The sequence below is a fragment of the Triticum urartu genome, chromosome 2, assembly GCF_003073215.2.
Source record: "Triticum urartu cultivar G1812 chromosome 2, Tu2.1, whole genome shotgun sequence".
Classification (NCBI taxonomy): Eukaryota; Viridiplantae; Streptophyta; class Magnoliopsida; order Poales; family Poaceae; genus Triticum; species Triticum urartu.
The window spans coordinates 736,724,373-736,796,461 of NC_053023.1; the positions used below are offsets into that span (position 1 = coordinate 736,724,373).

General features: G+C 46.4%; 2 protein-coding genes and 1 pseudogene across 2 annotated transcripts; all 3 read right to left on the minus strand.

The window, feature by feature from the left end:
* Positions 1-26,802: 26,802 nt before the first annotated feature.
* Positions 26,803-28,169, minus strand: LOC125534526 (annotated as a pseudogene).
* A 3,495-nt stretch (positions 28,170-31,664) lies between these two features.
* Positions 31,665-37,901, minus strand: LOC125540321. The gene is made up of 10 exons (XM_048703928.1): positions 37,612-37,901; positions 37,102-37,229; positions 36,728-36,815; positions 35,169-35,421; positions 34,808-35,050; positions 34,125-34,172; positions 32,934-33,031; positions 32,674-32,793; positions 32,229-32,318; positions 31,665-32,154 (listed from the first exon to the last, which is right to left on the minus strand). The coding sequence occupies exons 2-10, from the start codon at positions 37,209-37,211 to the stop codon at positions 32,032-32,034; spliced, it is 1,173 nt and encodes a 390-aa protein (XP_048559885.1). The 5' UTR covers positions 37,212-37,229; positions 37,612-37,901; the 3' UTR covers positions 31,665-32,031.
* Positions 37,902-68,017: 30,116 nt separating this feature from the next.
* LOC125538389 lies at positions 68,018-70,093 on the minus strand. The gene is made up of 2 exons (XM_048701644.1): positions 69,617-70,093; positions 68,018-68,954 (listed from the first exon to the last, which is right to left on the minus strand). Exons 1-2 carry the CDS (start codon positions 69,793-69,795, stop codon positions 68,018-68,020), a joined length of 1,116 nt encoding a protein of 371 aa, XP_048557601.1. The 5' UTR covers positions 69,796-70,093.
* Between the last annotated feature and the right edge of the window lie 1,996 nt (positions 70,094-72,089).

Consider the following 72,089-nt stretch of genomic DNA (forward strand, 5'->3'; position numbering starts at 1 on the left):
GCCGCCACGCCGTTGCCACTGTAGCACCGTTAGACAGCGTGAACTCGCGACCGTGACGCCACGTAGACGAAACAGGGCCCCACCTGTCATAATAGAGGTTAAACTGCCTGAACAGACGGTTAGGTGTTTTCTGCAAATGATTAGGTGTGAAATCAGTGTTTTCTGGCACAAAAACGTAGAAGAGTCTTTTCTGCAACCCTAGCCTTCAATGTGGTAGTTTTCTGCAATTCACTCCAGCGTCACCCAAGAACTTGCTGCAACCTGCCATGCAGCCCCTTAGCCCCTCCTCCCTTTGCCCCGGCGTGGAGCGCCGGGTGAACCTGGCTTGCGATGGGGGAGGAAGAAGAGGTGTCTCTTTGCAGTTGGGCTCTCTTGCCTGACGAATGTAATTAATTTAATTTGCATATTGTAGGAAAAATCTGTGTCAAAGATTCATGGTTGGTTTCACTCCTCCCCACGGGCAGGAAAGTCCCAGAACTAGGTGAGTTTGTCCTGTTAAAGATAATAAATAGTATATACCTAACATATTTCTGCAACAAAGCAATGGATTATTTGGGATTCACCTCCATCGCCAATACCACGAGTCATCTCATATTACAAGATTTAGTTGTGCCTTTATTTTGATCTTTCATACACAACTGTTTTTTACTTATATAGGTGCATTTGCTATTCTATTTGTTCCATTCTCCGAAAGCTGGAATTTCAGTTATTTCATTTCCAAGGACATTCGCCTCTTTAGTACTAGAATGTTTATGATTTCTAAAGATAGTTTTTTTTCTTTTGCAGATGAAATTTCTATCACTACAGAGAGTCAATAATAATAATAATTCTATCACTATTTCTAGAGGAGGAATCTGCCTTTTCAATTAATTTGGTATCTCTGCACCTCCGCACCTTTAGTACCCCTACTGCATTTTAGGGATATTCTTATTGAATGGCTCCACATAAACTTTGACACCCATGATCGAAACGAGCTCTGCAATTAGTTTTTGGGGCTTGCTTCGGTAGACCCCCCACACCCCCAACAAAATGTAGAAGGGCATAATGGTCATACGGAAGAAACATATGCCCACCTCCTATCATACCGTATAGACCGACGTCCGTATACCTTGACGAATAAAAAAAACCGCCGCACGTGTAGAGGAAAAAAGTCAGCTGCACGATCTTCTCGCCCGCCCGACGTTCACGCACGTCGATCACGCCCAGTTTCTAACTGTGCGATCGCCGCCGACTGAACCCCATCCGACGCCGCATCTAAACGTCGCCGCGGATCCGTCCCGCGTCGACCTACGCCGGCAACGTCTACACCGCGGCCCCCGTCTTCCACGTCGCCGCTGTCTTCCATCTAACCCTCGTCTTGCACGTCGCCGTCGGACGGCTTGTCGGCTGCGACTGACCGCGCTGTCGTTCGCACGCCGCGGATCCGGCCCTGCGTCGACCTACATCGGCGACGTCTACACCGCGGCCCTTGTCTTCCACGTCGCTGCCGTCTTCCATCTAACCCCCGTGTTGCACGTCGCCGCTGTCTACTCCGCGGCCGAAGGTTTTCCATCTAATCTCCTCGTCTAAACCTAGCATGCTAGGATATATGAGTCACACATAGTGATCTAGGGTTTATGGTTGAGTAAACATGCCGTCGCAGCGGCGCCTCCCCGGACGACCGCATGTTGTAGGCAGATAGAGTTGCAGTTGGGCATGATCCACAGTACAAACTTAACACGTGATGAATTCACAATGTTATGCAGTTTGGTCAGTTAGGCGTGTTGCCATGGATGAACAAACCGCATTGATGGGGGATGATAATGGTACTAATAAGGTGACTCGGAATGATAACGATATTTTTAATGAAGATGATGACAGCAGCGACAACGATTCCGTGTCGTCATTTGATATCTTGCCTCCGGAGGATTTTGATCATAATGAACATGGCACAAATAGTGAAAACATAAGTGCCGTATATTTTGATTTCATCTTTGAACCTGCAATGTATGGCATGGCTAACTATTTCTCTATGTATACAAATTTGCAGGAAGATGTGGATGTTGACAATGTGGAAAATAGTTTACAGGAATCATTCGTGGATAACTTGAGCCAGGTTCGTAGATAGATGTTGTACATCGATGAATATTATGAATTAAATGATAGTAGTTAACATATACATTTTCATATGAATTTTGTAGGAGGAGTCAGATGGTATTAGCGGTGATCACGATGAGGGGGAGATCGACATTGAGGAGGCTCGAAGGCAGCAGCAAATGGTGGATACACATTGGAAGGTGATGGCTATGACCTTTCGGTCGCAAGGTGATGCATACATATTCTATAACAATCATGCCAAAGAGAACGGGTTTAGCATCAGAAAACAGAAAGTCAAACGAGGTGCTTCAGGAATGATACGGTACCGGAGATTTCATTGCTCTAGGGCAGGTAGAAGGCAGAGCAAGTTTATAACCATGGAGAGCCGCAAGCGCAGGCTTAGACCGGAGACTCGTTGCGATTGCGGTGCACATATGGTGGTGAAGCTGGACAGAGAACGTGGTGTTTGGTTTGTTGCGTCATTCGTGGATGATCACAACCACGCGATGGCTAGACCCGACGAGGTTTGTTTTTTGTGGTCTCACAGACGGATTGGAGAAGGCACGAGGGCAGAGATATTGGCGTTGGAAGCTGCCGGGATAAGAAAGCATATAATAATGGACAACTTTATCAGCAGATACGGTTCGTACGATAAGTGCGGGCTTATCAGGAGGGATATTTACAATCTTTGTTGCAGAGAAAAGATGAAGCTCATAGCAAAAGGTGACGCAGAGACGGCAGTTGGCATTATGAGGAGCAGGAAGGAGAAGGACCCTGAGTTTTTTTTTGAGTATGTGCGTGACAAGGAAGGGCGACTGAAGAGTATGTTTTGGTGTGATGCACAGTCGCGGAGGGACTATCAGGACTACGGAGATGTGGTTGTGTTTGATAGCACGTACAAGATGAACATATATGGTATGCCGTTCGTCCCCTTTGTCGGAGTTAACAACCACCGTTGCACCACAGTGTTTGGATGTGCCATAATTGCTGGCGAGACGGAAGGGACATATGTGTGGCTGCTGCAGACATTTATGAAGGCAAACTGCCAAGTGAAGCCAAAGTTAATAATCACAGATGGTGACGCTGCAATGATCCGGGCTATTCGGACTGTGCTTTCAGATGTTTTCCATCGTCTTTGCTCCTGGCATATCGAGAAAAATATGCAGAGGCACCTGCATTACAAGTCATTGGATGAGTTCAGATCGCTCCTATACTATGCCACCTCTCAAGCGAACTTTGAGCAGAGATGGACCGCTTTCTATAATAAGTGGAAGACGGATAGAACTAAAGAGTGGCTTGACAGGATGTACACGAAGAAGAGACTTTGGGCATCTTCATATCTTTCCGATGGTTTTTTCCTTGGTATGCGAAGTAACCAGAGAAGCGAAAGCCTCAACTCCTGCCTTCACCTACACCTGGACTACGGTATGACAATAGTTGATTTGGTTGTGCATTATGAGAACTGTATAGTTCGCCTGTGTGAGAATGAGGCGTACGATGACTGTGAGGCACACCAAAAAGAACCACCGTCGGTTACTGAATATAAGGCACTTGAGGAGCATGCCGCCAAAGTATTCACACCTGCTAATTTTTACATCCTGCAAGATGATTTGCACAAGATGGGTCAGCTGGAGATATTTGAGACGCTCGTGGGAATTGAGTGTCAGACATATATGGTGACATGGAAGGATAACCACAAGTTCATGTATAATGTTGTTTATGAACCAGGTAACTCAGAAGAAACTATAACATGCAGTTGTCTTAGGATGGTTCGGAAAGGCCTGCCATGCAAACACATTCTTTTTGTTCTCCATCATTTGAGCATAACTGAAATACCAAAGTGTTGTGTCCTTCATCGGTTGTCAAAAAATGCGTGAGATGGATTGCCTGTGCAGCGGAAGAGTGATATGTTTGGATGGGGTTGGTCAGGGCCATTAGAGAGAGACCGGTATAGTCAAATAAGCATAAAAACCGCAGAGGCAGCTCATGTTGCAGCAAATGATCCCTTCTTATTTGACGAGTTGATGAAGTGTCTGGACAACATAATAGCGCAGAAAAAGATACCAGAGGAGGAATTTATAGGAAGTAGAAGGTATGCTAAGCTTAAGAAGGAGGCAAGTCAAGCGCAACAAGTTGAGCCTGGTATTGGTGATCCTGAGAAAGTTTCGACAAAGGGTGCACCTAAGAAGGGGCGGTCAAAGGGGGGCCCCGATGTTACAAAGAATGGTAGGCCAAAAGATTTTACAGAGAAAAAAAGTGGTCCTTTGTGCAGTCTGTGTAGTCTACCAGGTCATAACAAGGCTACATGTCGAAAAAACCAGAAGTAAGATGCTACCTTATTATTTTTTGTTATGTTGGTACTTCGGTTTTACAAACTATATTTTTCTCACCCATATTTTTATGTTATGTTCAGGAATTGGGCGTAGAGAAGCATCTTGCTATGTTGGAAGAATAAAAACGGTCGCATGAGTCTAGTCCGAATAAACTATGTTGTTTCTTGTTCGTACTTGTGTGGCAGAAAACTTTATGTCTCGATTTATTTATGTGTGATGAAAATACTTATGTGAACATATGTGATATGACACATCATATTTGTTTAATGAATTGCCATATTATTTGTACTGCTATGTGAAAGAGTTCACAGTTTTAATATGCTGCGTTTTTGTTACTGTACCTGTTGCAAAAAACATGGCCGACCGTCGTTGTGCAAAAAAACATAGCCGACCGTCTTGTGCAAAAAAATGCCCGACCGGCTGCTGGACCGCAAGTTGGGCTATATTCCCAACCCAAATCAAGCCAACGAGGCGACTCGGGAGGTCCATATAAAGCCCATCAAGGGCCCAACAGCCGGGTCCAACGGGGCGGCGATTTCAAGCAGTACTAGCAGAGGAGTTCGACCTGTGTAGCACGCCGGCATATTTAAGCTGGTCCTCACCCCCATCAGCTTCCGAGGTGGGACTAAACTCCTTCGTCGGGCGTGCGAGACGATAGTGACTGGGCTGGGGAGGGGCGAGGCTGGCCCTGTCATACTGGGCCGACATGGGCCGGGCGGCGACGTTGCAAGAAATGGAGCCTCGTCAGTGTTGCGTCGACCGCATCGCCTTATTTAATCCCACCTCGCCAACGGAAGGGCGCACCGACCGGCCTAAATAGCCGCGTCGGCTGTTTCTCTCGAACTCCTCTGCTACAAGCTCCTTGTCAGCCCCGTTGGCCTACTTGTGGGCCCTTGTGGGGTCCGCATCTACCGCCCGAGTCGCCTGTCGGCTAGATTTTGGTTGGATGCACAGTCCCTGGGTCCACAAGGGAAGGTCGGGCTGTTTTTTTTCTAGTCAATTTTTTTTAGCAAACGAGGAGGCGTCCGCCTGCATTTATATGTGCACATAAACGGCGGCTGACATTATCATCACATAATAATATTGCACATAAAGCCAGCCGTCTACCTCCATTTATATGAAACTCTATGAGCCAGCAGACGGCGGCATCATCATCACATAAGCATATAGCACATAGCAGCTGGCTTCCTCAGTAGCCCCTGAACCAGGCTTTAATGACGATGTGTCCGGCACGCAGATTGTCTTCGGCATTGCAAGGCGGGTTCCTCCTCCCAATACTCCAAAGTAGTTGATCAAAAAGAACTACATCCAGCTCTGTACAATAGTTACAACCCTGGGCCACGAGGGCAAAACACTTTAAACAAAAATAGGATATGTCTTCTGACAACTTTTTCGGCGAGGCCTTGTGTCCTGGCCTTATTATTATTTCGAATCATTTTTCGACCTCCCGTTTCATGTTTCGAGACGCAACTTCCAATGACACGTCTTGTCGAAGCAGAGATCGTGCCCCCTTATTGCGGTATTTTCATCAATGATGGGTTGGGTAATCCAATCACGCCATCCGCTCGATCCCTTGGGAATAGGCAAATTTTAAGGCTTGTGCGGGGTCGCTTGACATTCATTGCCTTTATAAAGGGATAAGGACCCATCTTTTACACCATGCCTTCTCCTTCCTCGGCCTTCCCATCTTTGAGCTCTAGCGCCCAAGTCTCAATCCTTCTCTATTGCCACCACGCTCTCCGACCATGTCCGCATCCGGTTCGCAAGGCAAGTGGGTGGCCTCTTCCGTGACGAAGAAGGGTATCCAGGGACTCCGGGAGGCAAAGTACTTAACTGCGGAAATCACACACAGGCTTCTGACAAAGGGGCAAATCATCCCTACTCCAGAGCCTGGCGAAAGGGTGTTGTTCATCCCCCACTTCCTCCGCGGGCTAGGGTTTCCCTTTCACCCCTTTGTTCGCGGCCTCATGTTCTACTACGGGCTAGATTTTCATGATCTAACCCCGAACTCCTTCCTCCATATCTCGGCATTCATCGTCATGTGCGAGGCATTTGTCCGCATCCCTCCGCACTTCGGCCTGTGGCTCAAGACCTTCAACGTGAAGTCGAAGGTGATCGACGGGGAGCACGTGGATTGCGGCGGAGCCATGGTGAGCAAGCTTCCTCACGCCATTTGGCCTAAAGGGGCCTTTGTGGATACCGTCAAGACATGGCAGCAGGAGTGGTTCTATATCACCAAACCCCGTGGAACCAAGTGGGCGGCCACTCCTGCATTTAGATCCAGACCCCCCCCCCTGCGACTTGCTTCTTGGACCAACAAGGGTCTAGACTGGGGATCGACCGATGAGGTGCTGATGCTGCAAAAGCGCATCAAAAGTATTATAGAGAAGAACACCAGCCTCACTGACGTGATTCAGGTGATGCTCATCCGCCGAACCCTTCCCGGCCAGCGACAGCCTCTCCGTTTATGGGAGTTTAATCCGGAAGAGACGCGAACTCTGGATAATTCTTCAGCACGACGCACAAAGAGATCTGCAAATTGCTCTTTAAATCACAAAAATCGTGGTCGGAGACGTCCGAAGACGTTGGTCTTGACTGCAACCATCCAGCGCCCCGGGTAAGGGCTAAGCTTCCGCCTATAGCTTGGTATGTTAATCCAGGGGATACACTAACCATTCCATCCTTTAAACAGGTCTGGACAAAGAAGGCGGAGCGGATCAGGTGCCCGCCCCCCCTTCCCGAAGGCTCAACCGATTCCCTCCTAATGAGGATGTTGCTCCCGGCGCCATACCAGGTGCCATTAAAGAAGGACAAGAAGAAGAACAAGGAGGCCGAAAGTGTCCTCCACCATGAAGGTACCTCGGACGCTATGTCCGTAGGGACCGAGGCTCCCTCCTCTCACGAGGGAGACGGAAACAAGGACGAGGAGGAGGAAGAAGAAGATAACCCTCTTCTCAAAGGGAAAAATAGGGCGGCCTCCGCAGACCCGGAGGCGAGGGCATCCAAAAGGGAAAAGTTATCCCTTTCGGATGACTCGGATTCAGACACCGAGGATATCTCCAAGCCCCGCCCCCGGACCAAGCAGAGCAAAGCTAAGCCTGGCCAAAGAATGATTCTGTGATTTTTACAGTAATTTTTAGTGATTAAAAGTTCGCTTGTGATGATGATCCTTCTATGCATCCTTGCATAAGAACATCTTCTGAATTAAAATTCTGAGTTGCGCCAATGAGCCTGTTCTTTAACGGGTTATAAGACGCCACAACTTCTACAACTGCTAGCAGGGCAATTATTCCCGTATCTAGTTCACTCAAGGAATAAATGTCAGTTGATAACTTTGTAAATATTCTTTATTAGCAAGGAGTCATTCTGCGCCTCCAACTATCAAAGAACAAGCTCGCCGGCGGCAACATTCGACCGCACATCTCAGCGAAAGAGAATTCAGAGATCGCCGGCGGCTAAGGATGCGCGTGTGGTGGAATCATGCCGCTGATATTATGGCTTGGCGACAGATTGATAAAGTTGGGCAAGCCACCGTTAGAACATGATATCTCACTGGAGAAGATATCTTTGACTCATTGTTCAAGCTACGTAGTAACGTAGACTAGTTGTTCAACAGGGCGAGGCTCCATGATTTCTGCGGCAATGTCACACAAGCAGAGAAGAGTTAAGCCTAGCTTCAGTATGTTTCACTGACTTCTGTATACTACTACAAATTTTAGCGATTGAAAGTTACCGGAAAAGGATTTCCCCCGCTTTGTATTACAAACCAACAAACACCAATTACATAGCAATTGCTGAGACGAGTAGCACAACAAGCCCAAAAGAAAAGAGAAATAACAAAGAAGAAACAAATGCCAACAACGGCAGCTCGACAAAGCGCGGATGGCCCGCCATCGATGCGCCCTCCAGATTCGACCCACCACAGTCCAAGGCTTCGATCCGCAGCGTACCAAGCATCACCTCCAAGAAGGAATGCGACCCCGACGACGCTGCTGCCCAGACGTGTCCTAGGGCTTCCCCTGGCATCGTAGACGTGTCCCGGAATATTATATGTTGATCTTATTTGCATTTTTTCTGTTGCTTTCCAATGGCATCATGTGTGGTGCTTACTATACTTCTTAATTATAATGTTAGTCTAACATTCACTAATCAATTTATCCATTTGTGAACTAACTAAATGGACAATTTCTTACAGCTGAAAATAGGAATTACACTGAGCACATGGGCCTAAATTGGTTTTTTAGTTTGCCATATATAAAATAAAAATATAATTCAGACTTCATTTGGGTATTCTATTATCTTCTGTATTTTTGTTGAAGGTTCATTGGTTGCTACTTCATGTCATGGAACTCTATTGTTATGGAAGTTTGTTGGATTTGATGTCAATTTCAATGATGATAGATTAAGTTCCTATACTAGTGCATTCACCTGTTACTGTCAATGGCTGGACATACTTTAAGAAATGGTGATACTTAATTACAAACATGTAATACATTTCCTCATAATTTAATAGTACAACATTTCCTCACAATTCTTCTCCTACATTTGACCACTCTAGCTTGTTAAAATCCCTCTCAACTCTAATGTCATACACTATATCAGACGCCATCTTTTTTTATACTCAAAGCAATAATCCAAATAACATAATATTTAGATTCTATTTAATAGCTATATTGGGAACCGATCAGCCATCTAGTCGCTCTCTCGTGGTTGAGACCTCTTTCTATTTGTAACCTTCGATATTCATGGTGGCAGTAGTTTGCTGCACAAGCATAAGTTGTGCACGGATGCCGCCATAGGGAACTGGTTGAATGGCACTGTCTACATATCCTCCTACATAGCTTATTGCTTCTAAATCACGCTTGCCGAATCCCACCACTCTTCTGAATCACGAGATTGGTAGGGTACCAATGACGGCACCCTACCAATCTCGTGGTTGAGGTCCACCCAGTGCAAGCTTGCGATCACCACCAGGGTTGTTGGGATGATGACACTGACTCGGTTCGGGAGATCTCTAGCCTCTTCGGAACATGCAGTTCGCCAGGATCGATATCCAGCTCTGTATCTCACACCTTGGGTTCTTTAAAACAATGGCCCGCTTCAGACTCTAACCGATTAATTTAGGCGGTTCAAAGGTGATCTTGCTCTTTAATAGTTAAGATGCCACAGGCGCGCCCAGGATTTTTGCAAGCCAAGCAATGACATCGGAATGGAGCCTATGAGCACTTCAATATGTCAAAGAACAAGCTCATTGGCAGCAAGATTCCAGAATACATCGCGGACACATTGTTAGTGAAAAGACAACATGCTTGCGATATGCGGTGGAATCCCGTCTCTAATATCATTGTGGCTCAAGATAGATCGGTAAGGTTGGGAAAGGCAGTTACAGAAGCAGACATCTCGCCGGAGAAGCTGACATTGACTCGTTGTTCAGCAGGAAGAGCTCCATGATTTCTAGGGCTATGCCAGAGAAGAGGTTAGTGCTCAGAAGAACATGGGCAAATTATGGTAGCTCAATGGCTCTCCTCTCGTGAGATGGTGTTCGTGAGGCTAATTTGTTTAAGGGCGTAAAAGACCCAAGCTCATTCACCAAATAGTGATGCTCTAGTGCTAAATTCCTAGAATGTGCTCTAAATCCCTCCGTAGTGTATCCTTTCACTCCAGGAGAAGCATGCACACATTTCTAATCCATTAATCAAGCCTTGAGAATGTAACTGATAGACTTGCACTGGTAGAAAAAGGGCTTTTAGTCCCGGTTCGTAAGGGCCTTTAGTCCCGGTTCTGGAACCGGGACTAAAGTGTCGGGACTAATACCTCCCCCCTTTAGTCCCAGTTCAATCTAGAACTGGGACTAAAGGCCCTCCACGTGGCCGGTCCACCTTTAGTCCCGGTTGGTAACACCAACCGGTACTAAAGGAAATTTCCTGATTTTTTTTTTGAATTTTTTTTTTGAAATTTTTTGTTTTCAAATTTCTGATTTATTTTAACCTCTAATCTCTAATCACCCCTCATCACTGCTCAATTTAATCTCTAATCACCCCTCATCATTCCAAATCATCTCACTTCCCGAACGGTCACCCATCCTCTCACTACTCCAGCCTGAGCACGCTTAACTTCCGGGTTCTATTCTCCCTCGTTTCCAAGTCTGCACTTGTTGTTTTCCTGACAATAGTAAGATGTCAATCCTATTAACCCTCAGGAATTTAGCTTGAGCATGAAGTCACATATTTCACTGTTTGAGTTTAAAACTATTGTTCTAAAAAACAATAATTTTTTAGTAACACTAATATTTTTGAATAAGTAGTTTGACCATTGTTTGACCACAGTTTGACCATAGTTTGACCAGATTTGACCAAAATTCAAAAAAGGTGAAATAATTATTTAATAACACTAATATTCTTGAATAATTATTTAGTAACACTAATACTTCTTGAATAAGTATTTAAAAAAACTAAAATTTAAAAAAACTGAAATTTGAGCATAACTTTTTTTCCTTTTGGAATTTGAGGATTCTAGAAATTTGCAAACAGGCCATAGGCGGTCCCCATCGGATGTAACTTTTCGAGTAGATGATTTTTCATATAAAAAACTTTTTCATCCGAGTTCGTATGCAAAAGTTTGTGCCCATTTTACAAATTCGAGAGAGATTTTGTAAATAAAGTCGAAATTCATATTTGTAAATTTTCCCAACAACTAGACCACATATCACATGTGAAACTTATTTTCTTTTATTTTTTTGACATTTCCATCATTTTCTTTTTTTTTTAAACTGAAAAGGCGGTCCAACGGGGGGGGGGGTAGAGTTTGAAAATGGGACCTTTAGTACCGGTTCGTGGCACGAACCGGGACTAAAGGTCTCATCCCCATTAGTCCCGGTTCCTGCCTCAAACCGGGACTAAAGGTCTAATCTTTAGTCCCGGTTTGTGGCACGAACCGGGACCAATGGTTGTGGGCCAGGAGCGAGGCCCATTGGTCCCGGTTCATCCCACCAACCGGGACCAAAAGGTCCAGATGAACCGGGACTAATGCCTTAGCCGCACGAACCGGGACCAATGCTCACATTAGTCCCGGTTCTAGACTGAACCGGGACTAATGGGCTAAGCCGGCCTGGACCATAGCCCTGTTTTCTACTAGTGTTGACCAATAAAGAACAAAGTAATTAAAACACCAACAAGGCAACAACTGAGGGAATATGGAGGAGATTCAACCACGTTGTTTGAGCAACAAAAAGAGAATCATACACTATAAATGATTTATTGAAGTTAAAGTTAAGCTAAATACTCATACCGAACAAAAGTGTGTCAAGATATTTATTAGACATGTGTGCTCTAGAACTATCATTTACAATAGCTAAAGATGCTAGCTAGAGACATAACACTTAAAGAAACTATAATACTATACTGCTTTGTAATGTTCTTCGATCTATAGAAAAGTTTACTTTTATGAAGAAATTGTTCTGTTAAACACCACTAAAAATTTTATGAAGACTAACACAATTTCTATGAACATATTTTATTTAAATTTAGCACATTTATCTTTATAGGACACTATAAAAACAGACATCACTATTTTAAATATTTAGTACAGAAAGTGAGCCTTGCTCACTTGATTACAAGAGTAGAGGTACAATCCCTTGAGAGGTATATTAGAGTCCCAATGGCCATATATTTGAAGTTGTGTTTATATTGTTTAGGGAATCTCCAGCCGTTGGCCCCACAGGAGGGGCAAAAAATCGCCCCCTGGGGGCGCGCCGGCGCTAAACCGCGCACTGGGGGCGTGATGCCCCCAGTCGCGGCGCCCACGGTTAGTCAAAAAAAGTCAAAAACGGCGCAAAAACGACTCAAATTTAACGCAAACATCGGCGAGTTCGTTCAAACTTAAACATATTTTACAAAAAAGAAAAAAACTTCCGCGGGCTACCCCCGCCGTCTCCCTCGCCGCCCGCCTCGCCGCCCGCCCACGCGGTTTTACATGCCAAGGAGGCTGTAGAACCGCGTGTAGTCACCGCCGTCGTCGTCGTCGTCGTCGCTGTCGAGGACCATGACGCCGTGCTCGTCCTCGCGCCCACGCTTGCGGGCGGCGATCTCCTCCAGGGCCAGGCGCTGCCGGTGAAGGAAATATGCCCTAGAGGCAATAATAAAGTTATTATTTATTTCCTTATATCATGATAAATGTTTATTATTCATGCTAGAATTGTATTAACCGGAAACATAATACATGTGTGAATACATAGACAAACAGAGTGTCACTAGTATATGCCTCTACTTGACTAGCTCGTTAATCAAAGATGGTTATGTTTCCTAACCATGGACAAAGAGTTGTTATTTGATTGACGGGATCACATCATTAGTTGAATGATCTGATTGACATGACCCATTCCATTAGCTTAGCACCCGGTCGTTTAGTATGTTGCTATTGCTTTCTTCATGACTTATACATGTTCCTATGACTATGAGATTATGCAACTCCCGTTTGCCGGAGGAACACTTTGTGTGCTACCAAACGTCACAACGTAACTGGGTGATTATAAAGGAGCTCTACAGGTGTCTCCAAAGGTACATGTTGGGTTGGCGTATTTCGAGATTAGGATTTGTCACTCCGAATGTCGGAGAGGTATCTCTGGGCCCTCTCGGTAATGCACATCACTTAAGCCTTGCAAGCATTGCAACTAATGAGTTAGTTGCGGGATGATGTATTACGGAACGAGTAAAGAGACTTGCCTGTAACGAGATTGAACTAGGTATTGGATACCGACGATCGAATCACAGGCAAGTAACATACCGATGACAAAGGGAACAACGTATGTTGTTATGCGGTCTGACCGATAAAGATCTTCGTAGAATATGTAGGAGCCAATATGGGCATCCAGGTCCCGCTATTGGTTATTGACCAGAGACATGTCTCGGTCATGTCTACATTGTTCTCGAACCGTAGGGTCCGCACGCTTAAGGTTTCGATGACAGTTATATTATGAGTTTATGGGTTTTGATGTACCGAAGGAGTTCGGAGTCCCGGATGATATCGGGGACATGACGAGGAGTCTCGAAATGGTCGAGACGTAAAGATCGATATATTGGACGACTATATTCGGACATCGGAAAGGTTCCGAGTGATTCGGGTATTTTTCGGAGTACCGGGGAGTTACGGAAATACGCGGGAAAAGTATTGGGCCTTATTGGGCCATACGGGAAAGAGAGAGGGGCTGCCTAGGGCAGGCCGCGCGCCCCCCAAGGCCTAGTCCGAATTGGACTAGGGGGAGGGGCTGCGCCCCCTCCTTCCTTCCCTTCTCCCTTCTCCTTCCTTATCTCCTACTCTTACTACATGGAAGGACTCCTAGTTGGACTAGGAAAGGGAGAATCCTACTCCCGGTGGGAGTAGGACTCCCTAGCGCGCGCCATAGAGAGGGCCGGCCCTCCCCTCCTCCACTCCTTTATATACGGGGGCAGGGGGCACCCCATAGACACACAAGTTGATCTTCGTGATCGTTCCTTAGCCGTGTGCGGTGCCCCCCTCCACGATATTACACCTCGGTCATATTGTAGTGGTGATTAGGCGAAGCCCTGCGACGGTTGAACATCAAGATCGTCACCACGCCGTCGTGCTGACGGAACTCCTCCCCGAAGCTTTGCTGGATCGGAGCCCGGGGAGCGTCATCGAGCTGAACGTGTGCCAAGAACTCGGAGGTGCCGGAGTAACGGTGCTTGGATCGGTTGGACCGGGAAGACGTACGACTACTTCCTCTACGTTGCGTCAACGCTTCCGCTTCGGTCTACGAGGGTACGTAGACAATACTCTCCCCTCTCGTTGCTATGCATCACCATGATCTTGCGTGTGCATAGGAAATTTTTTGAAATTACTACGTTCCCCAACAGTGGCATCCGAGCCAGGTTTTATGGTTTTATGTTATATGCACGAGTAGAACACAAGTGAGTTGTGGGTGATATAAGTCATACTGCTTACCAACATGTCATACTTTGGTTCGGCGGTATTGTTGGATGAAGCGGCCCGGACCGACATTACGCGTACGCTTACGCGAGACTGGTTCTACCGACGTGCTTTGCACACAGGTGGCTGGCGGGTGTCATTTTCTCCAACTTTAGTTGAACCGAGTGTGGCTACGCCCGGTCCTTGCGAAGGTTAAAACAGCACCAACTTGACAAACTATCGTTGTGGTTTTTGATGCGTAGGTAAGTACGGTTCTTGCTAAGCCCGTAGCAGCCACGTAAAACTTGCAACAACAAAGTAGAGGACGTCTAACTTGTTTTTGCAGGGCATGTTGTGATGTGATATGGTCAAGACGTGATGAGATATAAGTTGTTGTATGAGATGATCATGTTTTGTTGAAGTTATCGGCAACTGGCAAAATCCTTATAGTTGTCTCTCTATTGCATAAGATGCAAGCGTCCAATAATTGCTTTACTTTATCGCTATGCGATAGCAATAGTTGCAAGAGCAATTGTTGGCGAGACGACTACGTGACGACACATTGATATAGATCAAGATGATGGAGATCATGGTGTCATGCCGGTGACGATAGAGATCATGACAGTACTTTGGAGATGGAAATCAAAGGCGCCAGATGATGATGGCCATATCATGTCACATATTTTGATTGCATATGATGTTTATCTTTTATACATCTTATTTTGCTTAGTTTGACGGTAGCATTTTAAGATGATCTCTCACTAATTATCAAGAAGTGTTCTCCCTGAGTATGCACCGTTGTGAAAGTTCTTCGTGCTGAGAGACCACGTGATGATCGGGTGTGATAGGCTCTACGTTCAAATACAACGGGTGCAAAACAGTTGCACACGCGAAATACTCAGGTTATACTTGACGAGCCAAGCATATACAGATATGGCCTCGGAACACGGAGACCGAAAGGTCGAGCGTGAATCATATAGTAGATATGATCAACATAGTGATGTTCACCAATGAAACTGCTCCATCTCACGTGATGATCGGACATGGTTTAGTTGATTTGGATCACGTGATCACTTAGAGGATTAGAGGGATGTCTATCTAAGTGGGAGTTCTTAAGTAATATGATTAATTGAACTTAAATTTATCATGAACTTAGTCCTGGTAGTATTTTGCAAATTATGTTGTAGATCAATAGCTCGCGTTGTTGCTTCCCTGTGTTTATTTTGATATGTTCCTAGAGAAAATTGTGTTGAAAGATGTTAGTAGCAATGATGCGGATTGGATCCGTGATCTGAGGTTTATCCTCATTGCTGCACAGAAGAATTATGTCCTTGATGCACCGCTAGGTGACAGACCTATTGCAGGAGCAGATGCAGACGTTATGAACGTTTGGCTAGCTCAATATGATGACTACTTGATAGTTTAGTGCACCATGCTTAATGGCTTAGAATCGGGACTTCAAAGACGTTTTGAACGTCATGGACCATATGAGATGTTCCGGGAGTTGAAGTTAATATTTCAAGCAGATACCCGAGTTGAGAGATATGAAGTCTCCAACAAGTTCTATGGCTAAAAGATGGAGGAGAATCGCTCAACTAGTGAGCATATGCTCAGATTGTCTGGGTACTACAATCGCTTGAATCAAGTGGGAGTTAATCTTTCAGATAAGATAGTGATTGACAGAATTCTCTAGTCACCATCACCAAGTTAGTAGAACTTCGTGATGAACCATAATATGCAAGGGATAACGGAAACAAATCCCAAGCTCTTCGTGATGCTGAAATCAACGAAGGTAGAAATCAAGAAAACATCAAGTGTTTATGGTTGACAAGACCACTAGTTTCAAGAAAAGGGCAAAGGGAAGAAGGGGAACTTCAAGAAGAACGGCAAGCAAGTTGCTGCTCAAGTGAAGAAGCCCAAGTCTGATCCTAAGCCTGAGACTAAGTGCTTCTACTGCAAAGGGACTGGTCACTGGAAGTGGAACTGCCCCAAGTATTTGGCGGATAAGAAGGATGGCAAGGTAAACAAAGGTATATTGGATATACGTGTTGTTGATGTGTACTCTACTAGTGTTTATAGCAACCCCTCGGCATTTGATACTGGTTCAGTTGCTAAGAGTAATAACTCGAAACGGGAGTTGCAGAATGAACAGAGACTAGTTAAGGGTGAAGTGACGATGTGTGTTGGAAGTGGTTCCAAGATTGATATGATCATCATCGCACACTCTCTATACTTTCGGGATTAGTGTTGAACCTAAATAAGTGTTATTTGGTGTTTGCGTTGAGCATGAATATGATTTGATCATGTTTATTGTAATACGGTTATTCATTTAAGTAAAAGAATAAATTGTTGTTCTGTTTACATGAATAAAACCTTATATGGTTACACACCCAATGAAAATAGTTCATTGGATCTCGATCGTAGTGATACGCATATTCATAATATTGAAACCAAAAGATGCGAAGTTAATAATGATAGTGCAACTTATTTGTGGCACTGCCGTTTAGGTCATATTGGTGTAAAGCGCATAAAGAAACTCCATGCTGATGGGATTTTGGAATCACTTGATTATGAATCACTTGGTGCTTGCGAACCATTCCTTACGGGCAAGATGACTAAAGACTCCGTTCTTCGGAACAATGGAGCGAGCAACTGACTTATTGGAAATAATACATACTGATGTATGCGATCCGATGAGTGTTGAAGCTCGCGGCGGGTATCGTTATTTCTAACCTTCACATATGATTTGAGCAGATATGGGTATATCTGCTTGATGAAACATAAGTCTGAAACATTTGAAAAGTTCAAAGAATTTCAGAGTGAAGTGGAAAATCATCGTAACAAGAAAAATAAGGTTTCTACGATCTGATCGCGGAGACAAATATTTGAGTTACGAGTTTGGTCTTCAATTAAAACTATGTGGAATAGTTTCACAAATTCATGCCACCTGGAACACCACAGCATAATAGTGTGTTCGAACGTCATAACCGTACTTTATTGGATATAGTGCAATCTATGATGTTTCTTACCGATTTACCACTATAGTTTTGGGGTTATGCATTAGAGACAGCTGCATTCACGAAAAAAAAGGGCACCATCTAAATCCGTTGAGACGACACTGTATAAACTATGGTTTGACAAGGAACCTAAGCTGTCGTTTCTTAAAGTTTGAGGTTGCAATGCTTATGTGAAAAAGTTTCAACCTGATAAGCTCAAACCCAAATCGGAGAAGTGCGTCTTCATAGGATACCCAAAAGAAAAATGTTGGGTACACCTTCTATCACAGATCCGAAGGCAAGATGTTCGTGGCTGAGAATGGATCCTTTCTAGAGAAGGAGTTTCTCTCGAAAGAAGTGAGTGGGAGGAAAGTAGAAAAACTTGATAAGGTAATTGTACCTTCTCCCTTATTGGAAGGTAGTTCATCACAAAAAATCTGTTCTTGTGACTACTACACCAATTAGTGAGGAAGCTAATGATGATGATCATGTATCTTCAGATCAAGTTACTACCGAATCTCGTAGGTAAACCAGAGTGAGATCCGCACCAGAGTGGTACGGTAATCCTGTTCTGGAAGTCATGTTACTAGACCATGACGAACTTGCGAACTATGAGGAAGCGATGATGAGCTCAGATTCCGCGAAATGGTTTGAGACCATGAAATCTGAGATATGATCCATGTATGAGAACAAAGTATGGACTTTGATGGATTTGCCCGTTGATCGGCAAGCCATAGAAAATAAATGGATCTTCAAGAGGAAGACAGACGCTGATAGTAGTGTAACTATCTACAAAGCTAGAATTGTCGAAAAAGGTTTTCGACAAGTTCAAGGTGTTGACTACGATGAGAGTTTCTCACTCGTATCTATGCTTAAGTCTGTCCGAATCATGTTAGCAATTGCCGCATTTTATGAAATCTGGCAAATGGATAAACAAAACTACATTCCTTAATGGATTTAAAGAAGAGTTGTATATGATGCAACCAGAAGGTTTTGTCAATCCTAAAGGTGCTAACAAAATATGCAAGCTCCAGCGATCCATCTATGGACTGGTGCAAGCATCTCGGAGTTGGAATATACGCTTTGATAAGTTGATCAAAGTATATAGTTTTATACAGACTTGCGGTGAAGTCTGTATTTACAAGAAAGTGAGTGGGAGCACTACAACATTTCTGATAAGTATATGTGAATGACATATTGTTGATCGGAAATAATGTAGAATTATTCTGCAAAGCATAAAGGAGTGTTTGAAAGGAGTTTTTCAAAGAAAGACCTCGGTGAAGCTGCTTACATATTGAGTATCAAGATCTATAGATATAGATCAAGACGTTTGATAAGTTTTTTTAATGAGTACATACCTTGACAAGATTTTGAAGTAGTTCAAAATGGAACAGTCAAAGAAAAAGTTTCTTGCCTGTGTTACAAGATGTGAAGTTGAGTAAGACTCAAAGCCCGACCACGGCAGAAGATAGAAAGAGAATGAAAGTCATTCCCTATGCCTCAGTCATAGGTTCTATAAAGTATGCCATGCTGTGTACCAGATCTATTGTATATCATACACTGTGTTAAGAGAGGGAGTACAATAGTGATCTAGGAGTAGATCAATGGACAGCGGTCAAAATTATCCTTACTGGAATAAGGATATGTTTCTCGATTACGGAGGTGACAAAAGGTTCGTCGTAAAGGGTTACGTCGATGCAAGTTTTGACACTGATCCAGATGACTCTAAGTCTCAATCTGGATGCATATTGAAAGTGGGAGCAATTAGCTAGAGTAGCTCCATGCAGAGCATTGTTGACATAAAAATTTGCAAAATACATGCGGATCTGAATGTGGCAGACCCGTTGACTAAACTTCTCTCACAAGCAAAACATGATCACTTTTTGGGTCTTAATCACATAGCGATGTAAACTAGATTATTGAATCTAGTAAACCCTTTGGGTGTTAGTCACATGGAGATGTGAACCAATCACATAAAGATGTGAACTATTGATGTTAAATCACATGGCGATGTGATCTAGATTATTGACTCTAGTGCAAGTGGGAGACTGAAGGAAATATGCCCTAGAGGCAATAATAAAGTTATTATTTATTTCCTTATATCATGATAAATGTTTATTATTCATGCTAGAATTGTATTAACCGGAAACATAATACATGTGTGAATACATAGACAAACAGAGTGTCACTAGTATATGCCTCTACTTGACTAGCTCGTTAATCAAAGATGGTTATGTTTCCTAACCATGGACAAAGAGTTGTTATTTGATTGACGGGATCACATCATTAGTTGAATGATCTGATTGACATGACCCATTCCATTAGCTTAGCACCCGATCGTTTAGTATGTTGCTATTGCTTTCTTCATGACTTATACATGTTCCTATGACTATGAGATTATGCAACTCCCGTTTGCCGGAGGAACACTTTGGTGTGCTACCAAACGTCACAACTGGGTGATTATAAAGGAGCTCTACAGGTGTCTCCAAGGTAGATGTTGGGTTGGCGTATTTCGAGAATAGGATTTGTCACTCCGATTGTCGGAGAGGTATCTCTGGGCCCTCTCGGTAATGCACATCACTTAAGCCTTGCAAGCATTGCAACTAATGAGTTAGTTGCGGGATGATGTATTACGGAACGAGTAAAGAGACTTGCCGGTAACGAGATTGAACTAGGTATTGGATACCGACGATCGAATCTCGGGCAAGTAACATACCGATGACAAAGGGAACAACGTATGTTGTTATGCGGTCTGACCGATAAAGATCTTCGTAGAATATGTAGGAGCCAATATGGGCATCCAGGTCCCGCTATTGGTTATTGACCGGAGACGTGTCTCGGTCATGTCTACATTGTTCTCGACCGTAGGGTCCGCACGCTTAAGGTTTCGATGACAGTTATATTATGAGTTTATGAGTTTTGATGTACCGAAGGAGTTGGAGTCCCGGATGAGATCGGGGACATGACGAGGAGTCTCGAAATGGTCGAGACATAAAGATCGATATATTGGACGATTATATTCGGACATCGGAAAGGTTCCGAGTGGTTCGGGTATTTTTCGGAGTATCGGGGAGTTACGGGAATACGGGGAGAAGTATTGGGCCTTATTGGGCCATACGGGAAAGAGAGAGGGGCTGCCTAGGGCAGGCCGCGCGCTCCCCCAAGGCCTAGTCCGAATTGGACTAGGGGGAGGGGCTGCGCCCCCTCCTTCCTTCCCTTCTCCCTTCCCTTTCCCTGTCTCCTACTCCTACTACATGGAAGGACTCCTAGTTGGACTAGGAAAGGGGGAATCCTACTCCCGGGGGGAGTAGGACTCCCCTAGGGCGCGCCATAGAGAGGGCCGGCCCTCCCCTCCTCCACTCCTTTATATACGGGGGCAGGGGGCACCCCATAGACACACAAGTTGATCTTCGTGATCGTTCCTTAGCCGTGTGCGGTGCCCCCCTCCACGATATTACACCTCGGTCATATTGTAGCGGTGCTTAGGCGAAGCCCTGCGACGGTTGAACATCAAGATCGTCACCACGCCGTCGTGCTGACGGAACTCCTCCCCGAAGCTTTGCTGGATCAGAGCCCGGGGAGCGTCATCGAGCTGAACGTGTGCCAAGAACTCGGAGGTGCCGGAGTAACGGTGCTTGGATCGGTTGGACCGGGAAGACGTACGACTACTTCCTCTACGTTGCGTCAACGCTTCCGCTTCGGTCTACGAGGGTACGTAGACAACACTCTCCCCTCTCGTTGCTATGCATCACCATGGTCTTGCGTGTGCGTAGGAAATTTTTTGAAATTACTACTATCCCCAACAACCGGACCATCTCGTCGCGGAGGTAGTCGTCCCGCGCCCACCGCAGGGCGTCCTCGTCGGAGATGCCGCGCCAGGCTATCTCCTCGTACTCCGCGGGGAGGCCGGGCTCCGGCTTGGGCTCGACGAGCTCGAAGCGGCTGGTGGGTGGGGAGGCGTTGGCGCCGATGCGGACGCCGGAGCTGCGGGTGCGCACGCTGACCGGCGTGCCCTGGGGCTCCGGCTTGACGGGGCGGAGGCAGGGCGAGCCACCAGACGAGGAGGAGGACCCCCTGGTCTCCATGCGCCTCGGGGTCCAGGAGCTTCCCCGGTGGCGTGAGAAGGACGGGGGAGCGGGGTACTCGAGGCGCGGCGTGTTGCCGCCCTCGATGTACTCGAGGACGGCCTCCAACGTGCGCCCGGGCATGCCCCACCACCGGTGCTGGCCATTGGAGTTGAGCCTGCCGGAGGGCACGACGCCGTTGGTGGCCTCGAGCTGCTCGGCGTGACGGCGGCGGAAGTAGGGCTCCCAGAGCGGGCTGTCGGGGACGTACCGTGGCCCCTCCCTCGCCGCCCGCGGCAGGGACGCGCGGATGCGTGCGATCTCCGCACGCCGCGCCGCCCCGGTGGGTGGTGGTGGCACCGGCACGCCGCCGGCGCTGATCCTCCAAGCCCCGGGCACCCGCATGTCCGGCGGGACCGGGTACTCGGCCTCGAAAAGGAGGCGAGCCTCGTTCTCGTGGAGATGGCGGCGGCAGAAGCCGTTCGCCGCCGCGCCGTCTCCTGGGAAGCGCTCGGCCATGGGTGCTGGAGACGGTGAGAGAGAGAAGAGGGAGGAACGACGACGGCGAGAGAGGAGAGGGAGGAACGACGACGGCGAGAGAGTACGAGTCGCCGAGTGCGCTGGGGCGCGTCTTATATAGCCCGAGGCGCCGCCCCGTGTGCGAGCCACCGTGAGCACGCGTGGCGCGCGAGGGACGCGCGTCATCCGGCCTTCACTGCGCCGCCCGTGAGCATCAATGGCGCAGGCTGACCGGCGTGGCAGCGCGGCAGCTTTGGCATTGATTCGCCACGGGAAACGAGGCGATGAGGACGACGAAGGGGCGAGAAGAGGATAGATTCGCTGATGCGGCGGGCCCGCGGCTGTTTCGCGCCAAAACAGTTCGCCCCAGCGCCCCGGGCGCCCCCCAGCGCGCCGGGTTCGGCCTGGGTCCGCCGGTGCTGTTTTCGGCCCAAGCCGGCGAAAATCGGGCTCCTGGGGGCGCGACTGGGCCGTTTTTTCGGCGCCGGCGCAAAAGAAATGCCTGGGGAGGCCTTCCTAGGGGCGCGGCTGGAGATGCCCTTAGGCTTCTCATATGTTTTCTGTCGATGATATATTAAATTTGGAGACATGATGTGTATTTGTTTAGTGCATTTTGAGGTAAAAAACAAAGTAAACAAGTTTATTATAAATATATGGGGAATATTCATTTCTAAATTGTAATGCACCATATACAAAATTGTTTGCAAAATTCCGATGTAAAAAGAGTTATGCTTGTAGTGGTGGACAAATTCACAAAGTATGCTCATTGCCTTCCCATGGCACACCCTACATAGAGCAATATGTTGCAAAAACCTTTATTGACAACATCATTAAGCTTTATGGCCCTCCTTCCGTGATCATTTCTGATAGGGACAAAATTTTCATAATTACTCTCTGGAGAAACATATTCACAGAATTCAACATAAAACTGAAATACAACTCATCCTATCACCCACAAATAGATGGACAAACTGAAAGAATTAACCAGTGTCTAGAAAACTACCTTACGTGTATGACCTCTACAGCTCCAAAGAAATAGGTGGCGTGATTACCACCAACAGAGTATTGGTACAATACAACATATCATATAGCCTTGAATATCTCTGCTTTTGAAGCAATGACTAGTTTTCCACCTCTCCTTCTCATTTATATGGTCATACCATCCCTCCTAAACTTGATGTTGTAGAATTCCTAGAAGTCAGACAAAAGATGACTACAAAGTGAAACAAAACCTCCAGGTGGTTCAATATCTCATGAAAAGATGTGTAGATCTTACGAGGAGTGAGCTTCAATTCAAAGTGGGAGATCTCATTTACTTGAAGATGGCTCCCTAGCTATCGAATGGCTGCTTTTGGCTTTTGTTGCACATTGAAGCTCCAACATAAATATTATGGGTCATTCATGATCATTTAGTGAGTGGGTAATATAGCATACAAACTACAATTCCCTAAACACGTCCGCATACACCATGTCTTTCCAAGTCAGGCAACTAAAATAGCACCATGGACCGAAAGCCATTCGTAGTCCTTACTTACCAGTGGTAAACGAGGACGGCACACTGAAGATTTCACCAGCTATTGTTTTACAGGTTCATCAGATACCTCGCAACAATGCTCCGGTGGTCCAGTGTTTGGTTCAGTGGACAAATTTGTCTCTGGAAGTGTCGCTGGAAGAGTCAACCTAGGAGGATTTGACTATATCGAGTACACTTTCCCACAGTTTTTTCAGCAGTGGTAATGGAGTATCCAAGCTTCATCGCCGTGAGGAGATGTCGCAATTTACGGCGGAACAATGTCAGGCATCACTTGTCATAAGCATGTACCATTTCATTCACTATATACAACGACCCATAGTCCAGGCGAGATTGCCATCCAATGGCTCACATGGCTCGCCTGATGGATACAGTGCACTTACTCTACTGTTTTACTTGTTAACATGTAAGGATATATAACAACCATCCAAGAGGACTGTAGCGTATCCTATCTTCCAGCTAATGACTCAACTATTATACTAAATTACTTATATCGAGAAACACAAGCCTCTTCGGGCTGGATACATCTCGAGTTCGTCCCCAATTCCCTTAAATTCATCTCTAGATCTTCCCGGATCTAAGATCATGGATAGTCCAGATCGCCAAAGCAAAGCTCCCAGAGCCATTAAACGGAATCCCCAAAATAATTGTGCTCCTCCGCGGCAGCTCTACATGGTGACCACGGCTGGATACATCCTCGGGTTAGACTTGGCCACGGCGAGCTTCTTTGTTGTACAGCTCCCGGACGGCGTCAGGTACCAGTACTTCAGTAGCTTGGTCCTGTCCCGAGGATATGAGCGTGACGACAACCACCATGAATCCTCTGGTGACGGTGATAACATTTACCTTTTCCATGTGGCGGATAGTTTCAGCTGCAGGTATGGCCAACGATGCTACACTTACGCCCAATTCATACGGGGTCGTTGTTACGGGAAAGTGTGTCAACATTTGGTTGGAAGCTGGAATGAGAAGAACCCCACAGTGAAAATCAGGGGGCAAAAAGATTGGTGGGGAGAGAGTCCGTAGGGGCAAACCGTGCAATGCTACCCGTAAGTGTAGCATTTTTGCAGGTATGGCGCCGCTAGCCCTAGAACGGGACAACGCCGGCCGAGGTAAGACGTGTGGCCATCTTGAGCAGCAAACAGTCGTGGGTTTATCGATGGTCGGGGTCAGGGACAATGCAGAGTTCTTCTTTTTGGCGGTGGAAAGTGGCATGTTCGTCTTGATGTGGTTAGGGAGCACGATAATGGAGAAGGTGTGCCAGAGGGACCCGGACAACGATGAACTCATCCTCGTGTATCCAGTTACCATGGTCTGGCCACCTGTCTTTTCTCCACATCAAGCAAGCACAATAAAATTCAGGAACCTAGGAGAAGCAGAGCAAAGTTTCACGATGGTTCATAGGGACTAGGCTTATTAGTACATGGGCCTTTTTTTGCAGTTTGCTAGATGTAAAATAAAACTAGAACTCAGACCTCATTTGTGCATTTTATTTCGAGTGAATTCCGGTTTTTACCCCTATTTTGACATTTTTGACACTACTTACCCCATTTAGCGAAATTTCATCCATTTTACCCCATTTAACAAAAGTTCTGCCACGATTTACCCTGTTTAAAATTTTATGAGTGTTCTGGCAGACAGATCCCAATTGTGAAGTCTAGCTGGCATGCCACATCGATGGTTTTTTCCTGCTTATTTTTCTCTCTCGTGAACCAGTCCTCACGGCTTCTCCCGACCGGACCGGTCCGATGGAGGTCACTTGCGTCTCGTCCAACGCATAATGCCTGAGTCGACCACGCTCCTTACTCACGCCTAATAGATTGCATCGCCCGTCCAGGCTTCTGCCCACACGTACCCATCAGGCTCGCTCGAACTTATGGTTAGGGATTGTCAGGCAACGGCAGCGGCGTGATTTCATACCTCCTCGAGCGGCGTTATATATGGTCGTGACATCAAGGCAAGAAATGACCCCGTGGAATCCGGCTCCGTCAATCTCCAGCAGTCTGGGCGCGACATCAAGGCAAGAAATGACCCCATGTAATCCGGCTCCATCAAGCTCGCCGACGTCGGCGTGGGCGCGTCCATGTACATGCCCCCATCAGGTTGTGCTCGGTTGCAGATCTATGGGGGCCGCTCGTCCAACAAATCAGCGAGGTTGGTGAACAAGCAAGCCCTCACGTCGTACCCCATTCCACATGATTTTGACCATCTCCATCATATGTGTATTATGAAGTTTTCCTGACTCATGCATTGGCCGGTGAGGCGTTTGATTCAGACAGAATTAAAATGCTTATTAGAAGATCATGTGTATACATATTACCCATCTATAACTGACGTACATTGATTTAAAGTTTTTTCACCATTTTGAATATTGTTGAAATTCTTTTTTTTTCTTTGTTTGCAGCGTGTGTGTGATTCGAAGGAAGGCGAACAATGTGTGCTATGAATATTGGAGGCCAGAGTGGTGCGGCCCAACTTACGCCTTGTGCGTTGGACGCGAGCGACCTGCTCTGGCGATCATATCAGGCCAGCCCAGTCGAGCGAAGCTGCGAGGACTGGTTCAACGTGGAGAAAAATAGGTAGGTAAAAACTGTTGATGGGGCATGCTAGGTGGACCTAACAATTGGGACCTGCTCATCAGAATGCTCGCAAAATTTTAAAATGAGTAAATTGTGGCAAAACTTTTGCTAAATAGGATAAAATGGATGAAATCCTGCTAAATAGGGTAATTAGTGTCAAAAACATCAAAATAGAGGGTAAAAACCAGAATTCACTCTTTTATTTCCTTCTGCATTTTCATTGAAGGTTCGCTGTTTGTCTACTTCATGTCATGGAACTCTATCTTCATTGAAGAGTTGTTGAATTTGGGTTCAATTTCAATGACCATAGGTTCTGTTGTTATACTACTACTACATTCACATGTTACTGTTAATGGTTGGATACGATCTACAACTCTGGCATCCATTGTACTCCCTCCCTTCCGAATTACTTGCCGCAGGTATTGATATATCTAGTTGTATTTTAGTTCTAGATACATCCATTTCTGCGACAAGTAATTTGGAACGGAGAGAGTACATATTTGGAAGGAAAAGAGAGTATTTCAAATACATAAAGGGTATAATTGACATTTAACACTCATTCTTGTTGTAAAAATAGTTCGAACTGATGAAGAGAGGCAGGCATTTCAACACTTGTGCCCAAGTACCATTTTACACTGGAAAAGGACTTGTAAGGTTGAGCAACAATGATGATAATTATTATTAAAAATCCAAAAAAAAAGTTAACCAACTGCAGCATGTATGATAAGCATATTTTCATTCTCTTATTGGATTATGAGTGTGTGGTGCAATTGATTTTGACACACGAAGCACTGCATGACACTAGCTAGCTAATCTTCCTGCACGGCGGCAGCGGCTTGCCGCACAGGCACAGGTTGTGCGCGTACGCCGCCGCCGGGAACCGGTTGAACGGCGGGGCCTGCGGTATCTGCCCGCACAGCTTGTTCCCTCTGAAGCTCGCGTGCCGGACGCCCGCCATCCTACTGAAGTTGTCCGGTATCCTCCCGACGATGGCGTTGCGGGAGAGGTCCAGCCACTCCAAGCTCGCCATGGCCGCCATGGTTGCGGGAATGACGCCCCCGATTCTGTTCCGTGAGATGTCCAGCCTCTCTAGGCCATGCAGCTTCGAGATCGAGCTCGGTATCTGGCCACCGATGGCGTTCCTCGACACGTCGAGACACTTCAGGCTCCCGCCGCCGTCCAAGTCGGGCAGCGCGCCGGTGAGCATGTTCTTGGACAGGTCGAGGCGCCACAGCTTCTGCAGGCCGAACAGTGACTTCGGAATGGGGCCTACGAGCAGGTTGTCGTCGAGGGCGAGAGAGCTCAGAGACCCGAGCAGGTTGCCGATCTGCGGTGGAATCCTGCCGGTGATCTTGTTGCGGCTCAGCGACAGGTCGGCAAGGTGCCGCAGGTCGCCGAGCGACGCCGGCATCTCGCCGGAGAAGCTGTTGTTGCTCAAGTCAAGCAGCGCCAGGCTCTTGAACCGCCCTACAAATTCCGGGACGACGCCTGACAAAAGGTTGCCGCTCAGGTCGAGGTACGCCAAGCTGGACAGGTTCCCGTAGCTCGACGGGATCGCCCCCGTGAGGCGGTTCCCGGCGAGGTTGATCTGCTCGAGACCGCGAACGCCCCCGAGCTCCGGCGGCAGGGGCCCTCCAGCCGGTTGCCGGCGAGCGACAGGTAGCGGAGGGAGCTCATCTTCGACAGCACCTTCCCCGGGACGCCGCCGGCGAGCGCGTTGCCCTCGAGGTAGAGCTGCTGGAGGCGCGTGAGCCGCGAGAGGGCGTCCGGGACGGCGCCTCCGATCGGCCCCATGTCACGGATCACCAGGGACTCCAGGAACTCGAGGCCGCCGACGGACGGGGAGATGGCGCCCGCCATGTGCCGCCCCGGCTGCGACTCCAGGCGCAGCGACACGACCCTCCCTGTGCCGGCGTCACAGGCCACGCCCTCCCACCCGCCGCCGCAGCAGTCGTCGCCGGCCCACGTCGCCAGGGTGCCCGTCGTGTCCATGGTGATGCCGGCCTTGAAGCCCAGCAGCGCGGCACGGTCGGCGGGCCAGCACGTCGGGGTCGGCTTGTTGCCGCTGCTCGTGCCGGCGGCCGCATGGCCGGACAGCAGTGCGGCGGTGGCGAGCAGGAGAAGCAGAGCACGAAGCATTGTATTTGGTCAAGTACAAGTTGTACTGGTGATCGATGTGGTGCGTGCACAATGTAGTATTTGTAGCTGGAGCTGGTGGTGCAATGCATGGGATTGGTATGGGAGCCTCGTATGCATTTACTTTGTTCATGCGTCGGAGCCTCTGCATGGAGCCTGGCAGGCCACTCCGGTGCATGAACGGAACGTTTGAATTGGCGCCTTTGGGAGCGCGACGGCTCACATGCGTGAGACTCCTATAGTAACTGTAGCTAATTTGCACTACAAGAATGTGAATCTGCAAGTTCTGAAAGAAGCATGAGAATATCGTGCTGTGCAAAATATCTGGGAAGATCCCTGGAAAAACCCTCCGCCGTTTCAAAATATTTGAAGCTCTCTGTTTGTTAAGTGAAATATCTTCAAGTTTGACCAAACATCTACAACACCAAATTAGTTTTATCAGATTCATTCTACAACGTACTTAAGCATTGTATATATTTCATGCTGTAAATATTAAATATTTTTTATGTACATGGTCAGACTTACGAATTTTGACCTAGGGCAAACCTAAGACTTCAAAACATTTGGAACAAAGGTAATATATCTCAGAAGAATACATCACAGCCACCCGACCTAGGTACTGCTAATGATTATTTTTAAATTGGATGTAGCGCAAGAATCCAGGCTACTCTCCGCCGGGGAGCAAGACCTCCGTGCCAGACTCAAGAGGAGGGTGATCAGTTTGTCGGTGCTCGAGCGCTCTCGGAAAAAGCAATGTGCACGTATCACCAGCCTGAAGGAGGGCGATGCCAATACGAAATTTTTTCACCTGTGGGTGAATGCTAGGAGGCGTAAAAATCACATTCTGCGACTCAAGCACAACAACGGGTGGGCAACCGAGCATGAGCGCAAGGAGGAGATTATCTTTGATCACTTCTCCAATGCCCTTGGGCGGGGCGCCCGGAGAGAAAAAGACCTCAACTGGGACAACCTAAACTTTCCGGAGCTGGAGCTACAAGAGCTTGGTGCCCCATTCACTGAGGATGAGGTCAAATCAGCCATTAATGAAATGCCGAGCGACAAGGCTCCCGGACCAGATGGTTTCACTGGAGCTTTTTTCAAAAGCTGTTGGGAGATCATCAAGGGGGATGTGATGCACGTAATTCACTCCTTTGGGAATTTGCAAACCTCCAACTTGCAGTGGCTAAATTCAGCAAATGTGGTTCTTCTCCCAAAGAAGGAGGGGGCGGAGGGCATCGCCGACTGCAGACCGATTAGTTTGATTCATGCCATCGCGAAGATTATAGCCAAGATGCTTGCAATGAGGCTCAGCCCGCACATGAATAGACTCGTTTCCAACGCCCAGAGCGCTTTCATAAAAAAGAGGAGTATTCATGATAACTTCATGTATGTGCGGAATATGGCTCGCCGTCTCAACCGAGGCAAAACACCATCCTTGTTGTTCAAGCTAGATATCCGGAAAGTCTTTGATTCCGTGCGCTGGGACTACATTCTTGATCTTCTACAACGACGGGATTTTCCAAGCATTTTCCGGGATTGGATCGCTGCACTTCTTTGTACCTCCTCTTCCAGAGTCTTGCTGAACGGGGTGCCGGGACAACCGATAAAGCACGGCCAGGGCCTACGGTAGGGTGACCCGGTATCCCCGCTACTATTTGTCCTCGCCATTGACCCGCTTCAGCAATTGCTAGATCTGGCCACGACTAAAGGGCTACTGCACAAGATTAGGGGTCGTGGCTCCTCCTTTCGTACCTCCCTTTACGCCGATGATGCGGCTATTTTTGTTAAGCCAATAAAAGACGATGTAACCAACCTTGCCACCATTCTGCATTGCTTTGGAGAGGTCACCGGTCTCTGCACTAATCTTCACAAAAGCTCAGTCGTCCCTATCCGCTGTCAGAACTATGATCTTGACAACATCCTCCAGGGGCTCACGGCGGCGCGGGCTTCCTTCCCCCTGAAGTACTTGGACCTTCCTTTGTCAGTTCGGAGGCTCAAGCGTGTGGACTTCCAATATCTCGAAGATAAAGTGGCTACCAAGCTTATTCCTTGGGAGGGAAGATATATTGTTGCTTCGGGTCGTGGGGTCTTGGTCATGTCGGTCATGACCTCCTTGGTGGTCTACACTGCCACGGCCCTCGTCATCCCTCCCGGCATTTTAAGCAACATCACTAGGTTGGAGCGTGCCTTCTTCTGGTCGGGGTCTAGCAAAACGACCGGGGCCAAATGTAAAGTCAACTGGGAAAGCGTCTGTAGGCCTAAGGAGTGTGGCGGCCTTGGTGTGCTCAATCTTGCGATTTTTTGCCAAGCACTCAGACTCCGCTGGTTGTGGCTCGAGTGGACGGACCCTTCTCAATTGTGGGTTGGGCATGGAAATCCATGCGACAAGGACGACAAAGCTTTTTTCTATGCCTCCACTACTATCACGATTGGGGATGGGGCGCGCGCCCCTTTTTGGGAGTCCCCATGGCTCAATGGGAGGAAACCAAAAGATATTGCCCCGCTTATTTTTGACGCCTCCAAGAGGAAAACCTGGAAGGTCAGGGAGGCATTATCACAGAATGTCTGGATCACCAAGATCAATATGACGACAATATTCACACTCGAGCACATTCGGCAATTCCTGGATCTTTGGATCCTCCTTCGCGGAGTGCAGCTACAAGTGGGCGTGGAGGATACCATTTTGTGGAAACACACGGCCTGTGGGAGCTACTCGGCGTCTTCGGCTTATAACGTGCACTACTTGACAATCACCCGTTCTGCCATGTACAAGGTGGTCTGGACAGCCTGCCCCCCCCCCCCCCCCCCCCCCCCCCCCCCCCCCCGAAAGTAAAATTTTCTTGCATGGCTTGCCATCCAAGACAGGTTATGGACATCCGTTCGCTTGGCCAAGCGAGGGTGGCCAAACAGTGGCCCGTGCACCTTCTGTAGGCGTGAGCAAGAGACCGTTGAGCACATTTTCTTTCAATGTAGATACACCTTGAGAGTTTGGGAGATGGTCAGAGCTTGGCTTCAACTCATTGATTTGGATACTTCAGGTTGGGCGGCTTACAGGAGCATCCATGAGTGGTGGTGTGAATCGGCTTCCGCCCACAGTGCTCATAAAAAAGTGATGCCGTCTATCTCCATGCTCGTTTCGAAAGCAATTTGGGATGAGAGGAACGCACGGGTTTTTCGAGGCCGCTCCGCTCCAATGTTTACCACCCTCCAAGCAATCAAGCACGAGGCGACGCTATGGGTCCTGGCAGGGGCAAAACATTTGGGTCCTCTGATGCCGGGAGAGTAACGGCTTGTATTTTCTTTTCGGCCTTTGGCCGGTGCCTGAAAACCTTGTTAAACCTCCTTCTTATTTAATGAATGGGGCAAATCTTTTGCCTCCGTTTCAAAAAAAAAAACATTTCAGCAAACTGAGTAATGAAATTGCTCTCTTGTTCCGCAATAGCGAGATAATTCACCACTTTCCACCGTTTTCCATATGATATTCTCCCTAAATCCAGATTGCAAGATTCAAGCAACAGACAATTCCATAGCTGAACATCACAGAATGGCCTCGAAATGGTTTCCAACTGTGTAGTTCGGGCCACTGACAAGATACGTTGCCTCGTTAGCATTAACAAGGCGTAACCTTACTGGAGCCAACAGGTGCTACAACACACTATCAATAAATAACGAACAGGTGGTACAACACGACCAGCTAAACGTACTAGGCAACAAAAATTCATCCAGGTGTGCTTCTTAGGTGTGTAGCTCGGGGACAGAAACTCCGCAGGGCATCCCTTCGCCCATCGCAGCAAGTTATCGAGCCCCCCTAAACATTACCACTATTGCCAAACGCAAACCTTCAAGACAATAATTAATGCAGACCATACAGGATCAGTCCAGCGGCGCGTTCTCTTTGATCACCGCTGACAAGTTTGTAGCCGCCTCTTCGTTTTTCAGTCGGAGTAAGTATGTTCGAGCTACAACATTGCCACCATCTGATTCAGACTGCGCATCCTGTGAAAATACAGCACGGATCAGAGTCATACTGGGTGACATATGCGCTGCACATATAGCACGATGGTACTTACTGAAGTGTGAAATATCGAGGCAACCGTGTTCTTTTGAACACTCATTTTTATCCCCTTGTAGATCATAGCATTCAGAAGAATCTTGCCGACCTGCTACCAGAAATCAGTCATTAATATTTTGTTCGCAACCAGAAATAATCTGACAGCAATATAACAGATAGCAAAAGGGGAAAGGGCGATTTCAGACAAACTGCCAGCCAAGATGATAGAAATATCCAAGAAAAAAAATTCTACAGCACTAAATACTGTATGAAACCCAGGACAAATGAATCTGTTCTACATTTTAGAAACAGAGAAGTTCAGCAAACACACCAATAGTAAAACAATTACTGGAATGGAATACTTTGCAAAACTATATGAGATGCAGGCATTTCACGTTTGAGATGCAACTGAAGACAAATGAACTTGGATTAGTATATGTCAGCAGAAAAGGAAGAGCACATACATCATTTCTGATAACAACTGTTGGGGTGGACTCTTTCGAAGCTTTCTCTGCACCCTCTTTACATCTGATAGAGAGCTGACCAACACCAATGTCTTTCCAACCCTTGGTAGCATCATCGTGCTACATGAATGGAAAAAGAAGTTGTGAAATCACATGCTAAGCATATTTTGCAGAACACTTGAATAGTAGCACTGGGGAACATAAGTTATAAATCTATGAACAAAAGTACAATGCTAAACAGGGAAGAGTGGAAATGATACCTTCACATACACCTTGCATTTGGCTTCATGAACAACAACTATTCCTTTCTCTTCTGCTTTCTTTACAGAAGGGCTGCTTGGTTGCTCGGCTTCAGCATCTGACCATTCAAACAAGAGTAGAATTAAGTATTGAGGAGCGCGTCCAGTGATAGGGGTTCAAACAAGAGTAGAATTAAGTATTGAGGAGCGAGTCCAGTGATAGGGGTTGGCCACAAAATAACCTAGCTTAAGTAAAACAGTTCCTGATATCAAAGAGACAAGAAAAATTCACCCATACACCCCTGTCCGTGCGTGCGCTCAAGTCAATTATTACTAAAGTTTATGTTACACCATCATCTATTAAAAAACAGTATAGGTACCCCCTCAGTATAAACCACCGTTGTTTTTTGCTGGCATGGAATCCAACCAGGGAATACACGTCAGTATGATATCTAAATTAGCAGTAAATAGTCAGGTTAGCATCTTGAGTGGCTGGGCCTGGAACTCACTGGCTGGTGGACACTCAGCTTTGAAACCTTCAGCCACTACCCCACAGTACACTCCTGCCTCCAGCCTGTGCTATGCAACAGCAGTGCTCGACATATTGTGCAACACTACCTCATCCGCTGCTCATACTCCACCCAGGCGGAAAAAAACGAAAAGCAGCTGCGATGTCGAACATGTCGGCCTCAACACCTCACAAGTCAACCTTGGAAGAGGATTAATGCAGTAGGAATATAAAACGGCTCACTGGCAGCGTTAGACATATGAAGTAGACTATAATTAAATTTTGGGATGGACTCAATTTTTGCTTTAAGAGTCATGATCTCCTAGAATGTGACAATGGGGCAAGATAACCAAGCCATTAGATCAATCAAGACAAAAAATTCGCACTCTTGAATGATAAACTGCATCTTGTAATGAAATCTTGAGCATTCCGTGAGAGACAGTGGGTGGGGGGGATTGGGGATGATACAGTGATGTGGTACAATTAACTGATGTGGGAGATGCTTTTTGCCACTGTGGAAATGTTAGATGGTGCCTGCAGCCAGCAGGCGAAAACCACCTACAAGATGCCATTGAGGGTTGACTTATACAGCAAGGGTGTTCCTTACACGGTTGTATAGCTGAGGGTGTACACTGAATTGTCATAACACGGGTGGAGCGGCAAATTGGACTTTCCCATAACTTAACAAATTGGTAGATACACACCTTCATCCGCATCAGCTGAAGCTTCAGCAGCTTTGTTGTTTCCTGATCCTGAAAAACAACAATAAGAAAATTTGATTATTCCATCGACCTAGAGGACTCGTAATACAAAATCAATTAAGTTCCTACAACACCGTCAATAGAATGATCAAATTGCCTTTTCATCATCAGAGTTTCACGTGTCTGTGTGTTAGGCAAAACCAAGGATTGCATCAAGCCAATTACATGTTTTTCTTTTCTGAACTGCGTAGGAAATGGTATGTTTGGGTCAAATGTAAACAGAAACATGGTTAACTTTGGGGCACTTGATAAATAATATTGATTAATATTAGCTCTGATATGGATTTGTTTGTCAATTGCCATTACACAAAATAGGATATAATGTTTCCATGGGGCAGAAGATACATGTTTGGCAAGGATAGAACTGGTTGACTACGAAATAAATAGGGAAACACAAACAAACATGGCCCAGTAGGATTTGGTTGGGTTGACGATACATCAATCATACAACCATAGTGCTAAAATGACAATAGGCCATTACAATTCAAAGCTTTGCCATTCCCTTCCAAATATTGTGGACAGGCCTCATTCAAATAAATGCCACAAATACAATTATGTGAAATATACACGTGAACCAACCAATCATAAAGGACGCACTAATGCCAAGAAAAAGAGAAGTAAAATACCAGTGAAAATTGGTTGCTGGTTCATTGAAAACAGTGTTGAGGTTGACATGTTAAAACTGGAACCAGGGGTAGAAAAAATGGACGGAGTAGTTGGTGTTGAAAAGCCGTTATTTCCACCAAACTGGAAAGTCGATTTGCTGCTATCACCAGGCGTGTTAGTTGGTGTTGAAAAGCCGTTATTTCCACCAAACTGGAAAGTCGATTTGCTGCTGTCGCCAGGAGTGTCCTTGTTATCAAATATGCCTGCACATCATTATGACACAATCAACAAAATAAATATATAACTACCAAGTCTGGAAAAAGTTACAACAAGCAAAATACAATATGGCATATAAAGGTATAAACTGGTGAATAGTTATACCGCCAAAAGGTGCCGTTTTCTTCTGAGAAGGGAGTGAGAACATATTCGGTGAGCTTGAGTTCTGAAAAGCTAGGGAGCTGGCTCCTGTAGTTGGACTCTTCTGTCCATTATCTGATCCTGGCTGTACCATAAACTTGCTATTGACAGTTGCTGGCGTAGCAGTCTTCTCCTCATTGGCTGGACTTGGGGATGAAACAGCTGTTGTACCTGATTTATTCTGCCTAAGCCAATTGACAACATCCTTGAAATTTTCCTAAGGGGAGAGAATAACATGAGATCAAGACATTATGACTTTAAGAAAAATCTGACTGACTGCTGACATAACATCTGAGTGCCAAAATACCATCTAAGCAGTACCAATAGGTGACAAGTTCAAAAGTAGTATGTGCTGGCAAAACAATACTCCATCCAGTTCACGAAAAAGTGACGTTTGGATATTGGCAGTCTTCAAATATAGCTTTGATCAATAGTTCAAATTCTGAAAATAGTTCTTTACACAAATCCGTGCATATGATTTTCAAGTTTCCAGTCTAAATGTTAAAAACAACATAGAAGGACAAAGTTTTCAGAGCTTTGACTTAAGACATGTCCAAAACGTCACCTTTTTGTGAACAGGAGGGGTAATCAATTACAATTTACAAATAGCTTTTTATTGCATGGAAGGATGCATAGGATAGTAATTGGATGGTCTGCTAATCATATTTATCAGTAACACACTTGAAGAGATGACAGCTGACTTATTAGTTACACACTCGAGAAGCTGTAACCCGGTTCTGATAGCAGATCGTTAGAGCCTTTAGTTCAGAGGGTGTGAGGCAGGAGCTTGATGGCCGACGAGCACTTGAAGGGTAGGCACCGTTGAGGCCACAATAGGCAGCAAGGAAAGAGAAGAGTTTAGGGACAAGACTAACTTTACTGATAACTTGAGATTCACATACAGCGTATTAGCTCCTTATACATTGGAGTTGGAGAGTCCAACTCAAAGCAATAGAGTGGAAACCTACAGAACTCTCCTGGTCTGATATGAACCTATCAATCTAGTATCAGTCCAGACTCTATACAACTCCAGGATCCAACAGGGAGTCTCTTGTTCTGATCCAAACTGCTGCTAAGGTGCAGGCAATCCTACTGCTGGCTTGGGCTCTCGCCTGCTATAGTGTACTCCCCACGTGACATGATTTCATAAGTACAGTTCCACAGTCAACATGAAAAATTAGCACATCCAACAAATCTAAATGAAAACGAGGGCATATGGTAGTTTGATATTCGTACTCATAACATGGTTCATCTTCACATTGTTGTCTGGTTGTGAACACTGTTGATGTCTATTTGTTCAAAAATTCCTAATAATTTTAAACTAATCCTAGCAAGTCAGGAAGTAAATTATACTCTGTATACTGGAATACTAACGTCCACAAATCCACCACACATGCACGCCATGCACAAAACAAAGCAAATTGTGATAGCGATACATTTTATCAATGGCCACAGGAAAATATTAAATCTCTAGTCAAGGACTGTTGAATAAAGAAAACACCTTACAAGCTTGTGAAGCTTACCATTATTTCAGAAGCATGGGATAAGTAATCTTTCACGCCATCCTCCCAAAGTTCGGCTGGATGGTTTTGCAACTGCGATTGCACCCAGCTGCTCAAAATAAACAGGTAGATGAGTGTTTACTCACTTCGCACCAGAGGGAATATGCAGCATGAATGCCGAAAATGTACTTTAAAAAACTGTATTCAGGGATCTCTAAAAATATGGTAGTAACTAAAAAATATTCTTTATGGGCTGACTGAGGACTAGATATTCAGAAACGACTTTAAGTAGAGCTGAAACAATAAACATGATAGGACAAAATGTACGCCACAGAATTTCAGATTAAGTGACTGAGATGACGCGAGGCAAGCTAGAAGATGAAGAAGTGTCCAACCTTGCAAACTGGGTATTCAGTGCCCTCACGTGCCTGTTGGCAGCCTCGGCCCGTCGGGGGTCTAGAGCAGCGGCTCCTGTATGGGGAGGCTCTGCCCTGTGGACGTCCATTGCTCTCTTCCTTGACAGCTGCAAAAAAATGTGCAACGAATTAACAGAGGCAGATTTTACAGCAAGAAAAATCAACAGAAATATCTAAGATACAATCTTGTTAGAGACCGCGGAAGTAGAGCTACAAGCTCACACCGAAACAATCGTAAAGGGGAAATTTTTACTGTGCAGCAACTGCACTTGGTGTGGGATTGTTGGCAATAAACAGTAGAGCGTCTGCAGTAGCGCGGTGCATAGGTGATGCGCGTTCAGCTTCCAGCGTTTGAGGCCGAGAGCTGCCACTAGGGGCGGATCTAGACGGTGCGCCGGACCGGGCGTGCGGCGGCGCGCCCGCCCAGGCCAGAAGTTGCGAAGGTGCGGTTGGGATTTAACCAATCGCCGGAGAAGAGCAACGGCGTACCTCGGAAGTGGGCAAAGGCTGTGGGCAGGAGCGCGGGACGACGGACGGGGACGGCGGCGGCGGCGGCCCGCGAGGGACGGGGTGCTGGGAGCCGGAGGGGGAGGGCGGGCGGAGAGAGCGAGAAAGCGGTGCGGGGAAGAGCGGGGACGGCGGGCGGGCGGTAGCGGCGAGAGGCGGGCGGGGGTGGGAGCCGGCGGGGGGGAGGGGGGAGGCGTCGGCGGCGAGGCAAGTAGGGTCTGGCTGGGAGGAAGAGAAGAGAAAGGTGTGGAAGGGAAGGGAAGGAGGCCCGCTCTCAGCGCTGCCGATAATGGGCCTGTCACAGGCCGGTCCGTTTAGCGCACGTGATTCATTTTATTTTTTGAAAATAATAATAGAATATACATGTACAAATATCGACTTTTTTTAAAAAAGCAACAGATTTTCGTCAGATAACAGACATGTCGTTTGTTTGAGAAATTAAATCATGGATTATAGACCCAAAACATATAAGATTTTTCACTAAGTGAGTTCTTCGCTAGGTTGTGAGGCGCTTCATTTGCTGCATGTATATGAGACACTCGCAAAGTCCAGCGCTTTGCACTCAAGTACCATTGCAACATCTGAGCCCACATGTGTTTCTGGTTGCTGCACTGCTTCCACCACAAAGCTACAACCTCACTCAATTATCACTTTGTTACATCCAACTCTCAGCCATTCCGGATCGCTGTCATCTCAGCTGAGTCAACGCTTGTCACCTAAGGAACGAACCATGTTGCCGCAGCAATGAAGTTCCCTCTTCCATCACGGGCCATAGCACCTGTTGCACATCTGAGAGTGTTTCAACACGAAAAGCAGCATCAACATTGATTTTGACCACATCCCTAATCGGCCTTTTCCACATATGATCATGGTTTTCTTGTAGGCTAACTCGTCATATAACTTCGAGTATAATTTGTTGCTAAAACTTTTATTGAAACCACGGCTCTTTCAAGGTTTTGAATTGGCTCTACTTTGATATGCTGACGACGTTGCCACCATAGGTACCAGGCTGCTACCATCATAAGTTCCGCGGTCGGCAGTCCATCCGTGACTGAGTTTATCCTGCTTAGGATCTCAACAGTAATAGAGCCTGATCGGTCCTGCCTTATCGCTTCCGCAACAATGTTCTGCACCAATAAAGTTGTCCAAACTTCCTTTACCCTCTTACATGTAAAAAGACAATGCTGGATGTCCTCAACTGCAGTTGCACAGAACGGCATTGAGGGCTAGTGGTATGTGTCTATTTGCAAGAATTCCATAGCAAGGAAGTGATCCATTTAGCGACTTTCACGCAAAATGTGTGATCTTACCTGGGATTTTGAGGTTCCAAATTTCCTTCCAAATTCCATCAGTGCTCATGTTTCCTTGCCCATCTTTTCAAACAATGCGCTGGCCAAACTGATGTTCAAACTCTCTGTGGTATGCCGATCGGACCGAGGTGCTAGAAAACATTTGTCCTATATATCATGATCTTTTTTTAGGGAAGTCCGTCATGGCTACCTATATATCATATTTTTGGTTCTTGTCATGTTTCTGTTTTTAGGCTGTACTCATCAAAAATTCAAATATATTGGACCAGACCCTATTCTATTATGCATATAATGGTGTACGTCTTTCTCCACTATACTCTGTAAACATGAAAAACAATTATACTATGAATTAGAACTATTTTATTTTTTGTTGTAAGCATTACTTCTCATCCGATATTTTGCAGTATCAAGGATCGCGTCATGGTCGTGCCTGCCGTTTTTAAGTATTAACTACGTACACAAAGAGGTGCTATGTACTACAAGATGTACTCCCTCGATTTCTAAATATAAGACCTTTTAGAGATTTCAATACGACTACATATGGATGCATATAGATATATTTTAGAGTGTAAATTAACTCATTTTGCTCCGTATGTAGTTCGTATTAGAATCTCTAAAAATGTCTTATATTTAGAAACAGAGGGAGTAGATAACTAATAATAAAACAAAGTGGCAGAGTTTGCAAGATAAATTTTGAACACATTGCATTTTGTTTATAAAAAACAGTGGAATAAAGGTAACCGCTGTCTTGTTTGGAGTTCGACTTGTGGTTCTACGTCTTTTTACCTCTCACCGTTGTGCTCCCACGTGTGGAACCTAAATAGGAGGATTCTTTTTGTACTGATAAGGGGTAATCCAGCTATCCTTTTTGTTCTCCAAAAATACATTTGATTTTTTTTCAAGAAACACATTTGATTTATTCTGTTTTGTGTGTTTGTAGTTTGTCTCTGTGGCTGTGAGTGACAGAATTTTTTTTGTCCGCAAAACAAAAGGGGGTATACAAATTTTGTTCAATTTGCTCATCCGTTGGTGCCGGATATTTATCAAAGAATAAGTGCCTCAACTCATCTAGAAAGAAGACCATTATTGGCAACTATCTGTTTCCATCCAACACTTTCTATTTATGTATATAATTTCCAATTTATTTTCTTTCCACAGGGAAGTTTCTTGGTAACAGCCAGTATTAAGACAATAATTACACTAACACCAGAAAACAACATGTGTTAGTAGCAGCGAAGATTTCAGCTAAACAAAGACGAAGATGCCGCTGGCAATCAACATGACGCGTACAGGGCCACGGCACGACACAGTGAACATGGCTGCCTTTCTTGCTGCCTGCTGATGCAACCACGGCAAGGCGGCGACTTTTGGGGAAACAACAGGGGTTGGGAGTGATATAAACTACTCCCTCCGTAAACTAATATAAGAGCATTTAGAACACTATTTTAATGATCTAAACGCTCTTATATTAATTTATAGAGGAAGTAGTTGATTACCCGCGCGTTGCTGCGAGAATTCTTAGTCCTTGCACATAATAATACATAAACTGAATAACTTTGTTTGCATAGTATATGATCTTAAGACTAAAATCGGCGAACAACACAGTACTGGAAGTATAATTATAAAGATAGAAAGTGTGAATTTTTCGATCAATTTTTTACTAAATGTTGTGATATGGCAGAATAATCTCATATGTTCTACATAAATACAAATGTATACAAACACCTAAAAACAGGGATTCTGAAATATAAATGCCCTGAAAGGCTATGTACAAATTTCCACCTTTTGAAACTTGGCACTGTGCAAACCATAGAAAATTCAGATAGATGGCATGCTGAGATTGGAACCAATCAGTATGTGCCTGTAGAGTATACTTAGAGAAGATGACACCTCACAATCGAGAAATCCAATGAATATTGTAGTTGATGACAAAAGATGGTTCCTGCAAGAAACAATGATGTAGGTGAGACAACATATCAGCCATCTGCTACTTAATACTTGAGCAGGAAAAGTGTGGAGGTAAAAAGACAGGGACTTGTCAAGATTTCATGCATATTTTTATAGCATTAAGGCGATCACAAAAGGGCACCACCAAAAATTGAACAATGCACCGAAAATAGTACCAGCTGAGCTATCAGATGCGTAATATAAAAAAACTAACACTTCCGCTTCGATAGACCCCCTGTAAACACAAGGACGGCCGAGATTGCCCAATACCCCTTCATAACAGAGGGCGGGATGGACATATTTTGAAAAAGCTTCCCCCATCGGCCCGACCGCCCGCAAAAAAAAAACAGGCGAAGCAATACGTATATGAATACAGCCCGCCCGCCCAGGAGGGAAAAAAATTAAACCGGCCGGCCGCACGCGCCTGGTGACGTGGCAGGCATGCAGACGTGCTCGCCCGCGATCACAGCGGCAGTCCCCGCAGTCAACGCGTCGCGCCGCACCCGTCGCGGCAACACCCGCCCACGTCCCCCGACCGCACGCCAGCCCGCACCCGTCCGCCAAGCACGGCGCCCGAGGCACGCATGCACGTAGGCGGTTGCACGCGTGTGCCGCCTGCCGGACGCCACCGCTGCCGCCGCTGTCGTCTCCTCGCATGCCGCGCCTCCGCTGCCGCCTACCGGACGCCACCGCTGCCGCCTGCCATCGCTGTCGGCTCCTCGCCTGCCGCGCCACCGCTGCCGCTATCGCCTGGGCTGCCACCCGACCGACCCGCCGCCTGGCCTGCCCCCTCCGGACGCGCCGTTCGCGGCGCCCGACGGTCAAAGCGTCGCCTCGCCTGCTGCGCGGTAATTAACGCGCCGTCGTTAATAGCCGCGCTGCCGCCCGCCCGCCTCCTCCCCCGCCCCGCCCCGCCCACGCCCATCCCACCGTGTTGTTGAAGGAAATATGCCCTAGAGGCAATAATAAAGTTATTATTTATTTCCTCATATATCATGATAAATGTTTATTATTCATGCTAGAATTGTATTAACCGGAAACATAATACATGTGTGAATATATAAACAAACAGAGTGTCACTAGTATGCCTCTACTTGACTAGCTCGTTAATCAAAGATGGTTATGTTTCCTAACCATGAACAAAGAGTTGTTATTTGATTAACGAGGTCACATCATTAGTTGAATGATCTGATTGACATGACCTATTCCATTAGCTTAGCACCCGATCGTTTAGTATGTTGCTATTGCTTTCTTCATAACTTATACATGTTCCTATGACTATGAGATTATGCAACTCCTGTTTTTCGGAGGAACACTTTGTGTGCTACCAAACGTCACAACGTAACTGGGTGATTATAAAGGTGCTCTACAGGTGTCTCCAAAGGTAGATGTTGGGTTGGCGTATTTCGAGATTATGATTTGTCACTTCGATTGTTGGAGAGGTATCTCTGGGCCCTCTCGGTAATGCACATCACATAAGCCTTGCAAGCATTGCAACTAATGAGTTAGTTGCGAGATGATGTATTACGGAACGAGTAAAGAGACTTGCCGGTAACGAGATTGAACTAAGTATTGGATACCGACGATCGAATCTCGGGCAAGTAACATACCGATGACAAAGGGAACAACGTATGTTGTTATGCGGTCTGACCGATAAAGATCTTCGAAGAATATGTAGGAGCCAATATGGGCATCCAGGTCCCGCTATTGGTTATTGACCGGAGACGTGTCTCGGTCATGTCTACATTATTCTCGAACCCGTAGGGTCCGCACGCTTAAGGTTTCGATGACAGTTATATTATGAGTTTATACGTTTTGATGTACCGAAGGTTGTTCGGAGTCCCGGATGTGATCACGGACATGACGAGGAGTCTCGAAATGGTCGAGACATAAAGATTGATATATTGGAAGCCTATGTTTGGATATCGGAAGTGTTCCGGGTGAAATCGGGATTTTACCGGAGTACCGGGAGGTTACCGGAACCCCCCGGGAGCTATATGGGCCTTAGTGGGCTTTAGTGGAAAAGAGAAGGGGCAGCCCATGATGGGCCGCGTGCCTCCCCCCTCCCCTAGTCCTATTAGGACAAGGAGAGGTGGCCGCCCCCCCTCTCTCTTTTCCCCCCTCCGCGAATCCTATTCCAACTAGGATTGGGGGGGGGGGGAATCCTACTCCCAGAGGGAGTAGGACTCCTCCTGGTTCGCCTTCCCTTGGCCGGCCGCACCCCCCCCTTGATCCTTTATATACGGAGGCAGGGGAACCCCAGAGACACACAAGTTGATCCACGTGATCTTATTCTTAGCCGTGTGTGGCACCCCCTGCCACCATAGTACTCGATAATATTGTAGCGGTGCTTAGGCGAAGCCCTGCGATAGTAGTACATCAAGATCGTCACCACGCCGTCCTGCTGACGAAACTCTTCCCCGACACTTTGCTGGATCGGAGTCCGGGGATCATCATCGAGCTGAACGTGTGCTAAAACTCGGAGGTGCCGTAGTTTCGGTGCTTGATCGGTCGGGCCGTGAAGACGTACGACTACATCAACCAAACGCTTCCGTTGTCGATCTACTAGGGTACGTAGATCACACTCTCCCCTCGTTGCTATGCATCACCATGATCTTGTTTGTGCGTAGGAATTTTTTTGAAATTACTACGTTCCCCAACAGTGGCATCCGAGCCTAGGTTTTATGTGTTGATGTTATATGCACGAGTAGAACACAAGTGAGTTGTGGGCGATATAAGTCATACTGCTTACCAGCATGTCATACTTTGGTTTGGCGGTATTGTTGGACGAAGCGGCCCGGACCGACTTTACGCGTATGCTTACGCGAGACCGGTTCTCCCGACGTGCTTTGCACATAGGTGGCTTGCGGGTGACAGTTTCTCCAACTTTAGTTGAACTGAGTGTGGCTACGCCCGGTCCTTGCGAAGGTTAAAACAGCACCAACTTGACAAACTATCATTGTGGTTTTGATGCGTAGGTAAGATTGGTTCTTGCTTAAGCCCGTAGCAGCCACGTAAAACTTGCAACAACAAAGTAGAGGACATCTAACTTATTTTTGCAGGGCATGTTGTGATGTGATATGGTCAAGACATGATGCTGAATTTTATTGTATGAGATGATCATGTTTTGTAACCAAGTTATCGGCAACTGGCAGGAGCCATATGGTTGTCGCTTTATTGTATGCAATGCAATCGCGCTGTAATGCTTTACTTTATCACTAAGCGGTAGCGATAGTCGTGGAAGCATAAGATTGGCGAGACAACAACGATGCTACCATGGAGATCAAGGTGTCGTGCCGGTGACGATGGTGATCATGACGGTGCTTCAGAGATGGAGATCACAGGCACACGATCATGATGGCCATATCATATCACTTATATTGATTGCATGTGATGTTTATCTTTTATGCATCTTATCTTGCTTTGATTGACGGTAGCATTATAAGATGATCTCTCACTAAAATTATCAAGAAGTGTTCTCCCTGAGTATGCACCGTTGCGAAAGTTCTTCGTGCTGAGACACCACGTGATGATCGGGTGTGATAGGCTCTACGTTCAAATACAACGGGTGCAAAACAGTTGCACACGCGGAATACTCAGGTTATACTTGACGAGCCAAGCATATACAGATATGGCCTCGGAACACGGAGACCGAAAGGTCGAGCGTGAATCATATAGTAGATATGATCAACATAGCGATGTTCACCAATGAGACTACTCCATCTCACGTGATGATCGGACATGATTTAGTTGATTTGGATCACGTGATCACTTAGAGGATTAGAGGGATGTCTATCTAAGTGGGAGTTCTTTAAGTAATTTGATTAATTGAACTTAAATTTATCATGAACTTAGTACCTAATAGTATCTTGCTTATGTATGTTTGATTGTAGATAGATGGCCAGTGCTGTTGTTCCGTTGAATTTTAATGCGTTCCTTGAGAAAGCAAAGTTGAAAGATGATGGTAGCAATTACACGGACTGGGTCCGTAACTTGAGGATTATCCTCATTGCTGCACAGAAGAATTACGTCCTGAAAGCACCGCTGGGTGCCAGGCCTGCTGCTAGAGCAACACCAGATGTTATGAACGTCTGGCAGAGCAAAGCTGATGACTACTCGATAGTTCAGTGTGCCATGCTTTACGGCTTAGAATCGGGACTTCAACGACGTTTTGAACATCATGGAGCATATGAGATGTTCCAGGAGTTGAAGTTAATATTTCAAGCAAATGCCCGGATTGAGAGATATGAAGTCTCCAATAAGTTCTATAGCTGCAAGATGGAGGAGAACAGTTCTGTCAGTGAGCATATACTCAAAATGTCTGGGTATAATAATCACTTGATTCAGATGGGAGTTAATCTTCCAGATGATTGCATCATTGACAAAATTCTCCAATCACTGTCACCAAGCTACAAGAGCTTCGTGATGAACTATAATATGCAAGGGATGAATAAGACTATTCCCGAGCTCTTTGCAATGCTGAAAGCTGCGGAGGTAGAAATCAAAAAGGAGCATCAAGTGTTGATGGTCAACAAGACCACTAGTTTCAAGAAAAAAGGGCAAAGGGAAGAAGAAGGGGAACTTTAAGAAGAACGGCAAGCAAGTTGCTGCTCAAGAGAAGAAACCCAAGTCTGGACCTAAGCCTGAAACTGAGTGCTTCTACTGCAAGCAGACTGTTCACTGGAAGCGGAACTGCCCCAAGTATTTGGCGGATAAGAAGGATGGCAAGGTGAACAAAGGTATATGTGATATACATGTTATTGATGTGTACCTTACTAATGCTCGCAGTAGCACCTGGGTATTTGATACTGGTTCTGTTGCTAATATTTGCAACTCGAAACAGGGACTACGGATTAAGCGAAGATTGGCTAAGGACGAGGTGACGATGCGCGTGGGAAACGGTTCCAAAGTCGATGTGATCGCGGTCGGCACGCTACCTCTACATCTACCTTCGGGATTAGTATTAGACCTAAATAATTGTTATTTGGTGCCAGCGTTGAGCATGAACATTATATCTGGATCTTGTTTAATGCGAGACGGTTATTCATTTAAATTAGAGAATAATGGTTGTTCTATTTATATGAGTAATATCTTTTATGGTCATGCACCCTTGAAGAGTGGTCTATTCTTATTGAATCTCGATAGTAGTGATACACATATTCATAATGTTGAAGCCAAAAGATGCAGAGTTGATAATGATGGTGCAACTTATTTGTGGCACTGCCGTTTAGGTCATATCGGTGTAAAGCGCATGAAGAAACTCCATACTGATGGACTTTTGGAACCACTTGATTATGAATCACTTGGTACTTGCGAACCGTGCCTCATGGGAAAGATGACTAAAACACCGTTCTCCGGTACTATGGAGAGAGCAACAGATTTGTTGGAAATCATACATACAGATGTATGTGGTCCGATGAATACTGAGGCTCGTGGCGGATATCGTTATTTTCTCACCTTCACAGATGACTTAAGCAGATATGGGTATATCTACTTAATGAAACATAAGTCTGAAACATTTGAAAAGTTCAAAGAATTTCAGAGTGAAGTTGAAAATCATCGTAACAAGAAAATAAAGTTTCTACGATCTGATCGTGGAGGAGAATATTTGAGTTACGAGTTTGGTGTACATTTGAAACAATGCGGAATAGTTTCGCAACTCACGCCACCTGGAACACCACAACGTAATGGTGTGTCCGAACATTGTAATCGTACTTTACTAGATATGGTGCGATCTATGATGTCTCTTACTGATTTACCGCTATCGTTTTGGGGTTATGCTTTAGAGACGGCCGCATTCACGTTGAATAGGGCACCATCGAAATCCGTTGAGACAACGCCTTATGAACTATGGTTTGGCAAGAAACCAAAGTTGTCGTTTCTGAAATTTTGGGGTTGCGATGCTTATGTGAAAAAGCTTCAACCTGATAAGCTCGAACCCAAATCAGAGAAATGTGTCTTCATAGGATATCCAAAGGAAACTATTGGATACACCTTCTATCACAGATCCGAAGGCAAGACTTTTGTTGCTAAATTCGGAAACTTTCTGGAGAAGGAGTTTCTCTCGAAAGATGTGAGTGGGAGGAAAGTAGAACTTGATGAGGTAACTGTACCTGCTCCCTTATTGGAAAGTAGTACATCACAGAAAACTGTTTCTGCGACACCTACACCAATTAGTGAGGAAGCTAATGATAATGATCATGAAACTTCAGGACAAGATACTACTGAACCTCGTAGATCAACCAGAGTGAGAACTGCGCCAGAGTGGTACGGTAATCCTGTTCTGGAAATCATGCTGCTAGATCATGATGAACCTACGAACTATGAAGAAGCGATGGTGAGCCCAGATTCCGCAAAATGGCTTGAAGCCATGAAATCTGAGATGGGATCCATGTATGAGAACAAAGTATGGACTTTGGTTGACTTGCCCGATGATCGGCAAGCAATTGAGAATAAATGGATCTTCAAGAAGAAGACTGACACTGACGGTAATATTACTGTCTACAAAGCTCGACTTGTCGCAAAAGGTTTTCGACAAGTTCAAGGGGCTGACTACGATGAGACCTTCTCACCCGTAGCGATGCTTAAGTCTGTCCGAATCATGTTAGCAATTGCCGCGGTTTATGATTATCAAATTTGGCAGATGGATGTCAAAACTGCATTCCTGAATGGATTTTTGGAAGAAGAGTTGTATATGATGCAACCGGAAGGTTTTGTCGATCCAAAGGGAGCTAACAAAGTGTGCAAGCTCCAGCGATCCATTTATGGACTGGTGCAAGCCTCTCGGAGTTGGAATAAACGCTTTGATAGTGTGATCAAAGCATTTGGTTTTATATAGACTTTCGGAGAAGCCTGTATTTACAAGAAAGTGAGTGGGAGCTCTGTAGCATTTCTGATATTATATGTGGATGACATATTACTGATTGGAAATGATATAGAATTTCTGGATAGCATAAAGGGATATTTGAATAAGAGTTTTTCAATGAAAGACCTCGGTGAAGCTGCTTACATATTAGGCATAAAGATCTATAGAGATAGATCAAGACGCTTAATTGGACTTTCACAAAGGACATACCTTGACAAGATTTTGAAGAAGTTCAAAATGGATCAAGCAAAGAAAGGGTTCTTGCCTGTATTACAAGGTGTGAAGTTGAGTCAAACTCAATGCCCGACCACTGCAAAAGATAGAGAGAAAATGAAAGATATTCCCTATGCTTCAGCCATAGGCTCTATCATGTATGCAATGCTGTGTACCAGACCTGATGTGTGCCTTGCTATAAGTTTAGCAGGGAGGTACCAAAGTAATCCAGGAGTGGATCACTGGACAGCGGTCAAGAACATCCTGAAGTACCTGAAAAGGACTAAGGATATATTTCTCGTATATGGAGGTGACAAAGAGCTCATTGTAAATGGTTACGTTGATGCAAGCTTTGACACTGATCCAGACGATTCTAAATCGCAAACCGGATACGTGTTTACATTAAACGGTGGAGCTGTCAGTTGGTGCAGTTCTAAAGAAAGCGTCATGGCGGGATCTACATGTGAAGCGGAGTACATAGCTGCTTCGGAAGCAGCAAACGAAGGAGTCTGGATGAAGGAGTTCATATCCGATCTAGGTGTCATACCTAGTGCATCGGGTCCAATGAAAATCTTTTGTGACAATACTGGTGCAATTGCCTTGGCAAAGGAATCCAGATTTCACCAAAGAACCAAGCACATCAAGAGACGCTTCAATTCCATCCGGGATCTAGTCCAGGTGGGAGACATAGAGATTTGCAAGATACATACGGATCTGAATGTAGCAGACCCGTTGACTAAGCCTCTTCCACGAGCAAAACATGATCAGCACCAAGGCTCCATGGGTGTTAGAATCTATTACTATGTAATCTAGATTATTGACTCTAGTGCAAGTGGGAGACTGAAGGAAATATGCCCTAGAGGCAATAATAAAGTTATTATTTATTTCCTCATATATCATGATAAATGTTTATTATTCATGCTAGAATTGTATTAACCGGAAACATAATACATGTGTGAATATATAAACAAACAGAGTGTCACTAGTATGCCTCTACTTGACTAGCTCGTTAATCAAAGATGGTTATGTTTCCTAACCATGAACAAAGAGTTGTTATTTGATTAACGAGGTCACATCATTAGTTGAATGATCTGATTGACATGACCTATTCCATTAGCTTAGCACCCGATCGTTTAGTATGTTGCTATTGCTTTCTTCATAACTTATACATGTTCCTATGACTATGAGATTATGCAACTCCCGTTTTCCGGAGGAACACTTTGTGTGCTACCAAACGTCACAACGTAACTGGGTGATTATAAAGGTGCTCTACAGGTGTCTCCAAAGGTAGATGTTGGGTTGGCGTATTTCGAGATTATGATTTGTCACTTCGATTGTTGGAGAGGTATCTCTGGGCCCTCTCGGTAATGCACATCACATAAGCCTTGCAAGCATTGCAACTAATGAGTTAGTTGCGAGATGATGTATTACGGAACGAGTAAAGAGACTTGCCGGTAACGAGATTGAACTAAGTATTGGATACCGACGATCGAATCTCGGGCAAGTAACATACCGATGACAAAGGGAACAACGTATGTTGTTATGCGGTCTGACCGATAAAGATCTTCGAAGAATATGTAGGAGCCAATATGGGCATCCAGGTCCCGCTATTGGTTATTGACCGGAGACGTGTCTCGGTCATGTCTACATTATTCTCGAACCCGTAGGGTCCGCACGCTTAAGGTTTCGATGACAGTTATATTATGAGTTTATACATTTTGATGTACCGAAGGTTGTTCAGAGTCCCGGATGTGATCACGGACATGACGAGGAGTCTCGAAATGGTCGAGACATAAAGATTGATATATTGGAAGCCTATGTTTGGATATCGGAAGTGTTCCGGGTGAAATCGGGATTTTACCGGAGTACCGGGAGGTTAGCGGAACCCCCCGGGAGCTATATGGGCCTTAGTGGGCTTTAGTGGAAAAGAGAAGGGGCAGCCCATGATGGGCCGCGCGCCTCCCCCCTCCCCTAGTCCTATTAGGACAAGGAGAGGTGGCCGGCCCCCTCTCTCTTTTCCCCCCTCCGCGAATCCTATTCCAACTAGGATTGGGGGGGGGGGGAATCCTACTCCCAGAGGGAGTAGGACTCCTCCTGGCACGCCTTCCCTTGGCCGGCCGCAACCCCCCCTTGATCCTTTATATACGGAGGCAGGGGAACCCCAGAGACACACAAGTTGATCCACGTGATCTTATTCTTAGCCGTGTGCGGCGCCCCCTGCCACCATAGTACTCGATAATATTATAGCGGTGCTTAGGCGAAGCCCTGCGACAGTAGTACATCAAGATCGTCACCACGCCGTCGTGCTGATGGAACTCTTCCCCGACACTTTGCTGGATCGGAGTCCGTGTATCGTCATCGAGCTGAACGTGTGCTAAAACTTGGAGGTGCCGTAGTTTCGGTGCTTGATCGGTCGGGCCGTGAAGACATACGACTACATCAACCAAAGTCGATCTACTAGGGTACGTAGATCACACTCTCCCCTCGTTGCTATGCATCACCATGATCTTGTGTGTGCGTAGGAAATTTTTTGAAATTACTACGTTCCCCAACAGCTGTCGCCTGCCCACCTCCTCCCCCGCCCCCGCCCACACCCGTCCCACCGACGCCCGTCGCCGCCTGCCCGCACTTGATGTCGTTCTTCCGTGGCAGCAGCAGCACCGGCGGCGGCGCCGACGATGATGTCCCCGGCGCATGGCCGACGAGCATCGGTGTGCCGGACACGCTGGAGCTCCACCGCTACTGCCTCCTTGTGCCGCCGGGCTGCTGTCTTCCATGCAACTGGAAGATCGACGCGGACGGCTACGCGACGCCAGTTCCTAGCGCGACGGAGAGGAGCTCCGCAACCACAGTGGCGGCCGGCACAATATCGAAGGCCGGAAGCGGTTTTGGTGCGGGAAGGACTATTGGGAGGTCATGGCCGCCTCCTGCCTTGCGGCGGCCGGCGAGACCCCCGACCTGATGGGCCGCAGTGCCCGTCTTCGCGCACCGCCTCCACCGCACGATTGCCACAGACGTGGCGGCGGCTACGGTGTGCACCCGGCACCGGCCCCCGCGCCGGCCGCCCCTCCCTAGCCGCCGGGGATAGACTTCCCGCCGGAGCAGGTCATCCTCCGCGAGGACGGCGACCCGGATGACACGTCGGGGTACCACGTGGCCGTACGGGCGTCAGAGGCTGCAGCGGCGGCAGCGGAGGCGATGGAGGCCGCCGAGATTGCGGCCGCAATCCAGGCGGCCGAGGCGGCGCAGCAGGCGGCGATGGCGGCGCCGGAGTGGCAGCAGGTGCCGCCGGAGTGGCAGCAGGAGTGGGAGCAGCGCCGGCGGAGTGGCAGAAGGCGCCGGCGAAGGAGGAGGATTCCGACGACGATCCGGTGGACTGGGACGACCTCGCCAACCGGTCCAGCAGCGACGATGACGGCGGCGACGGCCCGACCGTGATTGACCTTGTTGATAACGACAACGAGTAGTTTTTTTACTATGTTTTTTATTTAATTTGGTTATGTCGTTGTAAGCCTAAGTAGTAGACTTTATGTATGAACTTGTAATCATCGAGTTCGCTCGACTATGTAAAATATTTTATCTATGTTGAATGAAATTTAAGTGAAATTTCTTTTGTCCTTTTCATTCGAGAGTTTTGATTTGATGATGAATGTGTACACGAAAATATGGTAAAACATAATAAAATAGTAAGGACGCTAAAGTACGTGATTGCATGCATGTAACAGAACAAAATTTTGCGAGTGTGTGTGCATCCCGAATGTAGTCCTACACGCACGATATGAACGAAATCAGACAGGAAACACACGTAGCTCAGTGTGTCTCCGGACATCGGTGTAGGGTACTTTAGCCTAGGAAACCCTAGAAAATGCGTCGAGGGTTAAAAAATTGCGAGAATTGGCGTGTGTGCTGTGGATGGTGATGGCAACGTGTGGAAAAAGTGTCGTGACGTTTGACGGAGTAGAAAAAAAACCGTAGTTGGGAACCCCCTCCCCGGCAGACCGAGAAGTAGCTGGTTGCACTGGGGCTACGTGATCGCATGCATGCAATTGCACCAAAGTGTGCGTACATGTGGGCACGGCCAACGTAGGCCCTCACGCAAGGTTGGAACGAAAACGGACGTTGCGTCACGTCCGGGCAGTGTTTTTGTGATTTTCAACCTGGAAAACCCTAGAAAATGCGCCGAGCGCCGGAAAAATACGAGAATTGGCGTGTGTGATGTGGATGGTGATGGCAACGTGTGGAAAAAGTGTCGTGACATTTGACGGAGTAGAAAAAAACCGTAGTTGGGAACCCCCTCCCCGACAGACCGAGAAGTAGCTGGTTGCACTGGGGCTACGTGATCGCATGCATGCAATTGCACCAAAGTGTGCGTACATGTGGGCACGGCCAACATAGGCCCGCACGCAAGGTTGGAATGAAAACGGACACAAAACGGACGTTGCGTCACGTCCGGGCAGTGTTTTTGCGATTTTCGACCTGGAAAACCCTAGAAAATGCGCCGAGCGCCGGAAAAATACGAGAATTGGCGTGTGTGATGTGGATGGTGATGGCAACGTATGGAAAAAGTGTCGTGACGTTTGACGGAGTAGAAAAAAACCGTAGTTGGGAACCCCCTCCCCGGCAGACCAGAAGTAGCTGGTTGCACTGGGGCTACGTGATCGCATGCATGCATTGCACCAAAGTGTCCGTACATGTGGGCACGGCCAACGTAGGCCCCCACGCAAGGTTGGAACGAAAACGGACACAAAACGGACGTTGCGTCACGTCCGGGCAGTGTTTTTGCGATTTTCGACCTGGAAAACCTTAGAAAATGCGCCGAGCGCCGGAAAAATACGAGAATTGGCATGTGTGATGTGGATGGTGATGGCAACGTGTGGAAAAAGTGTCGTGACGTTTGACGGAGTAGAAAAAAACCGTAGTTGGGAACCCCCTCCCCGGTAGACCGAGAAGTAGCTGGTTGCACTGGGGCTACGTGATCGCATGCATGCAATTGCACCAAAGTGTGTGTACATGTGGGCACAGCCAACGTAGGCCCCCACGCAAGGTTGGAACGAAAACGGACACAAAACGGACGTTGCGTCACGTCCGGACAGTGTTTTTGCGATTTTCGACCTGGAAAACCCTAGAAAATACGCCGAGCACCGGAAAAATACGAGAATTGGCGTGTGTGATGTGGATGGTGATGGCAATGTGTGGAAAAAGTGTCGTGATGTTTGACGGAGTAGAAAAAAAACCGTAGTTGGGAACCCCCTCCCCGGCAGACCGAGAAGTAGCTGGTTGCACTGGGGCTACGTGATCGCATGCATGCAATTGCACCAAAGTGTCCGTACATGTGGGCACGGCCAACGTAGCCCCCCACGCAAGGTTGGAACGAAAACGGACACAAAACGGACGTTGCTTCACGTCCGGGCAGTGTTTTTGCGATTTTCGACCTGGAAAACCCTAGCAAATGCGCCGAGCGCTGGAAAAATACGAGAATTGGCGTGTGCTGTGGATGGTGATGGCAACGTTTGGAAAAAGTGTCATGACGTTTGACGGAGTAGAAAAAAACAGTAGTTGGGAACCATATTTAAAAATAATTTGTTTTCCGTTTGAAGTTAAAAAAATATCATAAGATATGACCATGCATGGACTACTGCATGCGGACGCTAATCAACACGTGTCGTCTGGGGCCCGGCCCAATCATTGCGTACAGCAGTGGAGACAGAAGCGACGCGGGCCTGACCGAATCTATCGTGATTAGCACCTGGCACGCCCACCGCCATGTGCCCTCGTCACCCACGACGCCCTGCCCCAAGCCCTAACCCACGCCGCCATCTGCCCCCGATCCCCTCACACCCTCACCCTATCCTCTTCAGCACGCCGCCGTCCATCCACCCCTTCTGGCCCCGTGACGCCGCTCCGCCATATGTCCGCCGCCGGTGGAGAACACCTCATCCGCCGTCCATCCGCCGCCGTTGGAGAACATTAAATCCGCCGTCCACCGATCGACAGCACGCCATCCAACGTGGTCGTCCGTGTACATCATGTCAGCCGAAGATTCTGACGTAGGCGGCCGCGGTTCCACAGCACGCAGCCGGCATCGTCATCACCACCAGCACCCCCCCGCGCCACGGCCACCGACGGCCGTACTGGTGGGAGGTAATTTTTATGTTTTTTCAACGATGCAATCATCATGTTCATCATGTACACATGAAAAGTAGCTAATATGTTATTTGCTCCTATCCATAGTGATGGAGGACTACGGACAGATTTTCTGTTCTGTTGAGAAGTGGTGTCTCCTCGTCAACAAACTGACCTCTAGGCAAAAAAAAAAACGATTTGCAAGCACTAGACTAGGACAAATGTTGATGATTCCTAGTTGTTGGAGAACGTTGCAGAAAACAAAATTTTCCTACGGTTTCACCAAGATCCATCTAGGAGTTCATCTAGCAACGAGTGATTAGATGCATCTACGTACCTTGTAGATCGCGAGCGGAAGCGTTCAAAGAACGGGGATGATGTAGTCGAACACGACGTGATTCCAATCACCGATGATCTTAGCACCGAACGGACGGTGCCTCCGCGTTCAACACACGTACAGAACGGATGACGTCTCCTCCTTTCTTGATCCAGCAAGGGGGGAAGAGAGGTTGATGAAGATCCAGCAGCACGACGGCGTGGTGGTGGATGCAGGGCGTCACAGTAGCAGGGATTCGCCTATACTACGAGAGAGAGACGTAACGGGGAGAGAGGAAGCACCGAAGGCTGAGCTATGAAGTCCTCCCTCTCCTCAACTATATATAGGAGGGCCAAGGGGGGGGGGGTGCGCAGCCTAGGAGATCTGATCTCCTAGGTGCGGCGGCCAGGGGAGGGTTTCCCTCCCCCCCAAGGCACCTCGGGGTGCCTTCCACCACTTGGACTCCTCCGTGGTGGAAACCCTAGGCGCATGGGCCTAGTAGGGCTGGTGCCCTTGGCCCATGAAGGCCAAGGAGCACCCCCTACAGCCCATGTGGCCCCCCGGGACAGGTGGCCCCACCCGGTGGGCCCACGGGACCCCTCCGGTGGTCCCGGTACAATACCGATAACCCCGGAACTTGTCCCGATGGCCGAAACAGCACTTCCTATATATAATTCTTTACCTCCGGACCATTCCGGAACTCCTCGTGACGTCCGGGATCTCATCCGGGACTCCGAACAACATTCGGTTTTCTGCATATACATATCTTCATAACCCTAGCGTCACCGAACCTTAAGTGTGTAGACCCTACGGGTTCGGGAGACAAGCAGACATGACCGAGACGACTCTTCGGTCAATAACCAACAGCGGGATCTGGATACCCATGATGGCTCCCACATGCTCCACGATGATCTCATCGGATGAACCACGATGTCGAGGATTAATCAACCCCGTATACAATTCCCTTTGTCAATCGGTATGTTACTTGCCCGAGACTCGATCGTCGGTATCCCAATACCTTGTTCAATCTCGTTACCGGCAAGTCACTTTACTCGTACCATAATGCATGATCCCGTGATCAACCACTTGGTCACCTTGAGCTCATAATGATGATGTATTACCGAGTGGGCCCAGTGATACCTCTCCGTTATCCGGAGTGACAAATCCCAGTCTCGATCCGTGTCAACCCAACAGACACTTTCGGAGATACCTGTAATGCACCTTTATAGTCACCCAGTTACGTTGTGACGTTTGATACACCCAAAGCACTCCTATGGTATCCGGGAGTTACACGATCTCATGGTCAAAGGAAAAGATACTTGACATTGGAAAAGCTCTAGCAAACGAACTACACGATCTTTGTGCTATGCTTAGGATTGGGTCTTGTCCATCACATCATTCTCCTAATGATGTGATCCCGTTATCAATGACATCCAATGTCCATAGCCAGGAAATCATGACTATCTGTTGATCAACGAGCTAGTCAACTAGAGGCTTACTAGGGACATATTATGGTCTATGTATTCACACGTGTATTACGATTTCCGGATAATACAGTTATAGCATGAATAAAGACAATTATCATGATCACAGAAATATAATAATAATACTTTTATTATTGCCTCTAGGGCATATTTCCAACACTAGTGTGCTCATGCGCAAGTGTCTGCTAAAGTTTATGATTAAATCATACGCAGTGGACACAGAAAGGTTCATTATGCCATCAAGAAACGGTGTGATATCATTGCGTGCTGAAGATGTGTTTGATATTTTTGGCCTAGTGAACAAGGGCAGAGATGCCATGAAAGCTTTAGGTAAAGGGGGGCTAAAGGCGAAAGTGAAGGTGCCGAGTCGTTTCATAGATTCGAGTACGAATGAAATAATGATAGACCAGCTTATACAAGACATCACTACTAGTGGATTGTATGATGATGATTTCCTGCGTCGAATTATATTGGTTCTTCTAGGCACTGTTCTTGCACCACACTCCACGGTAGAAGTTCCTAATGCTTTTTACAAGCTAGTGGAGGATGTGGAGAGCATTAAATCATTTAACTGGAACGTGTTTGCGTCGATGGCATCATGAAGACTTTATCGGATCGTACAAATTTTACATGGCCGGTGGGAAACCTTGCTCTCATACAGGTAAATTGTATGTTATATATGTTATTTCGAACTATAGTCTGGACTGTTAAGATTGCTAATATATTTCATGTTCATGCAGTACTTGTTTTGGGAGAAAGTGCGGCCACTTGATGACGAGACTTTTGATCCACTGGCGCATGAGTATCCGTTGATGCTTAACTGGCCAGAAGTCGAGGCTATGAAGTGTGATGCGTACGACACATCGTACGGCCGCGGGAATGGGAGGGTAAGTATTTATGATTTGCATGCATGGAGTTATGGAACGTTTTTCATGGAGAGTAATTTAAAATGATTTAACATGGCACAGGTTGATGACATAGTAAGTGAGAAGCACAGACAGATGATAATTGCTCAAGAGGGGAAATTTTTGGAGGAAGAATCTGAGCCAGTTGATAGAACATGTCGTTCGCGGAAAAGGAAGGATAATAGAGACGAGGCTTCATCGAGCAAGGACACGACCTTAGATCAAATTATGAAAAGCATCAAAGACATGCAGAAAGAAATTCGCCTTGTCCCTAAAAAATGTGCTAAGGTAATTAGTGATGTGTTATTCAAATTACATGAGATTATTCATATTCTTTGCATGTACTTACTGCTTCCCATGTGTTATTGCAGATAGTACTGGAGGAGCTGGAGAACAAAGGTCTTGTCTTCAAGACAAATAGAGGGTTTAGTGATGTTGAGTTTGTGGAGCACAGTGAGAACTGGATGAGGAGGTATGGTCCGTCAAAATATTTTCCAGATGTAAAATCAACTCCTGCAAAGGACGATATGGACAATGGGGTGGAGGCATCCTTCACCAATGGGAACGGGAAGAAGTCCGCACGTGAGAAAGGTATGCATCTGAACACACCCGGTATAGGAGATGAAGGGGACCCCTTCGTTATTGACGAGAGTGGTAATTCAACCGACCCATCTTTTGCAACGGTACGCACGAATGACTTTCCAGCAGTTACTTCAACCCCCAAGAATATAAATGCAGTGTCAGACGGGTCTAGCACCGATAAATCTGAGGAGATTAGTATGGATAGTCTGAACACACTTATTAAAAAGCGAAAGAAAATGGCAGTAAGGAGAATGATGGGAATGCGAAAGAAAGTGGCACTAAGGAGAATGATGGGAATGCGAAAGAAAGTGGCACTGAGGAGAATGAAGGGAAACGCAAGAGAAAAAAGTCAAAGCATATTCTTTCACCCTTCCAGCAGATCGGTGGACGTAAACGTCCAAAGAAAAGTAAGTGTTATGTACTTTGTTTTGAAGATATTTCATTCCTTCCATGCACAATTTATTTACTCATTGTTTGATTATATTTTAGGTTTGTTTGGTATAAGAGACGTCCTGATTAATACCGATTACATTACTGAGGATCACATAGAGGCCGCGAAGGTTTATATCAAGACACTATCAGACTCGGCGAAGCTTAGTAGGAAAACTGTCATGCACATGATAGGAATTGCTGGGGAAACATGTACACCTGATATGCTTCAAGCCATCATTGCGAAAAAATGGTTGCATGGCGGTGTAAGTACTACAACAATTATATGAAGTTGTACATGTCATATTTAATTTTTTCTAAGAGGAGTATTGCTGTTATGTTATTTTCAGGTCATCAATAGTTATTGCAACCATATGCAGATCCATAATCCTCGTCCTGACCGTCACATTTTATCATCTTGGGTGTCACACTGGCTTATTCTTCGTGCTGAAGGAAAGGTTAAGAACTCTAAGCACCATTTTATGGAGCATTTCACAAACCAAAATAAAATGGTGTCTAGAGTTAATGACGAGTATTTCATTACAGATAAGGTATTTCACATTTGTATGATCCTTCATAGTACATAACTAATTGTGTGTCCAAGAACTTGACTAAACTTTGTTGTAGGCATACTTTCCTTTTCATGTGGAAGAAAGTCACTGGATAACATTCACTCCCACCTTCTTTACAAGGGTTTCATGCCACACTATAATGTTTGGAAGAGGCACGGAGAAATAGGGGTTATGATGGAAGACGGCGAAGAAGAAGAGTACGATGACAACTATGTGCCCCCTGAATACGGTGATGCTGCAACGGGGGGAGCTGGTGAAGAACAAGAGGAACCAGACGATGTGCCCAATGATGCTGCCACGGGTGAAGCTGCTGAAGATCAAGAGGAACCAGACGATGTGCCCGATGATGATGATCTCCGCCGGGTCATTGTCGATGCAAGGACGCAATGCATTAGTCAAAAGGAGAAGCTGAAGTTCGATCGCATGTTAGAGGATCACAAAAAAGGGTTATACCCCAATTGCGAAGATGGCAACACAAAGCTCGGTACCGTACTGGAATTGCTGCAGTGGAAGGCAGAGAATGCTGTGGCTGACAAAGGATTTGAGAAGCTACTGAAAATATTGAAGAAGAAGCTTCCAAAGGATAACGAATTGCCCGACAGTACATACGCAGCAAAGAAGGTCGTATGCCCTCTAGGATTGGAGGTCGAGAAGATACATGCATGCCCTAATGACTGCATCCTCTACCGCGGTGCATACAAGGATCTGAACGCATGCCCGGTATGCGGTGCGTTGCGGTATAAGATCAGACGAGATGACCCTGGTGATGTTGACGGCGAGCCCCTCAGGAAGAGGGTTCCTGCGAAGGTGATGTGGTATGCTCCTATAATACCACGGTTGAAACGTCTTTTCAGAAACGAAGAGCATGCCAAGTTGATGTGATGGCACAGTGAGAACCGAAAGAAAGATGGGAAGTTGAGAGCACCCGCTGACGGGTCACAGTGGAGAAAAATCGAGAGAAAGTACTGGGATGAGTTTGCAAAGGACCCAAGGAATGTATGGTTTGCTTTAAGCGCGGATGGCATTAATCCTTTCGGGGAGCAGAGCAGCAATCACAGCACCTGGCCCATGACTCTATGTATGTATAACCTTCCTCCTTGGATGTGCATGAAGCGGAAGTTCATTATGATGCCAGTTCTCATCCAAGGCCCTAAGCAACCCGGCAACGAAATTGATGTGTACCTAAGGCCATTAGTTGAAGAACTTTTACAGCTGTGGAATGGAAACGGTGTACGTACGTGGGATGAGCACAGACAGGAGGAATTTAACCTTAAGGCGTTGCTGTTCGTGACCCCGTATGTCGATGAACACAAGAACAGTCTGCGCTCCAAACACCCGGAGCAGTGCGACGACTGGATTACATGTGAACACATCAGGACTTTCAGCAGTTGGTTGGAAACACGTCTCAGAGGTGACAACACTGTTTGTGATGAGTTGTACTTGTTGTCCAGGGGACCATCTTTGACTGTATTGACTTACAAAGGATACGAGATAAATGGGAATACATTTTACACGATTGCCCAAGATCAAAAGAGCGCCAACCAAAACAGCGGTGTCCGCTTTGATGCAGCAATCGAGAGCGGAAAGGACACATATTATGGTTACATAGTGGACATATGGGAACTTGACTACGGACCTGATTTTAAGGTCCCTTTGTTTAAGTGCAAATGGGTCAATCTGTTAGGCGGCGGGGTACAGGTAGACCCACAGTACGGAGTGACAACAGTGAATCTGAAAAATCTTGGGTACACTGACGAACCGTTCGTCCTAGCCAATGATGTGGCACAGGTTATCTATGTGAAGGATATGTCTACCAAACCGAGAAAAAGAAAAGATAAGGAAGCGAATACATCATACGATGAGCCAAAGAGCCACATAGTTCTTTCAGGAAAAAGGGACATCCTGGGATTGGACGGCAAGACAGACATGTCTGAAGATTATGAAAAGTTTCATGAAATTCCTCCCTTCAATGTCAAGGCTGACCCAAGCATCCTGATAAACAATGAAGATTATCCATGGTTACGGCGCAATAAGCAAATGACACAAGCGAAGAAAAAGTGAAGACTTTCTCCCGCAATAAGCAAATGCTATGTGGGGTGAAATTATGATACCATCCCAACTTCAACTTTTTCAGAGTTCATTTGAAATGCTTTCATGTCTTATGGTTCGAAACTTTGATACTTCGAAAGTGATTGTCCATTTTGTACACGAAGTGCATCAAGTTTTTGTCGTAACCCTCTCTACTTTTTGGAACATGCTATGTGGGTGAAATGATGAGATCATGCCAACTTTCAACCTTTTCAGAGTTCATTTTGAAATGCTTTCCAATTTCAGAGTCATTTAGCTCAAAGAATGAATTAATAGCAAACAGAATGAACTACAAAACTTTTATGAAAATAAAAACAATCAATTAAAATATTATGTGATGATCAACTAAAATAAAACTATAATATTCTTCAATAGCAAAAAGAACATAATTTGTGTGACCTAAAATCAAACTATAAGTATTTAACTGTAAGTAAAAATAAAAAATAAATAGCAAAGAAGAAAAAAATTCTAATTTTATAGTAGAGTTATTCATAAACTAGTGATTCACACAAATTTTTAAAAATTAAAATTTAAACTATTTAAAATTTAAAACTAATGGCACTAACAGAAAGTTTATAATTTTTGTGACCTAAAAGCAAAAACAAATCACTAAAAAACTGTAAGTATTTAGTTTTAAGTAGAATAAAATAATAGAAAAATAAATTCTATTTTTATAAGTAAGGTTATCATAAACTTAGTGATCACACAAATTTTTAAATTCAAATTAAACTATTTAAAATTTAAAACTAATGGCACCTAACAGAAAGTTTTATAATTTTTGTGACCTAAAAGCAAAAGAATTCACTAAAAAAACTGTAAGTATTTAGTTTTAGTAGAAATAAAAAATAAAAAACCAAAAAATGTAGAAATAAAAAAGAAAAAACCAAAAAAATGCCACCTACCTGGCCTCCACGGCCTGAATACGACTAGAAAGCCTACATGGGCCAGGATTCAGGCCCGCAGAAGGGCCATTAGGCCCACAGGCAAAGCAGTGTCAAATTAGGCCCATAGGCCTGAGTTCAGAGGAGTTCGAGAGGGAGGAGGCAGCAGAGCTTATAAACTGGTGTTGGGCGCTGTCAACTAGCGATGTGGGACTAAAACTTTTGGGCGCGGGGCGCACAAGGGCATTGGTCCCGGTTGGTGGCACCAACCGGGACTAAAGGGTGCATTGGTCACGGTTCGTGGCACCAACCGTGACCATTGCCCCCTTTAGTCCCGGTTGGTGCCACCAACCGGGACCAATGGGCTTCGCTTCCCGCCCTTTGGGCTGCCGAAAAGAGGCCATTGGTCTCGGTTCGTGAGCAACCGGGACTAATGCCCACCTTTAGTCCCGGTTGCTGCCACGAACCGAGACTAAAGCCTCTGCTATATAAGGCCACACTTTGGAATTTTTCATTCTCATCTTGCAGTTGCCGCCCCTGACGCCGCCAGGCTGCCCCGACGCCGCCCGCCCCCATCGTCGCCGTCGCCCGCGCCCATCGTCGCCGTCGCCCGCGACGCGCGCCGCCCCGGCCCCCCCGTCACCGTCGCCCTCGTCCCTGACCCGACGCGCACCGCCCCGTCCCGCCCTCGCCGTCGCCCGCGCCGGCCCCTTGCCCGACGCCCGCCGCCCCGGCTACCGCCCCGTCACCGCGTCCCCGAGCCGGCCGTCACTGCCCCGTCGCCATCCTCGCCGCCGACTCCGCGGTCCTCCTCTGGTCCGGCCGGCGCCCTAGTGCCACTCTTGCGCCGCCCGAGCGCCCTTGCTCCACCCCTGCTCCATGGTCGCCACCGCCCGAGCGCCCCGGCTTCGCCCCTGCGCCCTTGCTCCGCCCCTGCTCCGCCGGCCCCGAGCGCCCGAGGAGAAGTAGAGGAGAGGAGAAGTGGAGCAGCAGCAACGCGCTGTCCACTTTTCTGAATTTTTTGGAACAGGAGGAATTTTTTTGTCCATATAGAAGGTATTTGATGAAATACTAGATGGCTTTGGGCATTTTTTGGAACAGGAGGAATTTGAATGAAATTTGAAAATTTTGAACTATGGATCAGAATATGCTAAATATGTCAAAAATGTTTTTTTATATGATGTTTTTTTTTCATATATGTATTCATTTTTTTATTTAGGTTGTTAATTAGTAGATATCGATTTTAGGTTAGTGTAGAGAGAGGAAGACGAGGAGAAATAAATAAGAAGAAGAAAAAAGAACAAAAAGAAGAGGAGAAGAAGAAAGGAATAGTGGAGAAGAAGAGAAAATAGAATATCTATTTTCTCTTCTTCTCCACTATTCCTTTCTTCTTCTCCTCTTTTTTTTCTTCTTTTTTTTCTTCGACATGTGGGGGGGGGGTCGAGAACGTCGGACATTCATGAGAGAGGCGAGGAAGAAGGGGAAGAAGAGGGATAAGAAGAGGAGAGGAAGAAGAGGAAGTCTTCTCCTCTATTCTTTCTTTTCTTCTTTTTTCTTCTTCTTCTTCTTCTTCTTCTTCTTCTTATTAGCCGGAAGTAGAGAGAGGTTTCCTAGTGTCAAAGTATTGAAGAAATCCATGCCTTCATCATTAGCCGGAAGTAACCAGGGCATGTTGGTACGAAGTTCTGCAAAGTTATTCTGGAATGGAGTCCCGGATAGAATAATCCGCTTTTTGGTACGAATTCAGCAAAGGCCTTCCAAATAGCGATATTCGAAAGGCTCTTGCTGAACTTTGTACCAAAAAGCGAATTATCCTATCTGGGACTCCGTTCCAGAACAACTTTGAAGAGCTTCGTACCATCATGCACATGTTACTTTCGCCTAATGATGAAGACATGGTTTTGTTGAATCCTTTGACACTAGGCAACCTCCCGACCCCTCGGCGATCCTCTCGAACATGAGAGGAAGAAGAGGGTCGTCTAGGGGTCGAGGGTTCTTCTCCTCTATTCTTTCTTCTCCTCTTATTTTTCTTCTTCTTCCTCTTTTTTTTATCGGGAACGAGGGTCGTCGAGGGACATAGATGTAGTGTCGTCGTTGTCGATATATACCCCCTCCCGATAGCTTACTATGATTAGGTAGCTAGTTCTATGTTTGGCACTAATATATCCATCTGTCATGTTTGAATAATAATTGCCATGTTGTAAATATTTGTAGAAACTATGGACACCGCCCTAGATGAAGCAACAAAAGAAGCGTTGTTGAGGGACATAATCGCAGAAGGAAGTGATGCCCTCTCGTTGCTTCTCAATGAAACCGATGGTCTGGAAGGAGAGGGTGAACAAGCTGGCTACGGTGACCTAATGCCGGTGAAAGAAGAAGAACATGAGGACGGCTCCGGTGACCCAATGCCGGTGCAAGAAGGAGACCGTGATGACGGCTCCGGTGACCGAACCGAGTCCGGCCAGGTATATATATTAGTTAAGCCTATGCTGACTAGCTGATTGATGCATTCATTGTTTTGGTATGTACACATATTAATTAAGTCTTTGTTCTTTTTTCTAGCCCTCCGAATTGAGTACAACTTCGGTAAAGAGATGAGGCCCAAAGAAAAAGTTGAGCTCGGATGAAAAGTTTGAGATCATAGCAATCGCGCCCGACGGCCAACCTATTGAACCCCTCCGGACAAAGAGCGCATTTGTTGCTCAGTGCGGGGTTCTGGTTAGGGACAAGATCCCAATAAGCATCCAGCAATGGTTTAAGCCGGCTACAGAAGACCCTGAGGTGTCTTATGTCAATGATATGCAGAAAAATGATCTTTGGACTGAGCTGAAGTCAAATTTCACCCTACCGCCTGAGGATAATCCAGAGAACCCAGTTAAAGAGAAATTAATCAAGTCTTTTGCTCTGAAGAGGATGGCAGAACTATTCAGGAGGTGGAAGAAAGAGCTGAGTAAGTTTGTCGAAAATAATGAGACACCAGAATTCAAGGGCAGATATGAGAAGATCAGAGATCACTGGCCCGCATTTGTGGCCCGCAAGACATCAGAAAAGAGTAAGAATATGTCGGCGACAAACAAGCAAAATGCTGCGAAGAAGAAGCTTCACCATCGCACGGGGTTAGGTGGCTACCTCGTAACCCGGCCTAAGTGGTCCAAGACTGAGAATGATCTGGTTCATAAAGGGATCGAACCAGAGACAATTAACTGGCCAGACCGTTGCCGGACTTGGTTCTTCGAGGCTGGCGGAACACTGGACCCTGTAACAGGGAAGTGCATTTGGACGAACGATAAAATGGACATACCAGTCAGTAAGCTTAAGCAGTATATCGAAGCAGCGCGGGAAGGGACGTTCTTTCCAGACAGAGAGAACGACGAGCTCACAATGGCCCTCGGGAATCCTGAGCACCCTGGACGGACACGAGGCACGCCAGGCTCCATTCCGTGGAAGGTTGGGTTTCCGGACGCAGGCGGTTACAAATCCCATGAGAGGAGGAAAAAAGTGCAGCAGACCCAAATACAGGCGCTGCAAGCAAGGGTAGACGCGATAGACGAACGAGAAGCAAATCGCAGCAAACGTACTGCCGAAGCCTCCCCCGAAGCTACCCCGCCATCTCAGCGCAGAAGCAGCGTGGCTTCCACCGAGCTGCTTCAGCTGGAGCATGCCTTGACGGCTCCTGCCAGCTATCCCGTGGATGCTATAACGGAGTCTCAAAACTGCCACCTTATGACGCAATGGATGAATTTGAAGGTCAAGGCGGCTGTTGGCTCTGTTTATCCTACTGAACCCGGCGCAACTTTTCACTGCCGGCCGATTCCAGAAGGATATGCTAGGGTGATGGTGGATGAGATAACAGAGGGATTTGAGGACCTCCAGCTTGACCACCCTATTGGTGAAGGGGAGACTCGGCTGGGGTCTGCTCTGAAGACTCCATGCCTATGGCGAAAGGAGCTCATCAACCTTCCGAACTGGACGCCACCGCCTCCTCCTCCTCCTCCTCCTCCGGCGAGTCAGGGCACTCCGCCTCCACCGCCTCCTCCTCCGGCGAGTGACGATTAGGGCCCTCGGCCGGCTCCTTCTCCGGCGCGTGGCGGCACTCCGCCTCCTTCTCCGCCTGCGCCGACGCGCCCGAGCAGCCAGCCTCCTCCTTCTCCGCCTCGTCAGCAAGGGCGGAAGAGACCTGCCGCCGCTCCAGCTGCTCCGGCGCGTCGTAGTCCTTCTCCTCCGCCGCTTAAGCAAGTAAAGAAGACAACCGCTCCGTCTGCTCGGTCGGCGTCTAGCAGTACAATCAGAGGCGGGAGGACATATAGATTCGGTCCTTCTCTGAAGACTCCAGAGAAGTTACCATATGAGAGGACCCTGGAGGAGAATGCCGAGATCGCGCGAGAAGAAGTGAGGAACTTCTTTGAAGGGGTGAAAGCAAAGAAACATCCACCTCCGGAGGAGAAGGTAGATCGGGTGAAAGTGAAGCGCACTCTGGCTGCCCTGACAAAACCACCGAAGTCTGATCCGCCGAAAGGAAACTATGACCGCATTATTGGAAAGGAATTTGCCGAAGCGGAGCGGTCGGGAAGTACTGTCAGTGATCAAAGGCTGAAAGAACGACGAGCTGGGAAACAAATTGCCCAGCTCGGCAAACAAGCGAAGCAATCGTGCCCCCCGCTCAAGGTGCCTAGCCACAACGTCGATAATGATCCGAGGATGGTGCCCGGCTATAGCAATCTTGCAGATTACCTGCCCGACGAAGTACATTATGAACCCATGGAGGTGCAGATACAAAGATACGAGTACGGGAAGCCTCTCGTCAAAGATGAAAGATCTCTATCAACGATGATGCGAAGATTGCATGATTGGTACTTGAAAATCTGCAGAGACTCTGGGGGGGGGGGAGTACTTTGTATGCGAGAGTTAAACCGGAGCATGACCTCGTTGGAATTGATCTGTTGCTTGTTCCATTTGAGGAGTTCTATCAGTTTTTCAATCAATTGGCCCTCGATAAAACAACGGTTGCCTGCTACTGTCTGTAAGTAGTACTACTTCTGTCATTAAGTTTCTCTATATAGCTTAGCTCTTTCATTGCATGTATTTATAATCATCCTCACTATATTATGCAGATTGAAGATCACCGAATTGAAGAAAAGACAAGTCGGTGATATTGGGTTCATTAACACATATCTCATAGATGCAACTCAGGTTAAACTTCATGCCGCAGCTACCGAGGCCAGCTTGCTACGATCGTTCGTAATAAATCAAAACAAAGATATAATACTCTTTCCTTACAACTTCAGGTGAGTGTTACTGTCTTGTGCGTATTCGGTTTCCCTTATATATTAGTCAAGTTTATAGTAATGTAATTGATGAGTTATGCATGTAGTTACCACTATATTCTCCTAGAGATTAAGCTTAAGCAGGGAGTAGTAACCGTCTTGGACTCTAAACGAAAAGATCCCAAGGAGTATGCGGACATGACTGAAATCCTTAAGAAGTAAGTTAAATCGATCATTATCCACCATATCAGCAACTTTGTTCATTTCCTGATATCAAGTAATTGTTTTCTTTGTCCGGCAGGGTTTGGAGAAAATTCACCAAAACAGTTCCGGGACTGCCGAAGGAGCTGGAATTTAGACACCCGAAAGTAAGTACTATAGTAGCATGTTCCGCGCATCTCCTAGTGATTCAAGCGCTAGTTTCATCAATACCATTTAGCATTCTTGCTTATCAGTTTGATTGACCTCTATTTCTTGTAAAGTGATTGTGGCAAGAATAAGGGAATGATTTCTATGGATACTACATCTGCGAGTCCATCCGCCACACGACCTGTGAGCGGGGCAGGTACTCTAACGAACAATATGAAGTACGTAAATAACAACATTCACAATTTTATTTTATTACCATCATTTGTGTTGAGTTTCATTCATTTATATATATATATATATATATATATATATATATATATATATGTATTGACCCCCTTCTTCAAATTAGATGTTTCGGAAGCGGGATGAACTCCTAGCACCAGCTCGCATGCGAGCAATTCAAGAGGAATTGGCGGCATTCTTTCTTGACCACATGATCCCTGAAGACGGAGAATTCTATGTAGACCCTAAGTCCGTATGATTATATTTGTAAGAGATAATTATTGTATATATGTAGCCGGTAGTGTCAGATAGATATACGAGAACTTGTTGTTCGACCAATCTCTCGGAGAAGGAGAGGTGGTCGATATCACTTCTCTCTGTATATATGCATATGTGTTCATGACGATCTTCTGTTTCCTTCGTTTGCTTACTAGCTAGCTAGCGTGTCTAGTCCTTTCTATATACGTATGTATAATACGTAGCGTCGACCAAGTACGGACATAACAGAGGACACTTCTCTCTATTAATTATAACTAGCTAACACAATATATGAAACACCTAAATTAACCCCCCAAAACCCCCACCCCCCCCCCTTTCATAAAAAAAACAAAAACCCCAGCCACAAAAGTGCTGACGCGTGGATGCCTATTGGTCCCGGTTGGTGCCACCAACCGGGACCAAAGGGTCTCCTGATTGGGCTCTGCACACTGCCCACGTGGAGGGCCTTTAGTCCCGGTTCTGGATTGAACCGGGACTAAAAGGGGGAGGTATTAGTACCGACACTTTAGTCCCGGTTCCGGAACCGGGACTAAAGGCCCTTACGAACCGGGACTATAGGCCATTTTTCTACCAGTGAGCTTGCTCGCAATCAGAACTCTAGGGTCAAGTGGATCTAGTGGTCTCCCAGTCCTCTGTTGCTCGATCAAGCCCCATCTTGCCTCTTCTTGATCAATGCTCAGTGCCATATTCTCTGGCTCCATAAAGCTCCATCCGGCCTTTTCTTCATCAAAGCCCAGTGCTCTCTTGGTCTTCTCTGGCTCCTCCAGGCTCCATCTGGCCTTGTCTTCATCCAAACGTTTCTGCCAGGAACGGAGGAAGACGTTCTTCTCCACAATCTCCCGGAGCACATTGCCTTCCACATCGACATAGGGCATCTCGACAAACATCTTCTTGATGTCGTGGCGCTTCGGGCAGTCAGCGGTTAGCAGTGGCCGCTTCAGTTTCACGTCAAGAAGTATCCTTAGAAGGAACTTGGAGAGGCACGGTAAGAAGAAGGAATGGCAAATAATGTGCTGGACCTTGAGGTCATCAGCGATCAGCTTCCCAAGAAAGTCCTTGAAGTCGGGCAGCAACATGTCCTCATAATCCCTGCCATTTGTCTGATGCAGGATCTTCACAAACCTTGAGTGCAATGCTCTGAAGTCGCCTAGCTCTCGTTCTGGGGTCAGTAGGGCAATGTTCCAGTCGTCCAGCTTTGCAAACGCATACTCGCCAGTCTTCTTAGATATCAGCCAGTTGTTTTCATCAAGCAACGCCTTGGAGACAGATACATGGTTGAGGTGGTTCTGAACCACAAGCCCAGTGGCCGAGTGGAAGGTGAAGGCAGTATCATCATGCACTGTAGGGAACAAAGCACCCTTCTGTCCTGTGACAAGCTTGTTGGGGGTGTGGTAGATCACCTTCTTCTTGTTCAGTTTGTAGTAGTCTTCGGCAATCATCATCCCCTTGTCGCGGAGGTCGACATCTCCGTATGCTCTGTCACAGAGATAGAATTTTTAAACAATCATGCAGAAGGTACTTGCCTAGTAAATGCGTGTACAGCGAACAATATTTGTAATCACCCAAAACATGCTAAAAAGAGCAAATGAATCAATAGATGCTCGTACGAAATAAAATTGACTTTCTCTTGATTGAAAACTAATCATGAGACAGCGTTTTGAATCAATTACCCATGGATTCAGCCAAAAATGCAAGTGTTCGATAGATTTAGTGCTTCCTACAAACAGTTGATTACGTCGCTCATGCAGATCATAGCCCAAATAATACAATCTATGTCCAAGCTTTAGTGGGTTTTATCAGGACAACATACGCCCAGAGAACTAGGCTGGATACTTGAAAAATACTCTGGGTTTATCAAGGAGATGGCAACAGTCTTGCATCTATATAGACGCTTAGGAAAAGAGAATATCTACTCCAACGGTAGACACTATTCACAGGCGCCAGCAAAATCGGCCGCTGCACAGCGTTTTTTTAATCTCGTGCGAACAAAAAAATACCCCAAGCGCCAGCACCTATTTTTGCGCCCCGATGCCATCCCAAGCGTCAGGATTTGACGCTCTAAGCGCTAATCGACTCGCGTTGTAGATGCCCTAACCAGATCCGAAACTCGAGTGCCAGGGTTAAGGAGTTTGGCTTACATCATTTGTTCGATCCGCCCCGTGGCCATCCCGCGGCGAGGAGTGAGCAGGCCGTGGGTGGGAACCGGCCCTGGGAGAATCTCGCCGGCAGCAGCACGATGGCCGCTGAGGAGGGAGTCAGAGGTCGCCGGCCCAGCGCGGGCGACCGTGGAGAGGGACTTCGAGAGGACACGCAGCATATCCGGGTGTGGGGATGGGGACGGGGACGGGGACGGCGGCGGCGGTGGCGGTGGCGGAGCTCTCAGATCTCGGAGTCGGAAGCGCTCGGGATTTTGGGAGGTGGCGGTGGCGGAGCTCTCAGATCTCGGAGTCGGAAGCGCTCGGGATTTTGGGAGGTGGCGGTGGCAGAGCTCTCAGATCTCGGAGTCGGAAGCGCTCGGGATTTTGGGAGGTGGCGGCGGGGCTCGGAATGGAGGTGAGGAGTATTTTCTTCTTCTTTGATTCGAGGGGAGGGAGGCGAGGAAATGGGAACCCCACCCTACTCTAGGTTTTCTTCCGGGCAGCCAATCGCGAACATACCTGGCCAGACGGGCCGGCCCGGCACGGCACGGCACGGCCTGTGCTAATCGTGCCTGGCCCGGCACGGCCCGCCGTGGCACGTTTAATAGCCGGGCCATATCGTGCCGGCCCACGGGCGCAGCTCCTTGGCCCAGGCACGGCCTGATTAGTAAACGGGCCGGCCCGATGGCCCGTTTAGCACGCTGGGCTGCATATTTTCACCCTGTTGGGCTGGTTTTTAGGCCTATTGGACTATATTTTACGTATACATCTATAAAAAAAATCTGAAATATATATAAAGAAATTAAACGGGCCGTGCCGTGCCAGCCCGCGTTCCCAGGCTCCAGGCCCAGGCACGGCCCAAGGCGTGCCGCGTGCCAGGCACGGCCCGTTTAGCCCGTGCCGTGCCTGGCCCATGGCGGGCCGTGCCGGCGTGCTTGCGGGCTGGCCTGTTTGGCCCGGCCCATTTGGCCAGCTATAATCGCGAACGGGCGTTGCTCCACTGGGCCGGCCGTAACAATCTACTGTATGTATCTAGGCTAGTGTTTTTTTTCTCCTTCTCTTTTGTTTTTTCGGTTTTCTTATTTTGATTTCCTAGAAAACAAAAAAAAAGATGTTTATTTGTTTATAAAAAATTGAACGTTTCTGAAAATCTAAGAATTTTTTCCTCAATTTGGGAACAGTGTTTCAAAAACACGTGAGCATTTTTTTAAAGTATTCAAAGCATTTTCTAGAAATTCCAAACATTTCTTAAAAGAAAAACACAACCATTTTTTTAAACAATATTTGTGCAAGTCTGAAAGTTTGAGAATTTTTAAAAAAATTGTAAACAAATTTTCCTAAATTGTGAGCATCTTTTAGAAAGTATTCGAAGCATTTTCTAAAATTTTCAAAAAAGAAAAACACAACCATTCTTAGAAAATTTACCTTCTAACTTTTTTGTATAAGTCAATAAAAGTCCCCGTTTTCAATTTCTATTTGTACAAGTCTGAATGTTGTGACCTTTGACATGACACCCAGAGCAAGTTACTGTAGATGTTGCTATTACTTCTTCTACCAATCCCTTTTGTCTTCATGTCTTTTTTGATCTACCTTTAGATTTTATGTAATCTGGATCAAGGATAATTGTTCTTTCAGGTTAACCCTCAGATTGCCTTGAAATTGTGCTCTTTGATTTTTCAGGGAGGTTCATCATAAGGTATGGCCAGCACTAGTATTTCTACCCTCTCAATCTCAACATCAAGAATGTCATATCATTGTGCGTTCTTCGGAGCTTCTAATGCCAATTCTATCGACCTTCTTGACATTGATAAGAACCTTGCTTGTGTATTCATTGTCCCTCTTTTGTTGTTTCAAATCTGCTTTGGCTTACTCTTTTTTCTTTAGGTCTCCATCTGTCAATGAAATACTTGTCTGGTAATTCGTCGATGTTTAATCCTTGTAGCACCTTGAGTAAATGGCAGCATAGCATGCCATCTTTCTGAAATTTGCAACAAATGCATCCTATGTTTTGTTCTTCAGGTTCAATCGACACTAGGAAGCTTCTAGGGTTAAAATCGTATTGTGCATGAAGCGGTGCCTTGTATACATTGTATGCCTTCATCCTTTCTATTTCAACCATGTGGAATTTGCTTGATTTCGTCAGTTCATCTTGAAATCTGTAAAAAAAATTGCTTCTACTATAGGGTTTGCCAGCTTGCCGTTCTAATGCCCAGTCACACCACCATTTGGGATCCGTGTTCCTTGTAATAGAATCATTTTGCCTTTTCTTTTCTTCTATAGTCTCTAAAACTCTGTTGAATTCTGTCATGAAGCTTATGACTTTGAATGTTGATACTACATTTGCCTTGAATACCGATTTTGTTCCTCCACTTCTTACAACCATCTGAATAAATGGATAAATTTGCATGTCGTAGTACACAGGAACAAATATTTTTCTACTCTTCTACATTGTTTTGAAATACTTGACACCTTG

Coding starts and splice junctions, on each gene's coding strand:
- LOC125540321 (XM_048703928.1), bottom strand. CDS start 37,211: ATGGACGTCCACAGGGCAGAGCCTCCCCATACAGGAGCCGCTGCTCTA. Junction 36,816..37,101: donor CTGAATACCCAGTTTGCAAG/GTTGGACACTTC, acceptor TATTTTGAGCAG/CTGGGTGCAATCGCAGTTGC. Junction 33,032..34,124: donor TTCAGCTGATGCGGATGAAG/GTGTGTATCTAC, acceptor TTGAATGGTCAG/ATGCTGAAGCCGAGCAACCA.
- LOC125538389 (XM_048701644.1), bottom strand. CDS start 69,795: ATGCTGCGTGTCCTCTCGAAGTCCCTCTCCACGGTCGCCCGCGCTGGG. Junction 68,955..69,616: donor GGGCGGATCGAACAAATGAT/GTAAGCCAAACT, acceptor TCTCTGTGACAG/AGCATACGGAGATGTCGACC.